The 71,295-nt window shown below is 40.5% G+C and overlaps 5 protein-coding genes and 1 long non-coding RNA gene across 6 annotated transcripts in view; 5 read left to right on the top strand and 1 right to left on the bottom strand.

Annotated features, from left to right (window-relative positions):
• The window catches only part of LOC109199947 (leucine-rich repeat LGI family member 2), a gene marked incomplete at its 5' end in the record, with an annotated part of 18,073 nt that extends 6,228 nt beyond the window's left edge, over positions 1-11,845 (top strand). The window contains 5 exons of the mRNA XM_019355299.2: positions 7,198-7,269; positions 7,360-7,431; positions 7,535-7,704; positions 7,861-8,025; positions 9,148-11,845. Coding sequence (XP_019210844.1) covers positions 7,198-7,269; positions 7,360-7,431; positions 7,535-7,704; positions 7,861-8,025; positions 9,148-9,965 — 1,297 coding nt within the window. The remainder of the gene's footprint in view (positions 1-7,197; positions 7,270-7,359; positions 7,432-7,534; positions 7,705-7,860; positions 8,026-9,147) is intronic.
• A 4,174-nt stretch (positions 11,846-16,019) lies between these two features.
• LOC109199946 (leucine-rich repeat LGI family member 2-like) lies at positions 16,020-24,291 on the top strand. The gene is made up of 6 exons (XM_019355298.2): positions 16,020-16,054; positions 20,914-20,985; positions 21,076-21,147; positions 21,251-21,420; positions 22,107-22,271; positions 23,364-24,291. Exons 1-6 carry the CDS (start codon positions 16,020-16,022, stop codon positions 24,179-24,181), a joined length of 1,332 nt encoding a protein of 443 aa, XP_019210843.1. The 3' UTR covers positions 24,182-24,291.
• Positions 24,292-33,714: 9,423 nt separating this feature from the next.
• On the top strand, positions 33,715-44,438 carry LOC102077248 (leucine-rich repeat LGI family member 2). The gene is given in 8 exon segments (XM_019355297.2): positions 33,715-33,749; positions 34,342-34,512; positions 39,792-39,863; positions 39,954-40,025; positions 40,129-40,298; positions 40,455-40,619; positions 41,741-42,139; positions 42,142-44,438. Coding segments are annotated over 8 exon segments (1,500 nt in total). The 3' UTR covers positions 42,558-44,438.
• Positions 44,439-45,013: 575 nt separating this feature from the next.
• LOC112845520 (golgin subfamily A member 6-like protein 22) lies at positions 45,014-60,414 on the bottom strand. The gene is made up of 2 exons (XM_025904926.1): positions 58,577-60,414; positions 45,014-45,030 (listed from the first exon to the last, which is right to left on the bottom strand). Exon 1 carries the CDS (start codon positions 60,008-60,010, stop codon positions 58,631-58,633), a length of 1,380 nt encoding a protein of 459 aa, XP_025760711.1. The 5' UTR covers positions 60,011-60,414; the 3' UTR covers positions 45,014-45,030; positions 58,577-58,630.
• Positions 48,601-57,717, top strand: LOC109199945 (leucine-rich repeat LGI family member 2). Its single transcript, XM_019355296.2, has 6 exons — positions 48,601-48,635; positions 53,612-53,683; positions 53,774-53,845; positions 53,949-54,118; positions 54,275-54,439; positions 55,560-57,717. The coding sequence occupies exons 1-6, from the start codon at positions 48,601-48,603 to the stop codon at positions 56,375-56,377; spliced, it is 1,332 nt and encodes a 443-aa protein (XP_019210841.1). The 3' UTR covers positions 56,378-57,717.
• Positions 60,415-64,264: 3,850 nt separating the features above from the next.
• LOC109199958 (uncharacterized) lies at positions 64,265-65,747 on the top strand. The gene is made up of 3 exons (XR_002060201.2): positions 64,265-64,395; positions 64,560-64,672; positions 65,091-65,747. It is a non-coding gene; the product is annotated as an uncharacterized LOC109199958 (long non-coding RNA).
• The last annotated feature ends 5,548 nt before the right edge of the window (positions 65,748-71,295 follow it).

Genomic DNA, 71,295 nt, shown 5'->3' with positions numbered 1-71,295 from the left:
AGGGTGCTCCGGCTCCCTCTCACACTCCAGCAACTCGCTCTTTAGGTTAAGGCGATCGTGGCTCAAGACTTGGGAGTTTGCCTTGTAATGGGAAGGTTGCCGGTTTGAGCCGCGCCCTGTGGCTACAATGTAGCTTGCTACCATCGGTGTGTCAATGGGTGGATGACTGGATGTGTAAAGTGCTTTAGGGTCCTTAGGGACTAGTAAAGCGCTATACAAATAAAGGCCATTTAATTGGTGATTCTTTTGGCAATTACAATCATCTATTGTCAATGGGATCATGAGTGGTGAACTGTCAAGTGTGTACCCTGAGTTTTACCTTGTGAAAGCTGGGATAGTCCTCAAGCCATCTCCAGCAACCCTTAAGTGCTTAAGAAGAAGGAAGAAGGAAAGGAAGGAAGGATAACTACACTTTATGATCTCAGCTGTGATTATTAAAGGTTTGTGCTTTCTAGACATTCCCTGTAATAGAAAGAGCAGAGGGGTGTAGTACTTCATCACGGCCAGAGGGAGGCACTGTGGAACCATCAAACAAAAGACCCCAGTGCTGATAAGGCAACATGCTGTCCATTACCACCAGGTATGAGGACACAAGGTAGGTGGCAAACTCATCTGATCCATCCTCAGTCGCCCCAAATGAGAATAAATGTGTTACTTTCCTTCAAGTCCTGTCATATTATTTTGTATCTACAAAACTATTAGAACAGAAATATTTAACTTAAAAAGATAAATCCAAATAGATGAATGGATCTTTTTTTTTTTTACCTTCATGAATGTCATGAATATTTTCTGGAGAATAGAACTGGTACTTGTAATGGTAGTGCCCATTGCCTGAGATCCCATGATTGTAAGGTGACTGAGAAATATTTTTAATTACACGGTTGTTGATGTGATTCAGTCTTCAGCACTACGGTCACCCCGGTGTGTCGGCCACAACACCAATTAAAGCCAAACTGTCTCAGAGTGTAGAAGAAGAAGCTTGAGGTTTGTTCTGAAACTTATAAACACCTGTATAAGAACAGAATAGACTTGTCCTATAAACTTTGGGGCCTTTCTACACTACTCTGCGATGGCTCTTGATAAAACTTAAATATGTGGGATGATCTTGGACAGTTTAAAGTGGGCCTCTGTTCCTGTAAAGTAGATTGTGGTAAGGACCCGACACGCACACTGGATTTCATTCACTATAGGTTAGTTTTATTTTCGTTCTGATGTTCCAGCATCAGTCACACAGGAACAGCTGCTTCTTCCTCCCAGTCTCCGTCCCCGTCATCACTATTTAAAAATAGAGAGAAGAAGATGATCACCTTGAGCAGTCACACCCGCCCTCTCAGCCACACCTCGGCACCGCCCTGAGAGCTCACTGTAACACCCCTCTGCTGCAGCAGGCCGGAGACCACACCCCCGCCACATAGATCATATCACTACTGTGAGATAAAAGTGAAAGAGCAGCTCACAGATCAGTGGGAAGTCACATCAGGAGAACATTAAGTATTTGTAGCGTGTGATTCCCTTGTGTTTTCAGTCTGTGAAACAGCTGTTTGTCCCTTCACCAGGCAGGTAAGATCAGCAAAACTGCACCATAGGATGGTTTATACCTAAAATGTTTTTTAAAAATATATTATTAACATAACAAGAGGAAACATAGATTTGATTCTTTATTTATTCATTTCTTTTCTTTTCTTTCATTTTCTCTTAAGCTCAAAGGCTGTTTTTATTTCCACAGTGATGGCAGCAGCAGCGTTCAGGAGCAGAGGACTGGCTGGTGTCAGAAACACCAACGTTTTAATCCTCATCTTTCTGCTGTCCCTGGTTTATGTCACAAATTCACTGATGAAAGTAAGAACAAAGTCACTGCTGAATTAACTGTTGTTGAAGGTACTTCTATGAAACATTTATTTGCAAATGTAAAACTACAGTTACTATGTAACTCATTATAAGCATATCAGAGTTTAAATGGACGCATCCTGTTTTTGTAAATTTAAAAAAATTCTGACAAGTTTCTTAGAACAACTTAGGAAATCAGAAAAAGCAAGAGCAGCCAGAAGGAAGGCGGGTCAGTCAGTTTCATCTCTATTGCATGTTATCAGTCAAATTTGGTCATGTAGGAAACAACAAATGCGTATGAGTCATATCAGTGCACACTAAGAGAACTGCAACTCAGTCTGACTGTAGAAGTAAGTTTGACTTATATCCCCATTAAGTTATACATATGTAACTTTATTAAATTAATTTGGTACATGTTGTGGTAAACAGAGAATGTCTTTTGCTTTTCAGATATTGACCAATAATTCATTAATGTTCGATTATATTTTTAAACATTATACATGTGTATGTCATTTGTATGTAACTGTATCATGTGAAGATTTTCTCTTGCGCTTCTTCGTCAAGCCCTAAAGTTAAAATAAATCAGAGCTGATGCTTCTTGTACAAACTGTAGCATCCTCCCCGCCCACTTACAATGGAGACGATGACTGTCTTACTTTGCTTCCTAACTTTTCTTGAATTGTTCTTGAAATTAACAATTCTGAAGTTTATGGATTTTATAAAATATAAAACTGCAAAAATTATGTACAAAGCCAGACACAGTACCAGGAAATGTACAGAGGATGAATTGAGGGGAAAATTAAATATGAAGACCAATGTTCCCTCTAATTTTTCATGTGTCTGAGCGAACACACAAACTCCCTGAGCGATCCCTTGGACCACTGTGAGCGACATCAGACGTGTGCACTGTGGTCACGCCAGCATCTAATCCATCCAAGTTACATGGTTTATTACAATAATCAAATTACAGCATTTACATTTATGTTAGACTACTTTTAATTAACTGCTTTAGCCCACTTACAATGAAAATTTAAAAAATCCTGTTCATGACCTGTGTAGTATGTTAACACTATTGGAAGTAAAAATAACTTTCACTCCAATTTTGAAAACACAACTTTTTCTTTTTTTTCTTCATAAAGTCTGAGTCTGTGGTCTGGGAGAGTCCTATAACTCTCTGTCTGCAAAATACAGTATATAATGACCAATGCTGGGCAATTAATTATATAGTTACTACTTCAAAAAGTAACTCAGTTTGGCAAACAACAAAGTTTTCTGCAGCTATTTTTTTTTAATGCAGTCAAGGCGTTTTTTAAATAAACATTTCAAACTATTTACAGAACAATCAGCTGTTCTGCATCAAATCTGATGCCACACAAATTATTTGTGCCACTCCAAAAAATAATTTCTGTCCACTATGAGATAAAGGAGAACAACAGCCTGATACCTGCAGGCCTGACAGCAGGAGATGTATCACTGCTGTAACACCTGTAACATTCAGCAGCTGCCTCATTGTTCTGACACACCAACAAAACTATTGACTACACTACACACTAACTACACAAGATTTGCGCTAAACGTCTCAAATCTCTCACATCTCAGAACACCGCCGTCACTCCTAAAACTTCCCCCCGTTTCTTAACAACTAGATGCCACGTTGCCATATCATTTTTTGATTGGTCGACACGGTACTTTTTTCGACCAATAGGAAAGGGTTGGGATTTTTGGTGTTGTGTTTGCTCACAGGCTTTCGAGCGTTTTCCTTGTAAAACGCCGTTTTTACCGTTTCTTCCCACAGTAAATATAAACAACGATAGTATTCAGGAAGAAAACCAAACATTGCAGATATTTTTATCATAACTCTGGTTTTACGTGGCCCATCAACACAATTTAAAAACTGGTATAAAGTCCACACTTTTCCCGTCAATTGTTCCGTCTGTCCTGCTCACATCTCCAATGGTTGTACGCGTTGTCATTAACGTGGCTTCACTGCACATCAGCCACGCCCCTTTGCTAGCTAAAACACCGGTGTCGGCACATAGGACGCTGTCATAGCGTGTCAACGACGTTGATTGGCTGCGTATACGAATGTGAATCGCATTATTGGCTGGACTATAGGATAAGGTGGCATCGTTCTAATCCCATACAGGAGCAGCCAGTCACTTACTGACTAACACTGCAAAACAGAATTGTTAAAGTTTTAATTTTAATTTCAATTCAGGTTAGATTTTTTTTGTGCGCAACGCAGATTTTCTGTGCGCAGAGACCGTGCCAGCAGTGCGCAATTGCGCACGTGCGCAGCTTAGAGGGAACATTGATGAAGACTCTTAAAGCACGGACAAGGGTTAAAACCAGGGGCGATTTTAGCCCATTTTTGATGAATCAAAAATGAATCAAAGCACCCCCAAAGATTTCTTACTTTTTTTTGACAATATTTGCTGTTTGTAGGACACACTACTAAAAATATAAAAAGCGTACAGTACGTAATTGAGATGGAACATTTTAACAACAGAAGTATAGATAACCCCTCCCCCCTCCCAAAATGGTTTGTTCAAGCCCACCTCTCTCTCAGGTGCCCTTTGTGCCAGAGCGATGGTGTCTGAGATGCAGCGGAGCGGAAGTGGAAGCGCCTGCCCTAAAACAGGACATATTAGCTGCATTTAACCCTAAGTTACTCTTCATATAGTTGGTAGGAGTCAGGCCATGTTTCTTTTTAGCTGAAAAACATTACACCAGGCAACCTGCTGTGTTGAAAACGTGTTTTCCTACGATGTTTGCTGCCCTACAATCTGTCCTGCTCTGTAGTAAAATCAGTGATATTTGACCGTCCTGTTGCTCCCATTGAAATGTTTACAGCCTATTTAAAATCAAAAATTTAACATTGTCCGTAGCTACTGCTGTTACCACTGTCCTGTTTGAAATGTAATGAGAGAAGCTGCTTATTTTGCCATATGTGCCGATATTAAACCCAAAGTACTTACTAGCTAACTGACTGGACGCCCATTAACCTTATAACTCCTTTTGTGTGTGTGTGTGTGTGTGTGTGTGTGTGTGCAAAGAGACAGTCAGGTTCATAATGGATATGTGGAAGTTTATTTATTTATTTATTTTAAAAAGGAGCCACATTCAGGTAAAAGTGTAAGATCAAATGATCCATCAATAGAGGATAATGTTGGATCAGTGTTTCAATATTTATATCTTTTATTAGATGTACATGTGGTTTGGTTATTTGCCTTTTAATTGAAAGTACACTGAAAGGACTTTTTTTTATTAGTGATCTTAATAGTATTTTTTAATCTAATTGAATACAATCTATTTGTGTATGATTGTCAGTCCAAAGAGGGAGAGAGGAAAGAGGGGGAAAGGTCAGGAAGAACCAGGTAAGAAAACAGGCAGGAAATACTAACAAGCACAACATAAACTGTTAAACTGGCAAAGAAACAAAAAACAACTAATTTTACTCGTACAATCTGGAAGTTGTGTTGTTTGTCTGCAAAACAAACGCGGTTGTCAGCCCTGTCACTGCATTACCATATTGAACTTCAGTCAGAGGAAGTCACGGTTGCCAAAAAGCAGACTCCAGCAACTGGCTGTGATGTCAGTTGAGAAAGAGCTGCTTGAGAGACTTGACCACCAAAATGTGATAGACAGATTTAACAACCTCAAGGTGAGGCGACATAGGATAAAAGAAAAGAAAAAATCTGCAGAGCCATAGTAGTATCTGCACTAACGATCTTTTCATAGATTGTACCAGAGGCCAATGTGTCTCAAATTTTCTAATTTTTTAATAATATTTTGTACATTTTAAGGACTCTTCGGTTTTTGGAGTGTATTTTTTATGTATCTGTATTGTGTTATACACACACTTTAAAAGTGAATCTCTGTCCAATCTGTGTTAACTAACTACAATCTCTGTCCAAAAAATGCACTCAGTTTACTTTTTACTCATCATTCATCTCCCCCAGTAATTAAGGTTAGGATATCTTTTTTTTTTTTTTAATTCCTTTAAAAAAAAAATTTCCAATCCATTCTTCCCTCTGGGTGCTCAGCACCCCCAAAGCTCTGATCCTAGAATCGCCCCTGGTTAAAACCTTTTTGTTTTACCATTTATGAGGTAAAACTGTGGAACAGTTTTCCTGTGGACCTACAGCAATGTTCAAGCATTAGTCAGTTCACAAAGATGTTTCAAAAACTGCTTTGGAAGAAAATGAAAGTAATAAAGTTGTAGACTTTTAGTCAAGACCGCCTAAACCAAGATCAAGACAATACCAAGATTAGAGGGTATCGAGACCAAGACAAGACAAGACAAGACCAAGACCAAGACAGAGACAAAAAGGTCTTTAAACTGCAGCCAGGTACTGCTTTGTTTACAGGTGTCAGGCATATTTCTGTGTTTTTGCGATGCACTCGCACAGCCGTCCTCACCGCTGTCTCACTCACTTACTGAGAGGACAGACGCACGCTCCACTTGACTGCAAAGCAGATAATGCTATTACAAATTGAAATAAAGTAGAAAAACTTACTTTTTGGCATACAAATTACTTTTTTTCGTGTTATATTGTCTGTGTTTGACAAAATGTGCTGATTTTTCACATGTGATAGCAGAACTGAATTGGGCATGCACAGGATGAGTCACATCATTTGAAACTTAGCCCTGATTGGAGAAATTATCCCCGGTCTCCCCTATTATGTCTGTGTTAAATATACAAGTTGTGGCCATTTTCACAAGATTTGATTGTTTAAAATTCACATGGACAAAGTAAGGATTCTGGGGGACACGAGGTGTGCTCCAGCAAATATTTCCTCTGTGGTCCCATTAAAGGGATTTTTCTACCAGCTATTTTTGTGCAAAGCTAATTGAACCTTGTGCTATATTAATGTATCATTAAAGTAACATTAATACATAAGAAAATTACCTTTACTTCTTTAAATTTTAATTCTCATAAATATACGCAGCTTGAATCAGTTTGGTAGAACATGAGCAGAGAAAAAGACGAAAGATGTTAAAATATCTCTACATTGTAGAGAGCGACTCTAAACAGAAAATGAGTAAGGAACGGGTTAAAGTGGGATTCAGCAGGTGGGGGAACTCTAAAATTGGTTGTAGTGGCTCAACAAGAGGTTAAAAATCGCAATTTCTATTCAAAGCATCAGTAAATTTTCTTTGTGTCCAGGCTGTGATCAGCTGATCTGGGCTGCTGGTGCTTTGAGGTCCTGATCTGAATTAGACAGGTTTCAACGATTTCGAGTGCTCAGGCAAAATAGAAAAGTGCTGTACAAGAACCAGTCCATTTACCATTTGGTTTACTAGCTGGCAAAATGTTGAAATTGATCAAAAAATATACTTTTCTTTTTCTTCTTGTTGATCCATAGATTCATTGAGAGTAACAAACTAGAGACTACATCCAAATATGCCTTCAGAGGACTCAGGGACCTGACTCACTTGTATGTTCCAGTGACTGAAAATACAACTGTTATCTGTTATACATGATTTAATGATGTCTCTTTTTCATAATCAACTGCATTTGTTTCCAGGTCTTTGGCAAACAATAACATTAAAGCCTTGCCCAGGGACCTCCTCATTGACCTTGACTCCCTTATAGAGCTGTAAGTTTGTACATAGTTAAATAGGCAAATAGCGTACTGACTAATTCTTGCAGTCTGTCTTTCTCCCAATTCAGCCATGAAACACAATATTCCCTTTCTGCAGGGACCTGCGAGGCAATGCCTTTGAATGTGACTGCAGAGCCAAGTGGCTTATGACGTGGTTAAAGAACACCAATGCCACAGTGTCGGATGTTGTGTGTGCTGGACCAGAGGACATGAAGGGCAAGCGCCTCAATGATATGACCAGCCTGCAGAATGAGTGTGTCTCCACAGGTGAGAAACACCTGAGCCAGCTGCCCTTCTCTCATGTCCAGCTGAGATCAGGATCAGAGAACTCAGCACAGTCTTTCTAAGTTGTGTAGAGGTTATTCATTTAACGTGGCTTTGCTGGTTTGTGAAAAATACATTTCCCGATGTTCCTTTCCACAGATTTCATCCTTCATCAGTCTGTTGCCTCAGAATCGTTGTCTGTTGACACATTCAGCTATAAGAATGATGTCTACGTGGCCATTTCTGCTCCCAGCACAGAGAGCTGTATGATTTTCCAGTGGGACCACATAGAAATGAACTTCAGGACTTATGATAACATCACAGGTAAATTTTGATTTCGACTTTTGCAGGAAATGTGTCCTAACTTACGAGATAACTGGAAACCCCTCTTGATCCTGCAGCGCAACCTTCTAACCATTTAAGTCCTTGCAGGCTGTGTCGACCCAACGTGTAGTTACATCTCTAACCCACATAGCAAGCAGGTCTGGCCCAGATCTGGTATCAAGCCGGCACTGCTGGCTGACTTCTGGCATGATAAGACGTATGCCATCCAGATATGGGCCAGGCCTGGTATAGATGGCACTGTCTATGTGATGGCATGCCATATCTTGCTCGATTGTGGTTTGGGTCATGTGGCCCAGGCTCATAGAAAACAGGTCTTCCCCTGATCCGGCATCAAGCTGGCACTTCTGACTGACTGGTGTCATGGCAGGGTATATGTCAACCAGATGTGGGCCAGGTCTGGCAATGATGGCACTGTTTATGTTCCTATTTTGCTATTTTAGTTGGAAGACCCAAGTGCCATGTTGATATACTATACTGCTATGGTAGCCAACGTTTCAAATTCAGGTATGACTTTGGGAAAGGAAATGTGCTGTAAAAGAATCAGTTCATTCACTGTCTGAACAGAGGTTCGTAATGTTACTTTTGCACTATTTATGTTTCGGCACATGTTGTTATTACATGGCTTGATTAAGGTACACATTTGGCTGACATCTGGGCCAGCACAGGGTCAGCTGTGTGTCTGCGACTGGCCCGTGGCTGCACACAACTTACACATGGCCCACATACCGCAAAGAATGACGGTCCTTTGGTGCCAGAGATGGGCTAGCACAGGACCACCAGTGTGTCTGCAACTGGCCTTGTGCTGGCCCATGTCTGGGCCTCCTCTGGCAAACCTGATCTGGGTCACCAAAGGGCCGTCAGTCTTTGCGGTATGTGGGCCATGTGTAAGCACATTGTGTTGGCCAGATCTGGGCCATACCAATTTTGCTATGTGGGCAGGAGGTGCATGTCAGGTTACGTGGAAGGTTGGGTGAAGGGTTAAAGGGAGTTTCCAGTGACACTGTAAGTTAGGAAGTCTAAATCACACATTAGGCTAACAAACACTCCCAGAATGCTCCCAGTTTCATTCTCACGCGATTCATGTGTTTCTCTGCCCTTTAGGTCAGTCCATTGTGGGGTGCAAATCTGTCGTCATCGAAAATGAGGTGTTTGTCATTGTGGCTCAGCTGTTTGGTGGTTCCCACATTTACAAGTTTGATGACGACCAAAGCAGGTTCAATAAGTTCCAGGATATCGAAGTGTCCAAGATCTCTAAGCCCAATGATATTGAGGCCTTCCAGATTGGCTCTGATTGGTTCTTTGTGATTGCTGACAGCTCAAAAGCTGGCCTCTCCACCCTCTACAAGTGGAATGATAATGGCTTTTATTCGTACCAGTCACTGCACGAGTGGTACCGCGACACGGATGTAGAGTTTCTGGACTTGGATGGGAAAGCTCACCTTATTCTAGCGAGCCGCTCACAGGTTCCAGTGATCTACCAGTGGAGCCGGAGCAACCAGAAGTTCATCCTGCAGGGTGAGATCCCCAACATGGAGGATGTAGTGGTTGTGAAACACTTCCGGATCAAGGAGGAGCTCTACCTGGCTATGACGCGGTATATCGGTGATTCCAAAGTTCTGCGTTGGGGCACCAAACAGTTTGCTGAGATCCAAGCTTTGCCCTCTCGAGGCTCCATGATTCTCCAGCCGTTCTCTTTCAAGGAACGTTACTATCTGGCTCTGGGAAGCGACTACACCTTCTCACAGATCTACCTGTGGGATGAGGACAACAAAATCTTTGACCGCTTTAAGGAGGTGTACATCCAAGCCCCACGCTCTTTCACCGTGGTATCTACCGACCGCAGGGACTTTATTTTTTCCTCGAGCTTCAAGGGAAACACGCAGATCTTTGAGCACATCATCATCGACCTGAGCTTGTGAGGGGCTGTGCCTTATCGTCCCGTCTGAAATCAAATGTCTTCCACTTGAAAGACAAATTCAAGAAGGAAAAAAAAAGAGAAAGGACCTTATGAACTGTTAAATATCCACACCTTCATAGATTTCACTCACAAATTAGAGCTGGGTCAAGATATATTGTGACTATTTCTGAATGGCCTTGCACTCATGGATCCTCAGACTTTCTGAAGTACTACCCTTTCATAACTACTACTATTCTCTTAAAAATACCACTGAAGTTCATGACGGGTTAAAAAAAGAGACATTTAATTGAATCTATCTGGATTTATCTTTTTTGTTTAATATCTTTCTCTTAGTAGTTTTATGCAGCTATAAAAATACATCAGGACCTGAATGAACGTAACAAATTTATTCTGATTTGCGGTGACTGATGATGGATTGAATGATTTTGCCACCTACCTGTATCCTCATACCCTGTGGTAACGTACAGTACCTTGCCTTATCAACACTGGGGTCTTTTGTTTGATGGTTACACAGTGCCTCCTTCTGGCCGTGATGAAGTACCACACCCCTCTGCTCTTTCCATTACAGGGAATGTCTAGAAAGCACAAACCTTTAATTATCATAGCTGAGATCATAGAGTGTAGCCGTTTGTTGGAAGGTGTCTTTGTAGATGTTGTAGATTATAATGCATAGAGTAGGAAGCAGTGGTTTGTTGTTACAGTTAGTAAAATATCCAGGACTTGACCTTATACAAATTCATTAATGGAGAATCACCATTTAGATACAACTTCTAGATCTGCTGTAATATAATGTGGCAAAGTACAGAGAAACTTTATCAGTATTGCAAAGGAGCTGTGTTTAGATGATGTCAGGGAAAATAAACCTCCTGATATGTTTAAAAGAAAAACTGTTTTGCCCAGTTAACAATATTTTTTTTACTAACATCTGAAGTCAGAAGCATCAGAGGCAGAATTTGTATGACCACAAGGAAGGAAAATAAATGTACATGTAAATATATCTTCAAGCTTACTGAATTTTTTTTCAAACTTTCATTCTGCTTTTGGAAATGCTGAATGTTGACAAGCTCCAAAATGTACATAAACCAAGGATTGTAATGTCACCACCTGTTTGAATGGACCTTTGCACTTACAAAACTCAAATGTTACTGCAGCCTGCAAGAGCATGACATTCAAAAAAGGGTGTTTGCCAAATTCTTTTTAGATAAACCTAACAAAGACTAAAAGTGCTTCTAGGTTAACAATATGCAAGCATTACAATTCTTTTGTATGATTTTGTTTAAACCTAATGAATGTTCCTCTTACAAATATGATGTAATGTCAAAATAAATCTGTGAAAACATGACAAGTTTATTTATCCACTGTAGTGATTAATCACTGATACTGATCATTAAAAATAAAACTTCCCTTCTTTCCCTAAAAAACCCCAAAACCCCAAAAACGGACATTATGATTGTAAAGTTGCACAAAGAAAGAAGAAACATTCAGTACTGTCTGGTGTTTGAATGGTCACAGATGCAAAATTGTAAAACCTTATAATGTGCAGTGTGTATGCAATCTAACCAGCATTAAAATCTCACCATTATATTCTGGCGTTCACATGTCAGTATTTCAGACACTCAAACACTTAAACATCTCAAACCCACTGTCAAATATGCTGGTTCAAGTGTGGTGATTTGAGCTTCTTCTGCAGACACAAGCAATAAAGCACCTTGCAGTCAACGAACTCCTCTGTATGCCAAAGTGTTTTAGAGTCAAATGTGAGGCTGTCTGTCCGACAGATAAAGCTTCTCCTAAATTAGGCCATGCAACAGGATAATGACCCCAAGCACAGCAGCAAATCTACATCATGGAAGTCCAGACCTCAACCTGACTGAAATGCTGTGTATAAAGGAATGCTTGCAAATGTCATTGATTTGAAGTTATTGCTGCTAACTGCTGGTTCTGTTAACGACTCAATCATAGAATGATTACGATATCAAACTAAAACAAATGCCTGAATCCTAAATTGTGGATATCCTATTGTGGTGATCTAAAATGTAACACTAAATGTGATTAAAACACTAATAATCTGGACTCCTGGGCTGAACGTCCGCGAGGATCACCAGCCCGAGGAAAAGACAAAATACACATGACTCTGTGACAAAGACAATTCATTCTTGAATGAAGACATTGATCAGACACATTTAAAATGCAGTCAATTTTGTTTATTATGAAATTATTGGGGAAATAGAAGGGGGGAGGGGGGGGGGTTGTCAAGGAAAGGGATAGAAAGGAGGAAAGAGATAGAGGAGAGAAAACCCCAACAATGCCCTCTGAGCAAGCACTAGGCGACGGTGGATAGGAAAAACTCCCTTTAAAGGAAGAAACCTATGACAGAACCAGGCTCTAGAGGGGGCAGTCAACTGTCGGGACTGGTTGGGGGGTGAGGGTGAAAAGAGAGAGAGGGGGGAGGGAGATGGGACAGGTGTTAGGAGCCAATTTTGTTTATTATGAAATTATTGGGGAGAGAGGGGAGGGAGAGGAGAAGGGAAAATTAAGTTGGAACAGAGGTGGAGGAAGATGAGGCAGGAGTGGCCCTGCGGAGGAAGAAGCGGAAGCACTTTTTCTTCTTCTTGAGTTGCTTTTCCACAAGCACTTTCTTCTCTAGTATGAGGGATCTCAACTCGTCCACTGTTTCTGTATTTTGCTTCTTAAGTTTGTTGCATATTTTTCCACTTCTTCTAATTTGGCTTGTTCTTCTTTGAGCCTTTCTTTGAGTTCTTTAGCTGTTGCCTCCTGTTTTGCACTTTCTCCTTTTCTCCTTCCAGTTCAGCTGTTGTGTGCTTAATTTGTTGCCAAGTTCTTGCAGCTTTTGCTTTGTCTTCTCAAAGTCTTGGACAAGAAGAAGTTTTCTTTGTTCTGCTTTATGTCCTGTTGTTCTTTTTCTTGACACAGCTCTTCATATTTCTTCCGTGTTTCATAATGCATTGCCTGCAGTGCTCTGTATTTTCCTTCCATGCCTTGGAGCTGGCATTGCATTTCTCCCTGGTTTATGACCAGTTGTTGTTTCACTTCAAGGATTTCTGTATTTTTTTGTAAAGCATCATCGAGCTTTACTTGCAAGCCTTCATTGTTTTTCTCCATGTTCTGAAGCTTGCAATCTAATTCTTTTTGTTTCATCTCCTGTTGCTTTTCTCTTGCAGCAACTCGTCATATTTGTGCATTGTTTCTTTAAGCCTTGCCTGCAGCATCCTGTCTTTTCCCTCCATGTGTTGGAGTTGCCTCTCCATGTCTCGCTTCTTTATTCCTCTTGGTTCTTCTCTTCGAGGATCGCTTCATTTATTTGCAGAGCTTCATCAAGCTTTACTTGCAGCTCGTCATTTTCTTTCTTGATGTACTTAACCTCGCGGCCCATTCGCCTTTGTTTGATCTGCTGCTGCCTTTTCTCTTGAAGAACCACTTTATTTGTTTCCTGATTTTTATCATCCCTTGCTTTTACCACTCTGTATTTCATCTCCATCTTTTCAAGTTCATCATGCATCTGTCTTTCTCTCATGTCCTGTTGTGTCTTCTCCTGGAGGATTTCTTTAATTTTTTCTTGAGCTTCATCCAGCTTTCCTTGGAGCTCTTGGTTCCTTTCCTCCATGTCTTTGATATCCCACTGTTTTTCATCAATAATACTCTCCTTTTCTTGGAGCAGGTAGGACATTTTTTTAATTGAGCGCTCTGTCTCTCATTTTCCTCCATCAATAAGACAATCTTCTCTCTGTTAAGAAGATTTTCATTCTCCATTTCTGCCAAGCGCTTCTCCTCTAAGTCAACTTGCTCAGCCCAGGGAAGAGAGGAGAGGTAAGGGTCTTCTGGTTCATCCCAGGGAAGAGTGCTGGGGTCAACTTCTTGCCTTTTTGGTTCTTCACCTTGAGACATGTTGGAGTCTGTAGTCAGGATCCAAATGTTTCTAAATGGTGAACAGTTGAGGGCTGCAAACAGAAATGCTGCCAGTAACGGACTAAAAGTCGTTATTTCTCACTGTTATTTGTCGGTTTTAGGATCAAATGATCACGTTGGTGGTAAGACTCTAAATCTGTGTCACGAACAGTCGAAGGCTGCGAACATAGATGCTGCAAATAACAGACTAAAAGTTGTTGCTTCTCACCCCTATTTATGGGTTTAAGGATCAAAGGCTCAAAGTGGTGGTAAGATTCTAAATGGGTGCGATGTCACGATTCTGGACAACATGGTTACCATAGTTAGAATAATAAACTTTATGATGTGTTGCTAACATTTTGGTTGTTGTGATGATTCAAATTTGTTCAGTAAACTTCATCAAAATGAACATGTGTTGACATAAGCATATATTTGGATCTCATATCTTCTTATTAAACGTAGCTAATGTCCAATAAACTGAACTCTGGGACTTACTTAACACTAATATTTCATATATTACTTCAACTCACAAATTTAATTAAAGGGTTTTGTATTAAATTATAACGTAATAAAAAACCACAGTGCACATGTGCAAGTAACAGTAGCCAGCTGCTGCCACAAGAGGGTGACGAATTAAAGGTTCACAGAGAGATCTCTTTACTTTGGGACATTTAATCAATGTGTATTATTACATTTGATTAAACAAGCACTGCTTTTCCTCCAGGCTTTCTAAAACTCTTTCAAAGTTTCTCTTTTCAGTCTTTTTTCAGTCCAGTCCTTGTACCAAAAAGTTATCTCATGAAACTGGATGAATGGAGGACAAAAGACGATGTTTTAGACCTAAACCCCCACTATCTACACCAGCTGAATAGCATCTGAAAATCACATCTTTAACAGACAGACAAAGTCCAGCAAAGTCTCCACACAGGACCTGAGAGATGCATCTGAACCTTCAGTTCACTCCAAGATCACACATGTGCAGGAGAACTGAGTGCTGCTGTCAGATTGAAAAGTGCTTTAAACATGATGATACTGTCTTTGTTAAACAGCAGAATAGGTTTATAAAGTATCATTAACTAAAAGTGGTGAAATAAATATCTCTAAATCTACTAAATGTAGAATTTTACATTTTGGACAGTTTAGTATTACAGCTGCTGATTAAACAATAGAGACAGATGTGTAGTAAAACTTTTATTTAGTGTTTCAAGTCAAAAACAAACAGAGCAGAGATACAGAGAAAGTCTTTTGATGAAAAAATGAAGATACTCAATGTTGAGTTTCCCCTAATCATGTGTGTGCAGTTGGGTGAATGAGGCTGTGTCGAGTGTTCAGACTGAGTAGAAATGCACTGTGCTTGTCCATTTACATCCTTTAGATCCAATCTTGACTCTTTTGCCCACTAAAATAATAAACCAGTACTTCTTTCTGTATGTAATATAATCTAAAGCATCCACAGTAACATTTTCCACCATACAACTGCACTCTAAGGTCAGCACGGTGGTGCAGTGGTTGGTACTGTTGCCTCACAGCAAGAAGGTCGTGCATGTGAATCTGCTGGCTGCTGTTTGCATGTTGTGTTGTCTGAGGGTGCTCCGGCTCCCTCTCACACTCCAGCAACTCGCTCCTTAGGTTAAGGCGATCGTGGCTCAAGACTTGGGAGTTTGCCTTGTAATGGGAAGGTTGCCGGTTTGAGCCGCGCCCTGTGGCTGTGGCTACAATGTAGCTTGCTACCATCGGTGTGTCAATGGGTGGATGACTGGATGTGTAAAGTGCTTTAGGGTCCTTAGGGACTAGTAAAGCGCTATACAAATAAAGGCCATTTAATTGGTGATTCTTTTGGCAATTACAATCATCTATTGTCAATGGGATCATGAGTGGTGAACTGTCAAGTGTGTACCCTGAGTTTTACCTTGTGAAAGCTGGGATAGTCCTCAAGCCATCTCCAGCAACCCTTAAGTGCTTAAGAAGAAGGAAGAAGGAAAGGAAGGAAGGATAACTACACTTTATGATCTCAGCTGTGATTATTAAAGGTTTGTGCTTTCTAGACATTCCCTGTAATACAAAGAGCAGAGGGGTGTAGTACTTCATCACGGCCAGAGGGAGGCACTGTGGAACCATCAAACAAAAGACCCAGTGCTGATAAGGCAACATGCTGTCCATTACCACCAGGTATGAGGACACAAGGTAGGTGGCAAACTCATCTGATCCATCCTCAGTCGCCCCAAATGAGAATAAATGTGTTACTTTCCTTCAAGTCCTGTCGTATTATTTTGTATCTACAAAACTATTAGAACAGAAATATTTAACTTAAAAAGATAAATCCAAATAGATGAATGGATCTTTTTTTTTTTTACCTTCATGAATGTCATGAATATTTTCTGGAGAATAGAAGTGGTACTTATATAATGGTAGTGCCCATTGCCTGAGATCCCATGATTGTAAGGTGACTGAGAAATATTTTTAATTACACGGTTGTTGATGTGATTCAGTCTTCAGCACTACGGTCACCCCGGTGTGTCGGCCACAACACCAATTAAAGCCAAACTGTCTCAGAGTGTAGAAGAAGAAGCTTGAGGTTTGTTCTGAAACTTATAAACACCTGTATAAGAACAGAATAGACTTGTCCTATAAACTTTGGGGCCTTTCTACACTACTCTGCGATGGCTCTTGATAAAACTTAAATATGTGGGATGATCTTGGACAGTTTAAAGTGGGCCTCTGTTCCTGTAAAGTAGATTGTGGTAAGGACCCGACACGCACACTGGATTTCATTCACTATAGGTTAGTTTTATTTTCGTTCTGATGTTCCAGCATCAGTCGCACAGGAACAGCTGCTTCTTCCTCCCAGTCTCCGTCCCCGTCATCACTATTTAAAAATAGAGAGAAGAAGATGATCACCTTGAGCAGTCACACCCGCCCTCTCAGCCACACCTCGGCACCGCCCTGAGAGCTCACTGTAACACCCCTCTGCTGCAGCAGGCCGGAGACCACACCCCCGCCACATAGATCATATCACTACTGTGAGATAAAAGTGAAAGAGCAGCTCACAGATCAGTGGGAAGTCACATCAGGAGAACATTAAGTATTTGTAGCATGTGATTCCCTTGTGTTTTCAGTCTGTGAAACAGCTGTTTGTCCCTTCACCAGGCAGGTAAGATCAGCAAAACTGCACCATAGGATGGTTTATACCGAAAATGTTTTTTAAAAATATATTATTAACATAACAAGAGGAAACATAGATTTGATTCTTTATTTATTCATTTCTTTTCTTTTCTTTCATTTTCTCTTAAGCTCAAAGGCTGTTTTTATTTCCACAGTGATGGCAGCAGCAGCGTTCAGGAGCAGAGGACTGGCTGGTGTCAGAAACACCAACGTTTTAATCCTCATCTTTCTGCTGTCCCTGGTTTATGTCACAAATTCACTGATGAAAGTAAGAACAAAGTCACTGCTGAATTAACTGTTGTTGAAGGTACTTCTATGAAACATTTATTTGCAAATGTAAAACTACAGTTACTATGTAACTCATTATAAGCATATCAGAGTTTAAATGGACGCATCCTGTTTTTGTAAATTTAAAAAAATTCTGACAAGTTTCTTAGAACAACTTAGGAAATCAGAAAAAGCAAGAGCAGCCAGAAGGAAGGCGGGTCAGTCAGTTTCATCTCTATTGCATGTTATCAGTCAAATTTGGTCATGTAGGAAACAACAAATGCGTATGAGTCATATCAGTGCACACTAAGAGAACTGCAACTCAGTCTGACTGTAGAAGTAAGTTTGACTTATATCCCCATTAAGTTATACATATGTAACTTTATTAAATTAATTTGGTACATGTTGTGGTAAACAGAGAATGTCTTTTGCTTTTCAGATATTGACCAATAATTCATTAATGTTCGATTATATTTTTAAACATTATACATGTGTATGTCATTTGTATGTAACTGTATCATGTGAAGATTTTCTCTTGCGCTTCTTCGTCAAGCCCTAAAGTTAAAATAAATCAGAGCTGATGCTTCTTGTACAAACTGTAGCATCCTCCCCCGCCCACTTACAATGGAGACGATGACTGTCTTACTTTGCTTCCTAACTTTTCTTGAATTGTTCTTGAAATTAACAATTCTGAAGTTTATGGATTTTATAAAATATAAAACTGCAAAAATTATGTACAAAGCCAGACACAGTACCAGGAAATGTACAGAGGATGAATTGAGGGGAAAATTAAATATGAAGACCAATGTTCCCTCTAATTTTTCATGTGTCTGAGCGAACACACAAACTCCCTGAGCGATCCCTTGGACCACTGTGAGCGACATCAGACGTGTGCACTGTGGTCACGCCAGCATCTAATCCATCCAAGTTACATGGTTTATTACAATAATCAAATTACAGCATTTACATTTATGTTAGACTACTTTTAATTAACTGCTTTAGCCCACTTACAATGAAAATTTAAAAAATCCTGTTCATGACCTGTGTAGTATGTTAACACTATTGGAAGTAAAAATAACTTTCACTCCAATTTTGAAAACACAACTTTTTCTTTTTTTTCTTCATAAAGTCTGAGTCTGTGGTCTGGGAGAGTCCTATAACTCTCTGTCTGCAAAATACAGTATATAATGACCAATGCTGGGCAATTAATTATATAGTTACTACTTCAAAAAGTAACTCAGTTTGGCAAACAACAAAGTTTTCTGCAGCTATTTTTTTTTAATGCAGTCAAGGCGTTTTTTAAATAAACATTTCAAACTATTTACAGAACAATCAGCTGTTCTGCATCAAATCTGATGCCACACAAATTATTTGTGCCACTCCAAAAAATAATTTCTGTCCACTATGAGATAAAGGAGAACAACAGCCTGATACCTGCAGGCCTGACAGCAGGAGATGTATCACTGCTGTAACACCTGTAACATTCAGCAGCTGCCTCATTGTTCTGACACACCAACAAAACTATTGACTACACTACACACTAACTACACACTAACTACACAAGATTTGCGCTAAACGTCTCAAATCTCTCACATGTCAGAACACCGCCGTCACTCCTAAAACTTCCCCCCGTTTCTTAACAACTAGATGCCACGTTGCCATATCATTTTTTGATTGGTCGACACGGTACTTTTTTCGACCAATAGGAAAGGGTGGGGGTTTTTTGGTGTTGTGTTTGCTCACAGGCTTTCGAGCGTTTTCCTTGTAAAACGCCGTTTTTACCGTTTCTTCCCACAGTAAATATAAACAACGATAGTATTCAGGAAGAAAACCAAACATTGCAGATATTTTTATCATAACTCTGGTTTTACGTGGCCCATCAACACAATTTAAAAACTGGTATAAAGTCCACACTTTTCCCGTCAATTGTTCCGTCTGTCCTGCTCACATCTCCAATGGTTGTACGCGTTGTCATTAACGTGGCTTCACTGCACATCAGCCACGCCCCTTTGCTAGCTAAAACACCGGTGTCGGCACATAGGACGCTGTCATAGCGTGTCAACGACGTTGATTGGCTGCGTATACGAATGTGAATCGCATTATTGGCTGGACTATAGGATAAGGTGGCATCGTTCTAATCCCATACAGGAGCAGCCAGTCACTTACTGACTAACACTGCAAAACAGAATTGTTAAAGTTTTAATTTTAATTTCAATTCAGGTTAGATTTTTTTTGTGCGCAACGCAGATTTTCTGTGCGCAGAGACCGTGCCAGCAGTGCGCAATTGCGCACGTGCGCAGCTTAGAGGGAACATTGATGAAGACTCTTAAAGCACGGACAAGGGTTAAAACCTTTTGTTTTACCATTTATGAGGTAAAACTGTGGAACAGTTTTCCTGTGGACCTACAGCAATGTTCAAGCATTAGTCAGTTCACAAAGATGTTTCAAAAACTGCTTTGGAAGAAAATGAAAGTAATAAAGTTGTAGACTTTTAGTCAAGACCGCCTAAACCAAGATCAAGACAATACCAAGATTAGAGGGTATCGAGACCAAGACAAGACAAGACCAAGACCAAGACAGAGACAAAAAGGTCTTTAAACTGCAGCCAGGTACTGCTTTGTTTACAGGTGTCAGGCATATTTCTGTGTTTTTGCGATGCACTCGTACAGCCGTCCTCACCGCTGTCTCACTCACTGAGAGGACAGACGCACGCTCCACTTGACTGCAAAGCAGATAATGCTATTAGAAATTGAAATAAAGTAGAAAAACTTACTTTTTGGCATACAAATTACTTTTTTTCGTGTTATATTGTCTGTGTTTGACAAAATGTGCTGATTTTTCACATGTGATAGCAGAACTGAATTGGGCATGAGTCACATCATTTGAAACTTAGCCCTGATTGGAGAAATTATCCCCGGTCTCCCCTATTATGTCTGTGTTAAATATACAAGTTGTGGCCATTTTCACAAGATTTGATTGTTTAAAATTCACATGGACAAAGTAAGGATTCTGGGGGACACGAGGTGTGCTCCAGCAAATATTTCCTCTGTGGTCCCATTAAAGGGATTTTTCTACCAGCTATTTTTGTGCAAAGCTAATTGAACCTTGTGCTATATTAATGTATCATTAAAGTAACATTAATACATAAGAAAATTACCTTTACTTCTTTAAATTTTAATTCTCATAAATATACGCAGCTTGAATCAGTTTGGTAGAACATGAGCAGAGAAAAAGACGAAAGATTTTAAAATATCTCTACATTGTAGAGAGCGACTCTAAACAGAAAATGAGTAAGGAACGGGTTAAAGTGGGATTCAGCAGGTGGGGGAACTCTAAAATTGGTTGTAGTGGCTCAACAAGAGGTTAAAAATCGCAATTTCTATTCAAAGCTTCAGTAAATTTTCTTTGTGTCCAGGCTGTGATCAGCTGATCTGGGCTGCTGGTGCTTTGAGGTCCTGATCTGAATTAGACAGGTTTCAAGGATTTCGAGTGCTCAGGCAAAATAGAAAAGTGCTGTACAAGAACCAGTCCATTTACCATTTGGTTTACTAGCTGGCAAAATGTTGAAATTGATCAAAAAATATACTTTTCTTTTTCTTCTTGTTGATCCATAGATTCATTGAGAGTAACAAACTAGAGACTACATCCAAATATGCCTTCAGAGGACTCAGGGACCTGACTCACTTGTATGTTCCAGTGACTGAAAATACAACTGTTATCTGTTATACATGATTTAATGATGTCTCTTTTTCATAATCAACTGCATTTGTTTCCAGGTCTTTGGCAAACAATAACATTAAAGCCTTGCCCAGGGACCTCCTCATTGACCTTGACTCCCTTATAGAGCTGTAAGTTTGTACATAGTTAAATAGGCAAATAGCGTACTGAGTAATTCTTGCAGTCTGTCTTTCTCCCAATTCAGCCATGAAACACAATATTCCCTTTCTGCAGGGACCTGCGAGGCAATGCCTTTGAATGTGACTGCAGAGCCAAGTGGCTTATGACGTGGTTAAAGAACACCAATGCCACAGTGTCGGATGTTGTGTGTGCTGGACCAGAGGACATGAAGGGCAAGCGCCTCAATGATATGACCAGCCTGCAGAATGAGTGTGTCTCCACAGGTGAGAAACACCTGAGCCAGCTGCCCTTCTCTCATGTCCAGCTGAGATCAGGATCAGAGAACTCAGCACAGTCTTTCTAAGTTGTGTAGAGGTTATTCATTTAACGTGGTGTAAGGAGTAAATATTTAAACAAGACATTCTTCAGGCGAAATAAAGACACTCAAGACAGTTTAGATGGTAACAACGTGCGCACGCTGGGTGAGCGCTGCTGTCTCAGGCTCACAACCAGCATTTGTGGCAGTTCTTTATTTATAGCGTTTCAGAGTATGTGTGTGTGTGTGTGTGAAGTTTATGATCTCAGAGTGTGTGTGTGTGTGTGATTCTGAAGAATGGGCCCCTCTTTGTATTTGGGAGTGTATAGATAAGAACGTCCTGCTCTCCCCTTCCTGGGAGTGAAACGGCTCATAGAGAGCCAGGTGCAGAGGAAATATACTGGGTGAATCATATCTGAGAACACTATGCTTTTGTCTTTCATTTAAGCTTCACTTCAGCGAAACAGTAAAATCATAAAATACGATTAAATGGAAAGAATAAATGGGTAAACAACTATTAACACTAAAATTAAAGATAAACTTTCAATAACATATGAATAGAAGTGGGAATAATACTTGAAACATTTGAAAATCTCTTAACACGTGGCTTTGCTGGTTTGTGAAAAATACATTTCCCGATGTTCCTTTCCACAGATTTCATCCTTCATCAGTCTGTTGCCTCAGAATCATTATCTGTTGACACATTCAGCTATAAGAATGATGTCTACGTGGCCATTTCTGCTCCCAGCACAGAGAGCTGTATGATTTTCCAGTGGGACCACATAGAAATGAACTTCAGGACTTATGATAACATCACAGGTAAATTTTGATTTCGACTTTTGCAGGAAATGTGTCCTAACTTACGAGATAACTGGAAACCCCTCTTGATCCTGCAGCGCAACCTTCTAACCATTTAAGTCCTTGCAGGCTGTGTCGACCCAACGTGTAGTTACATCTCTAACCCACATAGCAAGCAGGTCTGGCCCAGATCTGGTATCAAGCCGGCACTGCTGGCTGACTTCTGGCATGATAAGACGTATGCCATCCAGATATGGGCCAGGCCTGGTATAGATGGCACTGTCTATGTGATGGCATGCCATATCTTGCTCGATTGTGGTTTGGGTCATGTGGCCCAGGCTCATAGAAAACAGGTCTTCCCCTGATCCGGCATCAAGCTGGCACTTCTGACTGACTGGTGTCATGGCAGGGTATATGTCAACCAGATGTGGGCCAGGTCTGGCAATGATGGCACTGTTTATGTTCCTATTTTCCTATTTTAGTTGGAAGACCCAAGTGCCATGTTGATATACTATACTGCTATGGTAGCCAACGTTTCAAATTCAGGTATGACTTTGGGAAAGGAAATGTGCTGTAAAAGAATCAGTTCATTCACTGTCTGAACAGAGGTTCGTAATGTTACTTTTGCACTATTTATGTTCCGGCACATGTTGTTATTACATGGCTGGGCCAGCACAGGGTCAGCTGTGTGTCTGTGACTGCCCGTGGCTGCACACAACTTACACATGGCCCACACACCGCAAAGAATGACGGTCCTTTGGTGCCAGAGATGGGCTAGCACAGGACCACCAGTGTGTCTGCAACTGGCCTTGTGCTGGCCCATGTCTGGGCCTCCTCTGGCAAACCTGATCTGGGCCACCAAAGGGCCGTCAGTCTTTGCGGTATGTGGGCCATGTGTAAGCACATTGTGTTGGCCAGATCTGGGCCATACCAATTTTGCTATGTGGGCAGGAGGTGCATGTCAGGTTACGTGGAAGGTTGGGTGAAGGGTTAAAGGGAGTTTCCAGTGACACTGTAAGTTAGGAAGTCTAAATCACACATTAGGCTAACAAACACTCCCAGAATGCTCCCAGTTTCATTCTCACGCGATTCATGTGTTTCTCTGCCCTTTAGGTCAGTCCATTGTGGGGTGCAAATCTGTCATCATCGAAAATGAGGTGTTTGTCATTGTGGCTCAGCTGTTTGGTGGTTCCCACATTTACAAGTTTGATGACGACCAAAGCAGGTTCAATAAGTTCCAGGATATCGAAGTGTCCAAGATCTCTAAGCCCAATGATATTGAGGCCTTCCAGATTGGCTCTGATTGGTTCTTTGTGATTGCTGACAGCTCAAAAGCTGGCCTCTCCACCCTCTACAAGTGGAATGATAATGGCTTTTATTCGTACCAGTCACTGCACGAGTGGTACCGCGACACGGATGTAGAGTTTCTGGACTTGGATGGGAAAGCTCACCTTATTCTAGCGAGCCGCTCACAGGTTCCAGTGATCTACCAGTGGAGCCGGAGCAACCAGAAGTTCATCCTGCAGGGTGAGATCCCCAACATGGAGGATGTAGTGGTTGTGAAACACTTCCGGATCAAGGAGGAGCTCTACCTGGCTATGACGCGGTATATCGGTGATTCCAAAGTTCTGCGTTGGGGCACCAAACAGTTTGCTGAGATCCAAGCTTTGCCCTCTCGAGGCTCCATGATTCTCCAGCCGTTCTCTTTCAAGGAACGTTACTATCTGGCTCTGGGAAGCGACTACACCTTCTCACAGATCTACCTGTGGGATGAGGACAACAAAATCTTTGACCGCTTTAAGGAGGTGTACATCCAAGCCCCACGCTCTTTCACCGTGGTATCTACCGACCGCAGGGACTTTATTTTTTCCTCGAGCTTCAAGGGAAACACGCAGATCTTTGAGCACATCATCATCGACCTGAGCTTGTGAGGGGCTGTGCCTTATCGTCCCGTCTGAAATCAAATGTCTTCCACTTGAAAGACAAATTCAAGAAGGAAAAAAAAAGGAGAAAGGACCTTATGAACTGTTAAATATGCACACCTTCATAGATTTCACTCACAAATTAGAGCTGGGTCAAGATATATTGTGACTATTTCTGAATGGCCTTGTACTCATGGATCCTCAGACTTTCTGAAGTACTACCCTTTCATAACTACTACTATTCTCTTAAAAATACCACTGAAGTTCATGACGGGTTAAAAAAAAGAGACATTTAATTGAATCTATCTGGATTTATCTTTTTTTGTTTAATATCTTTCTCTTAGTAGTTTTATGCAGCTATAAAAATACATCAGGACCTGAATGAACGTAACAAATTTATTCTGATTTGCGGTGACTGATGATGGATTGAATGATTTTGCCACCTACCTGTATCCTCATACCCTGTGGTAACGTACAGTACCTTGCCTTATCAACACTGGGGTCTTTTGTTTGATGGTTACACAGTGCCTCCTTCTGGCCGTGATGAAGTACTACACCCCTCTGCTCTTTCCATTACAGGGAATGTCTAGAAAGCACAAACCTTTAATTATCATAGCTGAGATCATAGAGTGTAGCCGTTTGTTGGAAGGTGTCTTTGTAGATGCTGTAGATTATAATGCATAGAGTAGAATAGAATAGAATAGAATGCCTTTATTGTCATTATACAGTTGTACAATGAGATACAGAGCATCTCCTACTCAGTGTAAACATGCTGGGGGGGGGGGGGGGGGGGGGGGGGGGGGGGGGGGGGGGGGGGGGGGTACAGTTCTGCAGCGCTATATACATATGAACAGTATTAACATAGGGAAGAAGATGTGTATATATATAAAATGTACAATTTACAAGCCGTAAACAATATGTAATAAATAGTGTTATGTATGTACAGTTGAGTTATTGCACATGGAATTGGTATAAATAGTGTTTATGTATATACAGTTATTGCACATAGAATTAGTATAAATAGTGGTGGTCCATAGAGGAAGTGGGAAGTGGTGGGCTGTGTTATCGGTGCATGTGTGAGTTCAGGGTGGTTATCGCTTTGGGGAAGAAACTGTTTTTGAGTCTGTGGGTTTTAGTGTTGATGCACCTGTAGCGCTTCCCTGAGGGAAGCAGGCTGAACATGTTGAAACCAGGGTGGGAGCTGTCCTTGATAATGTTTGCTGCTCTGCTGAGGCAGCGGGAGGAATAAATGTCAATCAGGGAGGGGAGAGGGCAGCCGATGATCTTTTGTGCTGTCTTGACCACACTCTGAAGCCTCACTCTATCTGCCTTGGTGCAGCTGCCGTACCATACCGTGATGCAGTAGGTTAGCAGGCTCTCAATGGACGAGCGGTAGAAGGTCAGCAGCAGGTTGGAGCTCAGCTTGTACTTCCTGAGGACTCTCAGGAAGTGCAGCCGCTGTTGGGCCTTCTTGATGACCGCTGAGATGTTTTCCGTCCAGGAGATGTCAGCAGAGATGAGGACACCAAGGAACCGGAAGGTGTGGACCCTCTCCACACACTCCCCGTTGATGTAGAGGGGGGCCAAGTCAGTGCTGTGTCTCCTGAAGTCAACAATGAGCTCTTTGGTTTTCTTGGTGTTCAGTGCCAGGTTGTTTTCTGAACACCATGCTGCCAACTTCAGGACTTCCTCTCTGTACTCTGCTTCGTCTCCCTTCGAGATGAGTCCGACTACCGTGGTGTCATCAGCAAACTTGATGATGAGAGTGTTGTTGTGGGTCGGACTGCAGTCGTGGGTGTAGAGAGAATACAGGAGGGGGCTCAACACACAGCCCTGTGGGGAGCCGGTGCTCAGTGTGCGAGTGGAGGAGAGATGAGGGCCGAGTCTCACAGTCTGGGGCCGGTTTGTGAGAAAGTCCTTTATCCAGGCACATGTGAGAGGAGGGAGGCCAAGAGTGACCAGTTTGTTGATGAGGATGTCAGGGATGATAGTATTAAAGGCTGAGCTGTAGTCCACAAAGAGCATTCGGACGTAGCTCTGCCGCTGCTCTAGGTGACTCAGCACAGCGTGGAGGGCTGTGTCGATGGCGTCTTCTGTGGATCTGTTTGCACGGTATGCAAACTGGTGGGGGTCGAATTCTGGGGGGAGGTAATCCTTGATGTGTTGAAGGACTAGTCTCTCAAAGCATTTCATGATTACCGGTGTGAGGGCCACAGGGCGGTAATCATTCAGGCTGGTGATGGGAGACTTCTTCGGCACTGGGATGATTGTGGCTGATTTTAGACAGGATGGGATGGCTGCCTGATCCAGTGAGAGGTTGAAGAGTCTGGTGAAGATGAGGGTGAGCTGGTGTGCGCATGCTCTTAGTACCTTGCCAGGTACTCCGTCTGGACCGGCCGCCTTCCTGGGGTTCACTGCTAGGAGCACACGTCTGACATCGTGCTCCGTTACAGTGAGTGGAGCGGTGCAGGAACCAGGTGAGGATGAGGATGGGAGCAGGGCTGAAGCAGATGAGTGTTGCTGTTGTGGTGTTTCAAAGCGGGCGAAGAAGCTGTTTATTTCCTCTGCCAGCTGCACACTCGAATTCTCTGTTTTCACAGTGCTGCCTCTGTGGTTGATGATGTCTTGCATTCCCTGCCACACCTCTCGTGTGTTGTTGCTGGACAGGTGGGACTCGATGTTCCTTTTGTGGTCTGACTTGGCTTTTTTAATCCCCCTTTTCAGGTCAGCTCGAGCAGCCCTGTACAGAGCTCTGTCACCTGACCTGAAGGCGGCATCACGGGCTTTGAGGAGTGAGCGGACCTCGCTGGTCATCCAGGGTTTTTGATTCGGGAAAACCCGAATGCTTTTGTCCACTGTCACATTTGCAGTACAGAACTTGATGTAGTCCAGTACTGATCCTGTGAAAGTTTCTAGGTCCTGGTGTTCAAATATGTCCCAGTCTGTCTCTGTGAAGCAGTCTTGTAGTTTGTGGAGAGCATTTTCCGGCCAGGTTGTAACAGTCCTTGTGGTGGGCCTGGCACTGCGCCTGAGGGGGGTGTAGGCTGGGGAGAGCAGCTTACACCCCCCTACTCCCTGAGTAGGAAGCAGTGGTTTGTTGTTACAGTTAGTAAAATATCCAGGACTTGACCTTATGTCTGTGAAGGTTCTCAGTCATCCAGGTCATCGTAGTCAAAGGAGTTTGCAAAGAAAAGCGTCTGGACTTCTTTGAGTTGCTTGAAGACGTTTCACCTCTCATCCGAGAAGCTTCTTCAGTTCTAAGGTCAAATGGCCGAGAGTCCCAGATTTAAACCCAGTGGGAGTATCCCCCCAAAGAGGGACAAAGGACCCCCTGGTGATCCTCTAATCACATGCGACAAGGTGTGAAAGCGGGTGTGGTACCTAATCAGCCAGGGTTTCGGGTGAGCTCATTGTGAAACCTGGCCCCACCCTATCATGTGATTTCCTGAGGTCAGATGGCCCAGGATGTGAGTGGGCGTTAAGGCGTCTGGGGAGGGAACTCAAAACTGGATTATAGATGGCAGACAGTTGGTGTCGTAAACCACCGCCTCTGTTCAAAGATGGTCGCTCACAGTGGACATAGATGGCCTCTTTCACTCCTCTTTCAAACCATCTGTCCTCTCTGTCCAATATGTGAACATTGGCATCCTCGAAAGAGTGACCTTTATCCTTAAGATGCAGGTGGACTGCTGAGTCTTGTCCTGTGGAGGTGGCTCTTCTATGTTGTGCCATGCGCTTGTGAAGTGGCTGTTTGGTCTCTCCAATGTAGAGGTCTGGGCATTCCTCACTGCACTGTACAGCATACACCACGTTGTTCAGTCTGTGTTTTGGAGTTTTGTCTTTCGGGTGAACCAGTTTGTGTCTGAGTGTGTTGCTGGGTCTGAAGTACACTGGGATGTCGTGCTTGGAGAAAACTCTCCTGAGTTTCTCTGATACACTGGCTACATAGGGGATGACAATGTTGTTGCGTCTGTCTTTCTTATCCTCCCTCGCCGGTGTCTGATCTTCTTTTCTGTGCCTCTTTGCTGACTTTATGAACGCCCAGTTAGGATAACCACATGTTTTCAGTGCTTCCTTTACATGTGTGTGTTCCTTCTTTTTCCCTTCAGGCTTAGAGGGAACAAGTTCTGCCCGGTGGTGTAGGGTCCTAATTACTCCAAGTTTGTGTTCCAGAGGGTGATGGGAGTCAAAGAGGAGGTACTGGTCCGTGTGTGTGGGCTTCCGGTAAACTTCAATGTTGAGGTTGCCATTCTCTTCAATGTGCACAGCACAGTCCAGGAAAGGCAAACAGTTATCCTTTGTGTCTTCCCTGGTGAACTTGATGTTTTTATCCACGGCGTTAATGTGCGCAGTGAAGGATTCCACTTCTTGTGACTTGACCTTATACAAATTCATTAATGGAGAATCACCATTTAGATACAACTTCTAGATCTGCTGTAATATAATGTGGCAAACTACAGAGAAACTTTATCAGTATTGCAAAGGAGCTGTGTTTAGATGATGTCAGGGAAAATAAACCTCCTGATATGTTTAAAAGAAAAACTGTTTTGCCCAGTTAACAATATTTTTTTTACTAACATCTGAAGTCAGAAGCATCAGAGGCAGAATTTGTATGACCACAAGGAAGGAAAATAAATGTACATGTAAATATATCTTCAAGCTTACTGAATTTTTTTTTCAAACTTTCATTCTGCTTTTGGAAATGCTGAATGTTGACAAGCTCCAAAATGTACATAAACCAAGGATTGTAATGTCACCACCTGTTTGAATGGACCTTTGCACTTACAAAACTCAAATGTTACTGCAGCCTGCAAGAGCATGACATTCAAAAAAGGGTGTTTGCCAAATTCTTTTTCGATAAACTTAACAAAGACTAAAAGTGCTTCTAGGTTAACAATATGCAAGCGTTACAATTCTTTTGTATGATTTTGTTTAAACCTAATGAATGTTCCTCTTACAAATATGATGTAACGTCAAAATAAATCTGTGAAAACATGACAAGTTTATTTATCCCACTGTAGTGATTAATCACTGATACTGATCATTAAAAATAAAACTTCCCTTCTTTCCCTAAAAATCCCCGAAAACCCCAAAATGGACATTATGATTGTAAAGTTGCACAAAGAAAGAAGAAACATTCAGTACTGTCTGGTGTTTGAATGGTCACAGATGCAAAATTGTAAAACCTTATAATGTGCAGTGTGTATGCAATCTAACCAGCACTAAAATCTCACCATTATATTCTGGCATTCACATGTCAGTATTTCAGACACTCAAACACTTAAACACGTCAAACCCACTGTCAAATATGCTGGTTCAAGTGTGGTGATTTGAGCTTCTTCAGACACAAGTGTTTTAGAGTCAAATGTGAGGCTGTCTGTCCGACAGATAAAGCTTCTTCTAAATTAGGCCATGCAACAGGATAATGACCCCAAGCACAGCAGCAAATCTACATCATGGAAGTCCAGACCTCAACCTGACTGAAATGCTGTGTATAAAGGAATGCTTGCAAATGTCATTGATTTGAAGTTATTGCTGCTAACTGCTGGTTCTGTTAACAACTCAATCATAGAATGATTACGATATCAAACTAAAACAAATGCCTGAATCCTAAATTGTGGATATCCTATTGTGGTGATCTAAAATGTAACACTAAATGTGATTAAAACACTAATAATCTGGACTCCAGGGCTGAACGTCCGCGAGGATCACCAGCCCGAGGAAAAGACAAAATACACATGACTCTGTGACAAAGACAATTCATTCTTGAATGAAGACATTGATCAGACACATTTAAAATGCAGTCAATTTTGTTTATTATGAAATTATTGGGGAGAGAGGGGAGGGAGAGGAGAAGGGAAAATTAAGCTGGAACAGAGGTGGAGGAAGATGAGGCAGGAGTGGCCCTGCGGAGGAAGAAGCGGAAGCACTTTTTCTTCTTCTTGAGTTGCTTTTCCACAAGCACTTTCTTCTCTAGTATGAGGGATCTCAACTCGTCCACTGTTTCTGTATTTTGCTTCTTAAGTTTGTTGCATATTTTTTCCACTTCTTCTAATTTGGCTTGTTCTTCTTTGAGCCTTTCTTTGAGTTCTTTAGCTGTTGCCTCCTGTTTTTGCACTTTCTCCTTTTCTCCTTCCAGTTCAGCTGTTGTGTGCTTAATTTTGTTGCCAAGTTCTTGCAGCTTTTGCTTTGTCTTCTCAAAGTCTTGGACAAGAAGAAGTTTTTCTTTGTTCTGCTTTATGTCCTGTTGTTCTTTTTCTTGACACAGCTCTTCATATTTCTTCCGTGTTTCATAATGCATTGCCTGCAGTGCTCTGTATTTTCCTTCCATGCCTTGGAGCTGGCATTGCATTTCTCCCTGGTTTATGACCAGTTCTTCTTTCACTTCAAGGATTTCTGTATTTTTTTGTAAAGCATCATCGAGCTTTACTCGCAAGCCTTCATTGTTTTTCTCCATGTTCTGAAGCTTGCAATCTAATTCTTTTTGTTTCATCTCCTGTTGCTTTTTCTCTTGCAGCAACTCGTCATATTTGTGCATTGTTTCTTTAAGCCTTGCCTGCAGCATCCTGTCTTTTCCCTCCATGTGTTGGAGTTGCCTCTCCATGTCTCGCTTCTTTATGTCCTCTTGGTTCTTCTCTTCGAGGATCGCTTCATTTATTTGCAGAGCTTCATCAAGCTTTACTTGCAGCTCGTCATTTTCTTTCTTGATGTACTTAACCTCGCGGCCCATTCGCCTTTGTTTGATCTGCTGCTGCCTTTTCTCTTGAAGAACCTCTTTATTTGTTTCCTGATTTTTATCATCCCTTGCTTTTACCACTCTGTATTTGATCTCCATCTTTTCAAGTTCATCATGCATCTGTCTTTCTCTCATGTCCTGTTGTGTCTTCTCCTGGAGGATTTCTTTAATTTTTTCTTGAGCTTCATCCAGCTTTCCTTGGAGCTCTTGGTTCCTTTCCTCCATGTCTTTGATATCCCACTGTTTTTCATCAATAATACTCTCCTTTTCTTGGAGCAGGTAGGACATTTTTTTTAATTGAGCGCTCTGTCTCTCATTTTCCTCCATCAATAAGACAATCTTCTCTCTGTTAAGAAGATTTTCATTCTCCATTTCTGCCAAGCGCTTCTCCTCTAAGTCAACTTGCTCAGCCCAGGGAAGAGAGGAGAGGTAAGGGTCTTCTGGTTCATCCCAGGGAAGAGCGCCGGGGTCAACTTCTTGACTTTTTGGTTCTTCACCTTGAGACATGTTGGAGTCTGGAGTCAGGATCCAAATGTTTCTAAATGGCTAATAGTTGAGGGCTGCAGACAGAAATGCTGCCAGTAATGGACTAAAAGTCGTTGTTTTTCACTGTTATCTGTCGGTTTTAGGATCAAATGATCACGTTGGTGGTAAGACTCTAAATCTGTGTCACGAACAGTCGAAGGCTGCGAACATAGATGCTGCAAATAACAGACTAAAAGTTGTTGCTTCTCACCCCTATTTATGGGTTTAAGGATCAAAGGCTCAAAGTGGTGGTAAGATTCTAAATGGGTGCGATGTCACGATTCTGGACAACATGGTTACCATAGTTAGAATAATAAACTTTATGATGTGTTGCTAACATTTTGGTTGTTGTGATGATTCAAATTTGTTCAGTAAACTTCATCAAAATGAACATGTGTTGACATAAGCATATATTTGGATCTCATCTTCTTATTAAATGTAGCTAATGTCCAATAAGATAAGATAAGATAAGATAACCTTTATTAGTCCCACACGTGGGAAATTTGTTTTGTCACAGCAGGAAGTGGACAGTGCAAAAGTTATGAAGCAAAAATTAGAATAAAATAAAATAAGAATAAGAATAAATACAGTACACTGTATTTATAAAAAACTGAACTCTGGGACTTACTTAACACTAATATTTCATATATTACTTCAACTCACAAATTTAATTAAAGGGTTTTGTATTAAATTATAACGTAATAAAAAACCACAGTGCACATGTGCAAGTAACAGTAGCCAGCTGCTGCCACAAGAGGGTGACGAATTAAAGGTTCACAGAGAGATCTCTTTACTTTGGGACATTTAATCAATGTGTATTATTACATTTGATTAAACAAGCACTGCTTTTCCTCCAGGCTTCTAAAACTCTTTCAAAGTTTCTCTTTTCAGTCTTTTTCAGTCCAGTCCTTGTACCAAAACTTTATCTCATGAAACTGGATGAATGGAGGACAAAAGAAGATGTTTCAGACCTAAACCCCCACTATCTACACCAGCTGAATAGCATCTGAAAATCACATCTTTAACAGACAGACAAAGTCCAGCAAAGTCTCCACACAGGACCTGAGAGATGCATCTGAACCTTCAGTTCACTCCAAGATCACACATGTGCAGGAGAACTGAGTGCTGCTGTCAGATTGAAAAGTGCTTTAAACATGATGATACTGTCTTTGTTAAACAGCAGAATAGGTTTATAAAGTATGATTAACTAAAAATGGTGAAATAAATATCTCTAAATCTACTAAATGTAGAATTTTAAATTTTGGACAGTTTAGTATTACAGCTGCTGATTAAACAATAGAGACAGATGTGTAGTAAAACTTTTATTTAGTGTTTCAAGTCAAAAACAAACAGAGCAGAGATACAGAGAAAGTCTTTTGATGAAAAAATGAAGATACTGAATGTTGAGTTTCCCCTAATCATGTGTGTGCAGTTGGGTGAATGAGGCTGTGTCGAGTGTTCAGACTGAGTAGAAATGCACTGTGCTTGTCCATTTACATCCTTTAGATCCAATCTTGACTCTTTTGCCCACTAAAATAATAAACCAGTACTTCTTTCTGTATGTAATATAATCTAAAGCATCCACAGTAACATTTTCCACCATACAACTGCACTCTAAGGTCAGCACGGTGGTGCAGTGGTTGGTACTGTTGCCTCACAGCAAGAAGGTCGTGCATGTGAATCTGCTGGCTGCTGTTTGCATGTTGTGTTGTCTGAGGGTGCTCCGGCTCCCTCTCACACTCCAGCAACTCGCTCCTTAGGTTAAGGCGATCGTGGCTCAAGACTTGGGAGTTTGCCTTGTAATGGGAAGGTTGCCGGTTTGAGCCGCGCCCTGTGGCTGTGGCTACAATGTAGCTTGCTACCATCGGTGTGTCAATGGGTGGATGACTGGATGTGTAAAGTGCTTTAGGGTCCTTAGGGACTAGTAAAGCGCTATACAAATAAAGGCCATTTAATTGGTGATTCTTTTGGCAATTACAATCATCTATTGTCAATGGGATCATGAGTGGTGAACTGTCAAGTGTGTACCCTGAGTTTTACCTTGTGAAAGCTGGGATAGTCCTCAAGCCATCTCCAGCAACCCTTAAGTGCTTAAGAGGAAGGAAGAAGGAAAGGAAGGAAGGATAACTACACTTTATGATCTCAGCTGTGATTATTAAAGGTTTGTGCTTTCTAGACATTCCCTGTAATAGAAAGAGCAGAGGGGTGTAGTACTTCATCACGGCCAGAGGGAGGCACTGTGGAACCATCAAACAAAAGACCCCAGTGCTGATAAGGCAACATGCTGTCCATTACCACCAGGTATGAGGACACAAGGTAGGTGGCAAACTCATCTGATCCATCCTCAGTCGCCCCAAATGAGAGTAAATGTGTTACTTTCCTTCAAGTCCTGTCGTATTATTTTGTATCTACAAAACTATTAGAACAGAAATATTTAACTTAAAAAGATAAATCCAAATAGATGAATGGATCTTTTTTTTTTTTTACCTTCATGAATGTCATGAATATTTTCTGGAGAATAGAATGGTACTTATATAATGGTAGTGCCCATTGCCTGAGATCCCATGATTGTAAGGTGACTGAGAAATATTTTTAATTACACGGTTGTTGATGTGATTCAGTCTTCAGCACTACGGTCACCCCGGTGTGTCGGCCACAACACCAATTAAAGCCAAACTGTCTCAGAGTGTAGAAGAAGAAGCTTGAGGTTTGTTCTGAAACTTATAAACACCTGTATAAGAACAGAATAGACTTGTCCTATAAACTTTGGGGCCTTTCTACACTCATTATCCTTTCTATCTCTGCTCCTGGTCACGTTGCTGTCAACTCGTCGTGTGTGCGCCTGTTTAATTTAGCCATTTGTGTTCAGGTCTCTTAGCTCCTATAATAAAACTGTTCATATTCCAAGCCAGCCTGCAGTCCTCGCATTTGGTCAGTCCCAGCACCCATACCTGCTGCGAGGGAGAGAATGGCCAGCCGTCAACATGAGCGCCAGTACCAGCATCCAGAGCAGACTGCTAGTCCTGCTCCACCTGAGCCAGAAGTCTGCGCTAAGCAGGCACCTGCCAAGCCGCCCAAGGTCTCCCATCACCTCCGTCGTTCCCCAGTGGAGCATTGCTGGCCATGCGGTCGGCCTCCTGAACTGCTGGATATTATTTTTTTAAATAAAAGGGCCAGGTTATTTTTTCTGGTTTTACCTCAATGCCAGGTGATGAGGATAATGAGCTATTTAGTTAAGTTCCCTTCAGTGCTGCTGGACTAAAAGCAGAGGGTTATTCTTGTCTGAATCTGTGATTTTTATGTAAACTTAAAGCACATGTCTGTGTTGTTTGTTAAGTAGCATTAGCAAAAGACATTCAAATTATTATAATTGCCTAGTTTTACAAATTGTGAAACTCACAAAGAAAGAGGACAGCTGTGGCTCATTACTGAATTGGCCATGTGCAAACATGAATGATGATAAGTATTAATAAACAAATGAGACACTGTTGGAACACAATGTTCTACATTTTTGTACTAATAGCAAAGTAAATTGTAAACTATTACAAACAGTTAGGTTCTCGAAACTGTAGAGTTACAGTAGATACATTAAATTAAAAAAAACTTTGCATTTTAAGGATTGTAGAGTACGTCACAAACATACAATCATTATTTAATGATCACATGTTTAAGAAAGCTTGTGGGGATAGGTTAATTGGATAATCCAAATTGCCACTAGGTGTGAATGTGAGTGTGAATGGTTGTCTGTCCCTGTGTGTTGGCCCTGCGACAGACTGGCGACCTGTCCAGGGTGTACCCCGCCTCTCGCCCTATGACAGCTGGGATAGGCTCCAGCGCCCCCCGCGACCCTGAAAAGGATAAGCGGAAGCGAATGGATGGATGGATGTTTAAGAAATAGAAAAAAAATTGATGCAAAAAAAAAAGACTGTAAATTAAGGTCTCAGAGGGTCTGACCAGGGCCTCTTATACTTTTAGTTTTCAGTGTTTGCATCAAATTATAAACACTTGTATCTCCATAGTTAGCTACCATTAGTACATTAGTTATATGCGTATATTGCTCAGTCCTCTGTAATGTCCATTTTTATGTTAAGATATGCTACTGATTATCTGAGAAAGTTGAACTGAATATTAAATGAAAAATCTAAAATTTGAATTATTACAAAACTGCACTATGGACTGGTGTCATGTTTAACAAACTTGCTGCTGGCTCTAACATTGGATTGGCTTCTGCTTCATTTCTATATTCTATTCCAGTGTCCTAAAACAGAGTTCTTTGTCTTTAAACGTCGTTAATGTTGCAGTCCTTAAAGGCATTCACCTGCTTTTTCTGCCACCTGCTGCGATGGCTCTTGATAAAACTTAAATATGTGGGATGATCTTGGACAGTTTAAAGTGGGCCTCTGTTCCTGTAAAGTAGATTGTGGTAAGGACCCGACACGCACACTGGATTTCATTCACTATAGGTTAGTTTTATTTTCGTTCTGATGTTCCAGCATCAGTCACACAGGAACAGCTGCTTCTTCCTCCCAGTCTCCGTCCCCGTCATCACTATTTAAAAATAGATTCTTTATTTATTCATTTCTTTTATTTTCTTTCATTTTCTCTTAAGCTCAAAGGCTGTTTTTATTTCCACAGTGATGGCAGCAGCAGCGTTCAGGAGCAGAGGACTGGCTGGTGTCAGAAACACCAACGTTTTAATCCTCATCTTTCTGCTGTCCCTGGTTTATGTCACAAATTCACTGATGAAAGTAAGAACAAAGTCACTGCTGAATTAACTGTTGTTGAAGGTACTTCTATGAAACATTTATTTGCAAATGTAAAACTACAGTTACTATGTAACTCATTATAAGCATATCAGAGTTTAAACGGACGCATCCTGTTTTTGTAAGTTTAAAAACATTCTGACAAGTTTCTTAGAACAACTTAGGAAATCAGAAAAAGCAAGAGCAGCCAGAAGGAAGGCGGGTCAGTCAGTTTCATCTCTATTGCATGTTATCAGTCAAATTTGGTCATGTAGGAAACAACAAATGCGTATGAGTCATATCAGTGCACACTAAGAGAACTGCAACTCAGTCTGACTGTAGAAGTAAGTTTGACTTATATCCCCATTAAGTTATTCATATGTAACTTTATTAAATTAATTTGGTACATGTTGTGGTAAACAGAGAATGTCTTTTGCTTTTCAGATATTGACCAATAATTCATTAATGTTCGATTATATTTTTAAACATTATACATGTGTATGTCATTTGTATGTAACTGTATCATGTGAAGATTTTCTCTTGCGCTTCTTCGTCAAGCCCTAAAGTTAAAATAAATCAGAGCTGATGCTTCTTGTACAAACTGTAGCATCCTCCCCCGCCCACTTACAATGGAGACGATGACTGTCTTCTTTGCTTCCTAACTTTTCTTGAATTGTTCTTGAAATTAACAATTCTGAAGTTTATGGATTTTATAAAATATAAAACTGCAAAAATTATGTACAAAGCCAGACACAGTACCAGGAAATGTACAGAGGATGAATTGAGGGGAAAATTAAATATGAAGACCAATGTTCCCTCTAATTTTTCATGTGTCTGAGCGAACACACAAACTCCCTGAGCGATCCCTTGGACCACTGTGAGCGACATCAGACGTGTGCACTGTGGTCACGCCAGCATCTAATCCATCCAAGTTACATGGTTTATTACAATAATCAAATTACAGCATTTACATTTATGTTAGACTACTTTTAATTAACTGCTTTAGCCCACTTACAATGAAAATTTAAAAAATCCTGTTCATGACCTGTGTAGTATGTTAACACTATTGGAAGTAAAAATAACTTTCACTCCAATTTTGAAAACACAACTTTTTCTTTTTTTTCTTCATAAAGTCTGAGTCTGTGGTCTGGGAGAGTCCTATAACTCTCTGTCTGCAAAATACAGTATATAATGACCAATGCTGGGCAATTAATTATATAGTTACTACTTCAAAAAGTAACTCAGTTTGGCAAACAACAAAGTTTTTTGCAGCTATTTTTTTTTAATGCAGTCAAGGCGTTTTTTAAATAAACATTTCAAACTATTTACAGAACAATCAGCTGTTCTGCATCAAATCTGATGCCACACAAATTATTTGTGCCACTCCAAAAAATAATTTCTGTCCACTATGAGATAAAGGAGAACAACAGCCTGATACCTGCAGGCCTGACAGCAGGAGATGTATCACTGCTGTAACACCTGTAACATTCAGCAGCTGCCTCATTGTTCTGACACACCAACAAAACTATTGACTACACTACACACTAACTACACAAGATTTGCGCTAAACGTCTCAAATCTCTCACATTCAGAACACCGCCGTCACTCCTAAAACTTCCCCCGTTTCTTAACAACTAGATGCCACGTTGCCATATCATTTTTGATTGGTCGACACGGTACTTTTTCGACCAATAGGAAAGGGTTGGGATTTTTGGTTTGTTTTGCTCACAGGCTTTCGAGCGTTTTCCTTGTAAAACGCCGTTTTTACCGTTTCTTCCCACAGTAAATATAAACAACGATAGTATTCAGGAAGAAAACCAAACATTGCAGATATTTTTATCATAACTCTGGTTTTACGTGGCCCATCAACACAATTTAAAAACTGGTATAAAGTCCACACTTTTCCCGTCAATTGTTCCGTCTGTCCTGCTCACATCTCCAATGGTTGTACGCGTTGTCATTAACGTGGCTTCACTGCACATCAGCCACGCCCCTTTGCTAGCTAAAACACCGGTGTCGGCACATAGGACGCTGTCATAGCGTGTCAACAACGTTGATTGGCTGCGTATACGAATGTGAATCGCATTATTGGCTGGACTATAGGATAAGGTGGCATCGTTCTAATCCCATACAGGAGCAGCCAGTCACTTACTGACTAACACTGCAAAACAGAATTGTTAAAGTTTTAATTTTAATTTCAATTCAGGTTAGATTTTTTTTGTGCGCAACGCAGATTTTCTGTGCGCAGAGACCGTGCCAGCAGTGCGCAATTGCGCACGTGCGCAGCTTAGAGGGAACATTGATGAAGACTCTTAAAGCACGGACAAGGGTTAAAACCTTTTGTTTTACCATTTATGAGGTAAAACTGTGGAACAGTTTTCCTGTGGACCTACAGCAATGTTCAAGCATTAGTCAGTTCACAAAGATGTTTCAAAAACTGCTTTGGAAGAAAATGAAAGTAATAAAGTTGTAGACTTTTAGTCAAGACCGCCTAAACCAAGATCAAGACAATACCAAGATTAGAGGGTATCGAGACCAAGACAAGACAAGACAAGACCAAGACCAAGACAGAGACAAAAAGGTCTTTAAACTGCAGCCAGGTACTGCTTTGTTTACAGGTGTCAGGCATATTTCTGTGTTTTTGCGATGCACTCGCACAGCCGTCCTCACCGCTGTCTCACTCACTTACTGAGAGGACAGACGCACGCTCCACTTGACTGCAAAGCAGATAATGCTATTAGAAATTGAAATAAAGTAGAAAAACTTACTTTTTGGCATACAAATTACTTTTTTTCGTGTTATATTGTCTGTGTTTGACAAAATGTGCTGATTTTTCACATGTGATAGCAGAACTGAATTGGGCATGCACAGGATGAGTCACATCATTTGAAACTTAGCCCTGATTGGAGAAATTATCCCCGGTCTCCCCTATTATGTCTGTGTTAAATATACAAGTTGTGGCCATTTTCACAAGATTTGATTGTTTAAAATTCACATGGACAAAGTAAGGATTCTGGGGACACGAGGTGTGCTCCAGCAAATATTTCCTCTGTGGTCCCATTAAAGGGATTTTTCTACCAGCTATTTTGTGCAAAGCTAATTGAACCTTGTGCTATATTAATGTATCATTAAAGTAACATTAATACATAAGAAAATTACCTTTACTTCTTTAAATTTTAATTCTCATAAATATACGCAGCTTGAATCAGTTTGGTAGAACATGAGCAGAGAAAAAGATGAAAGATTTTAAAATATCTCTACATTGTAGAGAGCGACTCTAAACAGAAAATGAGTAAGGAACGGGTTAAAGTGGGATTCAGCAGGTGGGGGAACTCTAAAATTGGTTGTAGTGGCTCAACAAGAGGTTAAAAATCGCAATTTCTATTCAAAGCTTCAGTAAATTTTCTTTGTGTCCAGGCTGTGATCAGCTGATCTGGGCTGCTGGTGCTTTGAGGTCCTGATCTGAATTAGACAGGTTTCAAGGATTTCGAGTGCTCAGGCAAAATAGAAAAGTGCTGTACAAGAACCAGTCCATTTACCATTTGGTTTACTAGCTGGCAAAATGTTGAAATTGATCAAAAAATATACTTTTCTTTTTCTTCTTGTTGATCCATAGATTCATTGAGAGTAACAAACTAGAGACTACATCCAAATATGCCTTCAGAGGACTCAGGGACCTGACTCACTTGTATGTTCCAGTGACTGAAAATACAACTGTTATCTGTTATACATGATTTAATGATGTCTCTTTTTCATAATCAACTGCATTTGTTTCCAGGTCTTTGGCAAACAATAACATTAAAGCCTTGCCCAGGGACCTCCTCATTGACCTTGACTCCCTTATAGAGCTGTAAGTTTGTACATAGTTAAATAGGCAAATAGCGTACTGAGTAATTCTTGCAGTCTGTCTTTCTCCCAATTCAGCCATGAAACACAATATTCCCTTTCTGCAGGGACCTGCGAGGCAATGCCTTTGAATGTGACTGCAGAGCCAAGTGGCTTATGACGTGGTTAAAGAACACCAATGCCACAGTGTCGGATGTTGTGTGTGCTGGACCAGAGGACATGAAGGGCAAGCGCCTCAATGATATGACCAGCCTGCAGAATGAGTGTGTCTCCACAGGTGAGAAACACCTGAGCCAGCTGCCCTTCTCTCATGTCCAGCTGAGATCAGGATCAGAGAACTCAGCACAGTCTTTCTAAGTTGTGTAGAGGTTATTCATTTAACGTGGCTTTGCTGGTTTGTGAAAAATACATTTCCCGATGTTCCTTTCCACAGATTTCATCCTTCATCAGTCTGTTGCCTCAGAATCGTTGTCTGTTGACACATTCAGCTATAAGAATGATGTCTACGTGGCCATTTCTGCTCCCAGCACAGAGAGCTGTATGATTTTCCAGTGGGACCACATAGAAATGAACTTCAGGACTTATGATAACATCACAGGTAAATTTTGATTTCGACTTTTGCAGGAAATGTGTCCTAACTTACGAGATAACTGGAAACCCCTCTTGATCCTGCAGCGCAACCTTCTAACCATTTAAGTCCTTGCAGGCTGTGTCGACCCAACGTGTAGTTACATCTCTAACCCACATAGCAAGCAGGTCTGGCCCAGATCTGGTATCAAGCCGGCACTGCTGGCTGACTTCTGGCATGATAAGACGTATGCCATCCAGATATGGGCCAGGCCTGGTATAGATGGCACTGTCTATGTGATGGCATGCCATATCTTGCTCGATTGTGGTTTGGGTCATGTGGCCCAGGCTCATAGAAAACAGGTCTTCCCCTGATCCGGCATCAAGCTGGCACTTCTGACTGACTGGTGTCATGGCAGGGTATATGTCAACCAGATGTGGGCCAGGTCTGGCAATGATGGCACTGTTTATGTTCCTATTTTCTATTTTAGTTGGAAGACCCAAGTGCCATGTTGATATACTATACTGCTATGGTAGCCAACGTTTCAAATTCAGGTATGACTTTGGGAAAGGAAATGTGCTGTAAAAGAATCAGTTCATTCACTGTCTGAACAGAGGTTCGTAATGTTACTTTTGCACTATTTATGTTTCGGCACATGTTGTTATTACATGGCTTGATTAAGGTACACATTTGGCTGACATCTGGGCCAGCACAGGGTCAGCTGTGTGTCTGCGACTGGCCCGTGGCTGCACACAACTTACACATGGCCCACATACCGCAAAGAATGACGGTCCTTTGGTGCCAGAGATGGGCTAGCACAGGACCACCAGTGTGTCTGCAACTGGCCTTGTGCTGGCCCATGTCTGGGCCTCCTCTGGCAAACCTGATCTGGGCCACCAAAGGGCCGTCAGTCTTTGCGGTATGTGGGCCATGTGTAAGCACATTGTGTTGGCCAGATCTGGGCCATACCAATTTTGCTATGTGGGCAGGAGGTGCATGTCAGGTTACGTGGAAGGTTGGGTGAAGGGTTAAAGGGAGTTTCCAGTGACACTGTAAGTTAGGAAGTCTAAATCACACATTAGGCTAACAAACACTCCCAGAATGCTCCCAGTTTCATTCTCACGCGATTCATGTGTTTCTCTGCCCTTTAGGTCAGTCCATTGTGGGGTGCAAATCTGTCATCATCGAAAATGAGGTGTTTGTCATTGTGGCTCAGCTGCTTGGTGGTTCCCACATTTACAAGTTTGATGACGACCAAAGCAGGTTCAATAAGTTCCAGGATATCGAAGTGTCCAAGATCTCTAAGCCCAATGATATTGAGGCCTTCCAGATTGGCTCTGATTGGTTCTTTGTGATTGCTGACAGCTCAAAAGCTGGCCTCTCCACCCTCTACAAGTGGAATGATAATGGCTTTTATTCGTACCAGTCACTGCACGAGTGGTACCGCGACACGGATGTAGAGTTTCTGGACTTGGATGGGAAAGCTCACCTTATTCTAGCGAGCCGCTCACAGGTTCCAGTGATCTACCAGTGGAGCCGGAGCAACCAGAAGTTATCCTGCAGGGTGAGATCCCCAACATGGAGGATGTAGTGGTTGTGAAACACTTCCGGATCAAGGAGGAGCTCTACCTGGCTATGACGCGGTATATCGGTGATTCCAAAGTTCTGCGTTGGGGCACCAAACAGTTTGCTGAGATCCAAGCTTTGCCCTCTCGAGGCTCCATGATTCTCCAGCCGTTCTCTTTCAAGGAACGTTACTATCTGGCTCTGGGAAGCGACTACACCTTCTCACAGATCTACCTGTGGGATGAGGACAACAAAATCTTTGACCGCTTTAAGGAGGTGTACATCCAAGCCCCACGCTCTTTCACCGTGGTATCTACCGACCGCAGGGACTTTATTTTTTCCTCGAGCTTCAAGGGAAACACGCAGATCTTTGAGCACATCATCATCGACCTGAGCTTGTGAGGGGCTGTGCCTTATCGTCCCGTCTGAAATCAAATGTCTTCCACTTGAAAGACAAATTCAAGAAGGAAAAAAAAGAGAAAGGACCTTATGAACTGTTAAATATCCACACCTTCATAGATTTCACTCACAAATTAGAGCTGGGTCAAGATATATTGTGACTATTTCTGAATGGCCTTGCACTCATGGATCCTCAGACTTTCTGAAGTACTACCCTTTCATAACTACTACTATTCTCTTAAAAATACCACTGAAGTTCATGACGGGTTAAAAAAAGAGACATTTAATTGAATCTATCTGGATTTATCTTTTTTGTTTAATATCTTTCTCTTAGTAGTTTTATGCAGCTATAAAAATACATCAGGACCTGAATGAACGTAACAAATTTATTCTGATTTGCGGTGACTGATGATGGATTGAATGATTTTGCCACCTACCTGTATCCTCATACCCTGTGGTAACGTACAGTACCTTGCCTTATCAACACTGGGGTCTTTTGTTTGATGGTTACACAGTGCCTCCTTCTGGCCGTGATGAAGTACCACACCCCTCTGCTCTTTCCATTACAGGGAATGTCTAGAAAGCACAAACCTTTAATTATCATTGCTGAGATCATAGAGTGTAGCCGTTTGTTGGAAGGTGTCTTTGTAGATGCTGTAGATTATAATGCATAGAGTAGGAAGCAGTGGTTTGTTGTTACAGTTAGTAAAATATCCAGGACTTGACCTTATACAAATTCATTAATGGAGAATCACCATTTAGATACAACTTCTAGATCTGCTGTAATATAATGTGGCAAAGTACAGAGAAACTTTATCAGTATTGCAAAGGAGCTGTGTTTAGATGATGTCAGGGAAAATAAACCTCCTGATATGTTTAAAAGAAAAACTGTTTTGCCCAGTTAACAATATTTTTTTACTAACATCTGAAGTCAGAAGCATCAGAGGCAGAATTTGTATGACCACAAGGAAGGAAAATAAATGTACATGTAAATATATCTTCAAGCTTACTGAATTTTTTTTTCAAACTTTCATTCTGCTTTTGGAAATGCTGAATGTTGACAAGCTCCAAAATGTACATAAACCAAGGATTGTAATGTCACCACCTGTTTGAATGGACCTTTGCACTTACAAAACTCAAATGTTACTGCAGCCTGCAAGAGCATGACATTCAAAAAAGGGTGTTTGCCAAATTCTTTTTAGATAAACCTAACAAAGACTAAAAGTGCTTCTAGGTTAACAATATGCAAGCATTACAATTCTTTTGTATGATTTTGTTTAAACCTAATGAATGTTCCTCTTACAAATATGATGTAATGTCAAAATAAATCTGTGAAAACATGACAAGTTTATTTATCCACTGTAGTGATTAATCACTGATACTGATCATTAAAAATAAAACTTCCCTTCTTTCCCTAAAAAACCCCAAAACCCCAAAACGGACATTATGATTGTAAAGTTGCACAAAGAAAGAAGAAACATTCAGTACTGTCTGGTGTTTGAATGGTCACAGATGCAAAATTGTAAAACCTTATAATGTGCAGTGTGTATGCAATCTAACCAGCATTAAAATCTCACCATTATATTCTGGCGTTCACATGTCAGTATTTCAGACACTCAAACACTTAAACACCTCAAACCCACTGTCAAATATGCTGGTTCAAGTGTGGTGATTTGAGCTTCTTCTGCAGACACAAGCAATAAAGCACCTTGCAGTCAACGAACTCCTCTGTATGCCAAAGTGTTTTAGAGTCAAATGTGAGGCTGTCTGTCCGACAGATAAAGCTTCTCCTAAATTAGGCCATGCAACAGGATAATGACCCCAAGCACAGCAGCAAATCTACATCATGGAAGTCCAGACCTCAACCTGACTGAAATGCTGTGTATAAAGGAATGCTTGCAAATGTCATTGATTTGAAGTTATTGCTGCTAACTGCTGGTTCTGTTAACGACTCAATCATAGAATGATTACGATATCAAACTAAAACAAATGCCTGAATCCTAAATTGTGGATATCCTATTGTGGTGATCTAAAATGTAACACTAAATGTGATTAAAACACTAATAATCTGGACTCCTGGGCTGAACGACCGCGAGGATCACCAGCCCGAGGAAAAGACAAAATACACATGACTCTGTGACAAAGACAATTCATTCTTGAATGAAGACATTGATCAGACATATTTAAAATGCAGCCAATTGTATTTATTATGAAATTATTGGGGAATAGAAGGGGGGAGGGGGGGGGTTGTCAAGGAAAGGGATAGAAAGGAGGAAAGAGATAGAGGAGAGAAAACCCCAACAATGCCCTCTGAGCAAGCACTAGGCGACGGTGGATAGGAAAAACTCCCTTTAAAGGAAGAAACCTATGACAGAACCAGGCTCTAGAGGGGGCAGTCAACTGTCGGGACTGGTTGGGGGTGAGGGTGAAAAGAGAGAGAGGGGGGAGGGAGATGGGACAGGTGTTAGGAGCCAATTTTGTTTATTATGAAATTATTGGGGAGAGAGGGGAGGGAGAGGAGAAGGGAAAATTAAGTGGAACAGAGGTGGAGGAAGATGAGGCAGGAGTGGCCCTGCGGAGGAAGAAGCGGAAGCACTTTTTCTTCTTCTTGAGTTGCTTTTCCACAAGCACTTTCTTCTCTAGTATGAGGGATCTCAACTCGTCCACTGTTTCTGTATTTTGCTTCTTAAGTTTGTTGCATATTTTTTCCACTTCTTCTGATTTGGCTTGTTCTTCTTTGAGCCTTTCTTTGAGTTCTTTAGCTGTTGCCTCCTGTTTTGCACTTTCTCCTTTTCTCCTTCCAGTTCAGCTGTTGTGTGCTTAATTTTGTTGCCAAGTTCTTGCAGCTTTTGCTTTGTCTTCTCAAAGTCTTGGACAAGAAGAAGTTTTTCTTTGTTCTGCTTTATGTCCTGTTGTTCTTTTTCTTGACACAGCTCTTCATATTTGTTCCGTGTTTCATAATGCATTGCCTGCAGTGCTTGTATTTTCCTTCCATGCCTTGGAGCTGGCATTGCATTTCTCCCTGGTTTATGACCAGTTGTTGTTTCACTTCAAGGATTTTGTATTATTTAGCAAAGCTCATCGAGCTTTACTGCAAGCATTCATTGTTTTTCTCCATGTTCTGAATCTTGCAATCTAATTCTTTTTGTTTCATCTCCTGTTGCTTTTTCTCTTGCAGCAACTCGTCATATTTGTGCACTGTTTCTTTAAGCCTTGCCTGCAGCATCCTGTCTTTTCCCTCCATGTGTTGGAGTTGCCTCTCCATGTCTCGCTTCTTTATGTCCTCTTGGTTCTTCTCTTCGAGGATCGCTTCATTTATTTGCAGAGCTTCATCAAGCTTTACTTGCAGCTCGTCATTTTCTTTCTTGATGTACTTAACCTCGCGGCCCATTCGCCTTTGTTTGATCTGCTGCTGCCTTTTCTCTTGAAGAACCTCTTTATTTGTTTCCTGATTTTTATCATCCCTTGCTTTTACCACTCTGTATTTGATCTCCATCTTTTCAAGTTCATCATGCATCTGTCTTTCTCTCATGTCCTGTTGTGTCTTCTCCTGGAGGATTTCTTTAATTTTTTCTTGAGCTTCATCCAGCTTTCCTTGGAGCTCTTGGTTCCTTTCCTCCATGTCTTTGATATCCCACTGTTTTTCATCAATAATACTCTCCTTTTCTTGGAGCAGGTAGGACATTTTTTTTAATTGAGCGCTCTGTCTCTCATTTTCCTCCATCAATAAGACAATCTTCTCTCTGTTAAGAAGATTTTCATTCTCCATTTCTGCCAAGCGCTTCTCCTCTAAGTCAACTTGCTCAGCCCAGGGAAGAGAGGAGAGGTAAGGGTCTTCTGGTTCATCCCAGGGAAGAGCGCCGGGGTCAACTTCTTGACTTTTTGGTTCTTCACCTTGAGACATGTTGGAGTCTGTAGTCAGGATCCAAATGTTTCTAAATGGTGAACAGTTGAGGGCTGCAACAGAAATGCTGCCAGTAACGGACTAAAAGTCGTTATTTCTCACTGTTATTGTCGGTTTTAGGATCAAATGATCACGTTGGTGGTAAGACTCTAAATCTGTGTCACGAACAGTCGAAGGCTGCGAACATAGATGCTGCAAATAACAGACTAAAAGTTGTTGCTTCTCACCCCTATTTATGGGTTTAAGGATCAAAGGCTCAAAGTGGTGGTAAGATTCTAAATGGGTGCGATGTCACGATTCTGGACAACATGGTTACCATAGTTAGAATAATAAACTTTATGATGTGTTGCTAACATTTTGGTTGTTGTGATGATTCAAATTTGTTCAGTAAACTTCATCAAAATGAACATGTGTTGACATAAGCATATATTTGGATCTCATCTTCTTATTAAATGTAGCTAATGTCCAATAAACTGAACTCTGGGACTTACTTAACACTAATATTTCATATATTACTTCAACTCACAAATTTAATTAAAGGGTTTTGTATTAAATTATAACGTAATAAAAAACCACAGGCACATGTGCAAGTAACAGTAGCCAGCTGCTGCCACAAGAGGGTGACGAATTAAAGGTTCACAGAGAGATCTCTTTACTTTGGGACATTTAAACAATGTGTATTATTACATTTGATTAAACAAGCACTGCTTTTCCTCCAGGCTTTCTAAAACTCTTTCAAAGTTTCTCTTTTCAGTCTTTTTCAGTCCAGTCCTTGTACCAAAACTTTATCTCATGAAACTGGATGAATGGAGGACAAAAGACGATGTTTTAGACCTAAACCCCCACTATCTACACCAGCTGAATAGCATCTGAAAATCACATCTTTAACAGACAGACAAAGTCCAGCAAAGTCTCCACACAGGACCTGAGAGATGCATCTGAACCTTCAGTTCACTCCAAGATCACACATGTGCAGGAGAACTGAGTGCTGCTGTCAGATTGAAAAGTGCTTTAAACATGATGATACTGTCTTTGTTAAACAGCAGAATAGGTTTATAAAGTATCATTAACTAAAAGTGGTGAAATAAATATCTCTAAATCTACTAAATGTAGAATTTTAATTTTGGACAGTTTAGTATTACAGCTGCTGATTAAACAATAGAGACAGATGTGTAGTAAAACTTTTATTTAGTGTTTCAAGTCAAAAACAAACAGAGCAGAGATACAGAGAAAGTCTTTTGATGAAAAAATGAAGATACTCAATGTTGAGTTTCCCCTAATCATGTGTGTGCAGTTGGGTGAATGAGGCTGTGTCGAGTGTTCAGACTGAGTAGAAATGCACTGTGCTTGTCCATTTACATCCTTTAGATCCAATCTTGACTCTTTTGCCCACTAAAATAATAAACCAGTACTTCTTTCTGTATGTAATATAATCTAAAGCATCCACAGTAACATTTTCCACCATACAACTGCACTCTAAGGTCAGCACGGTGGTGCAGTGGTTGGTACTGTTGCCTCACAGCAAGAAGGTCGTGCATGTGAATCTGCTGGCTGCTGTTTGCATGTTGTGTTGTCTGAGGGTGCTCCGGCTCCCTCTCACACTCCAGCAACTCGCTCTTTAGGTTAAGGCGATCGTGGCTCAAGACTTGGGAGTTTGCCTTGTAATGGGAAGGTTGCCGGTTTGAGCCGCGCCCTGTGGCTGTGGCTACAATGTAGCTTGCTACCATCGGTGTGTCAATGGGTGGATGACTGGATGTGTAAAGTGCTTTAGGGTCCTTAGGGACTAGTAAAGCGCTATACAAATAAAGGCCATTTAATTGGTGATTCTTTTGGCAATTACAATCATCTATTGGGAATGTGATCATGAGTGGTGAACTGTCAAGTGTGTACCCTGAGTTTTACCTTGTGAAAGCTGGGATAGTCCTCAAGCCATCTCCAGCAACCCTTAAGTGCTTAAGAGAAGGAAGAAGGAAAGGAAGGAAGGATAACTACAGTTTATGATCTCAGCTGTGATTATTAAAGGTTTGTGCTTTCTAGACATTCCCTGTAATAGAAAGAGCAGAGGGGTGTAGTACTTCATCACGGCCAGAGGGAGGCACTGTGGAACCATCAAACAAAAGACCCCAGTGCTGATAAGGCAACATGCTGTCCATTACCACCAGGTATGAGGACACAAGGTAGGTGGCAAACTCATCTGATCCATCCTCAGTCGCCCCAAATGAGAGTAAATGTGTTACTTTCCTTCAAGTCCTGTCGTATTATTTTGTATCCACAAAACTATTAGAACAGAAATATTTAACTTAAAAAGATAAATCCAAATAGATGAATGGATCTCTCTTTTTTTTTACCTTCATGAATGTCATGAATATTTTCTGGAGAATAGAAGTGGTACTTATATAATGGTAGTGCCCATTGCCTGAGATCCCATGATTGTAAGGTGACTGAGAAATATTTTTAATTACACGGTTGTTGATGTGATTCAGTCTTCAGCACTACGGTCACCCCGGTGTGTCGGCCACAACACCAATTAAAGCCAAACTGTCTCAGAGTGTAGAAGAAGAAGCTTGAGGTTTGTTCTGAAACTTATAAACACCTGTATAAGAACAGAATAGACTTGTCCTATAAACTTTGGGGCCTTTCTACACTACTCTGCGATGGCTCTTGATAAAACTTAAATATGTGGGATGATCTTGGACAGTTTAAAGTGGGCCTCTGTTCCTGTAAAGTAGATTGTGGTAAGGACCCGACACGCACACTGGATTTCATTCACTATAGGTTAGTTTTATTTTCGTTCTGATGTTCCAGCATCAGTCACACAGGAACAGCTGCTTCTTCCTCCCAGTCTCCGTCCCCGTCATCACTATTTAAAAATAGAGAGAAGAAGATGATCACCTTGAGCAGTCACACCCGCCCTCTCAGCCACACCTCGGCACCGCCCTGAGAGCTCACTGTAACACCCCTCTGCTGCAGCAGGCCGGAGACCACACCCCCGCCACATAGATCATATCACTACTGTGAGATAAAAGTGAAAGAGCAGCTCACAGATCAGTGGGAAGTCACATCAGGAGAACATTAAGTATTTGTAGCATGTGATTCCCTTGTGTTTTCAGTCTGTGAAACAGCTGTTTGTCCCTTCACCAGGCAGGTAAGATCAGCAAAACTGCACCATAGGATGGTTTATACCTAAAATGTTTTTTAAAAATATATTATTAACATAACAAGAGGAAACATAGATTTGATTCTTTATTTATTCATTTCTTTTCTTTTCTTTCATTTTCTCTTAAGCTCAAAGGCTGTTTTTATTTCCACAGTGATGGCAGCAGCAGCGTTCAGGAGCAGAGGACTGGCTGGTGTCAGAAACACCAACGTTTTAATCCTCATCTTTCTGCTGTCCCTGGTTTATGTCACAAATTCACTGATGAAAGTAAGAACAAAGTCACTGCTGAATTAACTGTTGTTGAAGGTACTTCTATGAAACATTTATTTGCAAATGTAAAACTACAGTCACTATGTAACTCATTATAAGCATATCAGAGTTTAAATGGACGCATCCTGTTTTTGTAAATTTAAAAAAATTCTGACAAGTTTCTTAGAACAACTTAGGAAATCAGAAAAAGCAAGAGCAGCCAGAAGGAAGGCGGGTCAGTCAGTTTCATCTCTATTGCATGTTATCAGTCAAATTTGGTCATGTAGGAAACAACAAATGCGTATGAGTCATATCAGTGCACACTAAGAGAACTGCAACTCAGTCTGACTGTAGAAGTAAGTTTGACTTATATCCCCATTAAGTTATACATATGTAACTTTATTAAATTAATTTGGTACATGTTGTGGTAAACAGAGAATGTCTTTTGCTTTTCAGATATTGACCAATAATTCATTAATGTTCGATTATATTTTTAAACATTATACATGTGTATGTCATTTGTATGTAACTGTATCATGTGAAGATTTTCTCTTGCGCTTCTTCGTCAAGCCCTAAAGTTAAAATAAATCAGAGCTGATGCTTCTTGTACAAACTGTAGCATCCTCCCCCGCCCACTTACAATGGAGACGATGACTGTCTTACTTTGCTTCCTAACTTTTCTTGAATTGTTCTTGAAATTAACAATTCTGAAGTTTATGGATTTTATAAAATATAAAACTGCAAAAATTATGTACAAAGCCAGACACAGTACCAGGAAATGTACAGAGGATGAATTGAGGGGAAAATTAAATATGAAGACCAATGTTCCCTCTAATTTTTCATGTGTCTGAGCGAACACACAAACTCCCTGAGCGATCCCTTGGACCACTGTGAGCGACATCAGACGTGTGCACTGTGGTCACGCCAGCATCTAATCCATCCAAGTTACATGGTTTATTACAATAATCAAATTACAGCATTTACATTTATGTTAGACTACTTTTAATTAACTGCTTTAGCCCACTTACAATGAAAATTTAAAAAATCCTGTTCATGACCTGTGTAGTATGTTAACACTATTGGAAGTAAAAATAACTTTCACTCCAATTTTGAAAACACAACTTTTCTTTTTTTTCTTCATAAAGTCTGAGTCTGTGGTCTGGGAGAGTCCTATAACTCTCTGTCTGCAAAATACAGTATATAATGACCAATGCTGGGCAATTAATTATATAGTTACTACTTCAAAAAGTAACTCAGTTTGGCAAACAACAAAGTTTTTTGCAGCTATTTTTTTTTAATGCAGTCAAGGCGTTTTTTAAATAAACATTTCAAACTATTTACAGAACAATCAGCTGTTCTGCATCAAATCTGATGCCACACAAATTATTTGTGCCACTCCAAAAAATAATTTCTGTCCACTATGAGATAAAGGAGAACAACAGCCTGATACCTGCAGGCCTGACAGCAGGAGATGTATCACTGCTGTAACACCTGTAACATTCAGCAGCTGCCTCATTGCTCTGACACACCAACAAAACTATTGACTACACTACACACTAACTACACACTAACTACACAAGATTTGCGCTAAACGTCTCAAATCTCTCACATGTCAGAACACCGCCGTCACTCCTAAAACTTCCCCCGTTTCTTAACAACTAGATGCCACGTTGCCATATCATTTTTTGATTGGTCGACACGGTACTTTTTTCGACCAATAGGAAAGGGTTGGGATTTTTGGTTTTGTTTTTGCTCACAGGCTTTCGAGCGTTTTCCTTGTAAAACGCCGTTTTTACCGTTTCTTCCCACAGTAAATATAAACAACGATAGTATTCAGGAAGAAAACCAAACATTGCAGATATTTTTATCATAACTCTGGTTTTACGTGGCCCATCAACACAATTTAAAAACTGGTATAAAGTCCACACTTTTCCCGTCAATTGTTCCGTCTGTCCTGCTCACATCTCCAATGGTTGTACGCGTTGTCATTAACGTGGCTTCACTGCACATCAGCCACGCCCCTTTGCTAGCTAAAACACCGGTGTCGGCACATAGGACGCTGTCATAGCGTGTCAACAACGTTGATTGGCTGCGTATACGAATGTGAATCGCATTATTGGCTGGACTATAGGATAAGGTGGCATCGTTCTAATCCCATACAGGAGCAGCCAGTCACTTACTGACTAACAGTGCAAAACAGAATTGTTAAAGTTTTAATTTTAATTTCAATTCAGGTTAGATTTTTTTTGTGCGCAACGCAGATTTTCTGTGCGCAGAGACCGTGCCAGCAGTGCGCAATTGCGCACGTGCGCAGCTTAGAGGGAACATTGATGAAGACTCTTAAAGCACGGACAAGGGTTAAAACCTTTTGTTTTACCATTTATGAGGTAAAACTGTGGAACAGTTTTCCTGTGGACCTACAGCAATGTTCAAGCATTAGTCAGTTCACAAAGATGTTTCAAAAACTGCTTTGGAAGAAAATGAAAGTAATAAAGTTGTAGACTTTTAGTCAAGACCGCCTAAACCAAGATCAAGACAATACCAAGATTAGAGGGTATCGAGACCAAGACAAGACAAGACAAGACCAAGACAGAGACAAAAAGGTCTTTAAACTGCAGCCAGGTACTGCTTTGTTTACAGGTGTCAGGCATATTTCTGTGTTTTTGCGATGCACTCGCACAGCCGTCCTCACCGCTGTCTCACTCACTTACTGAGAGGACAGACGCACGCTCCACTTGACTGCAAAGCAGATAATGCTATTAGAAATTGAAATAAAGTAGAAAAACTTACTTTTTGGCATACAAATTACTTTTTTCGTGTTATATTGTCTGTGTTTGACAAAATGTGCTGATTTTTCACATGTGATAGCAGAACTGAATTGGGCATGCACAGGATGAGTCACATCATTTGAAACTTAGCCCTGATTGGAGAAATTATCCCCGGTCTCCCCTATTATGTCTGTGTTAAATATACAAGTTGTGGCCATTTTCACAAGATTTGATTGTTTAAAATTCACATGGACAAAGTAAGGATTCTGGGGGACACGAGGTGTGCTCCAGCAAATATTTCCTCTGTGGTCCCATTAAAGATGGATTTAAACATGAAGAGTGTGAGATGGCAAACGCAAAGACATTCTGTACTTAATCAGAAGTACAGATATTAGTGGCAAAACCACTCCAGTAAAAGTAGCTCTTTGGAGGATTTTTCTACCAGCTATTTTTGTGCAAAGCTAATTGAACCTTGTGCTATATTAATGTATCATTAAAGTAACATTAATACATAAGAAAATTACCTTTACTTCTTTAAATTTTAATTCTCATAAATATACGCAGCTTGAATCAGTTTGGTAGAACATGAGCAGAGAAAAAGACGAAAGATTTAAAATATCTCTACATTGTAGAGAGCGACTCTAAACAGAAAATGAGTAAGGAACGGGTTAAAGTGGGATTCAGCAGGTGGGGGAACTCTAAAATTGGTTGTAGTGGCTCAACAAGAGGTTAAAAATCGCAATTTCTATTCAAAGCTTCAGTAAATTTTCTTTGTGTCCAGGCTGTGATCAGCTGATCTGGGCTGCTGGTGCTTTGAGGTCCTGATCTGAATTAGACAGGTTTCAAGGATTTCGAGTGCTCAGGCAAAATAGAAAAGTGCTGTACAAGAACCAGTCCATTTACCATTTGGTTTACTAGCTGGCAAAATGTTGAAATTGATCAAAAAATATACTTTTCTTTTCTTCTTGTTGATCCATAGATTCATTGAGAGTAACAAACTAGAGACTACATCCAAATATGCCTTCAGAGGACTCAGGGACCTGACTCACTTGTATGTTCCAGTGACTGAAAATACAACTGTTATCTGTTATACATGATTTAATGATGTCTCTTTTTCATAATCAACTGCATTTGTTTCCAGGTCTTTGGCAAACAATAACATTAAAGCCTTGCCCAGGGACCTCCTCATTGACCTTGACTCCCTTATAGAGCTGTGAGTTTGTACATAGTTAAATAGGCAAATAGCGTACTGAGTAATTCTTGCAGTCTGTCTTTCTCCCAATTCAGCCATGAAACACAATATTCCCTTTCTGCAGGGACCTGCGAGGCAATGCCTTTGAATGTGACTGCAGAGCCAAGTGGCTTATGACGTGGTTAAAGAACACCAATGCCACAGTGTCGGATGTTGTGTGTGCTGGACCAGAGGACATGAAGGGCAAGCGCCTCAATGATATGACCAGCCTGCAGAATGAGTGTGTCTCCACAGGTGAGAAACACCTGAGCCAGCTGCCCTTCTCTCATGTCCAGCTGAGATCAGGATCAGAGAACTCAGCAGAGTCATTCTAAGTTGTGTAGAGGTTATTCATTTAACGTGGCTTTGCTGGTTTGTGAAAAATACATTTCCCGATGTTCCTTTCCACAGATTTCATCCTTCATCAGTCTGTTGCCTCAGAATCGTTGTCTGTTGACACATTCAGCTATAAGAATGATGTCTACGTGGCCATTTCTGCTCCCAGCACAGAGAGCTGTATGATTTTCCAGTGGGACCACATAGAAATGAACTTCAGGACTTATGATAACATCAAAGGTAAATTTTGATTTCGACTTTTGCAGGAAATGTGTCCTAACTTACGAGATAACTGGAAACCCCTCTTGATCCTGCAGCGCAACCTTCTAACCATTTAAGTCCTTGCAGGCTGTGTCGACCCAACGTGTAGTTACATCTCTAACCCACATAGCAAGCAGGTCTGGCCCAGATCTGGTGTCAAGCCGGCACTGCTGGCTGACTTCTGGCATGATAAGACGTATGCCATCCAGATATGGGCCAGGCCTGGTATAGATGGCACTGTCTATGTGATGGCATGCCATATCTTGCTCGATTGTGGTTTGGATCATGTGGCCTAGGCTCATAGAAAACAGGTCTTCCCCTGATCCGGCATCAAGCTGGCACTTCTGACTGACTGGTGTCATGGCAGGGTATATGTCAACCAGATGTGGGCCAGGTCTGGCAATGATGGCACTGTTTATGTTCCTATTTTCCTATTTTAGTTGGAAGACCCAAGTGCCATGTTGATATACTATACTGCTATGGTAGCCAACGTTTCAAATTCAGGTATGACTTTGGGAAAGGAAATGTGCTGTAAAAGAATCAGTTCATTCACTGTCTGAACAGAGGTTCGTAATGTTACTTTTGCACTATTTATGTTCGGCACATGTTGTTATTACATGGCTTGATTAAGGTACACATTTGGCTGACATCTGGGCCAGCACAGGGTCAGCTGTGTGTCTGTGACTGCCCGTGGCTGCACACAACTTACACATGGCCCACACACCGCAAAGAATGACGGTCCTTTGGTGCCAGAGATGGGCTAGCACAGGACCACCAGTGTGTCTGCAACTGGCCTTGTGCTGGCCCATGTCTGGGCCTCCTCTGGCAAACCTGATCTGGGCCACCAAAGGGCCGTCAGTCTTTGCGGTATGTGGGCCATGTGTAAGCACATTGTGTTGGCCAGATCTGGGCCATACCAATTTTGCTATGTGGGCAGGAGGTGCATGTCAGGTTACGTGGAAGGTTGGGTGAAGGGTTAAAGGGAGTTTCCAGTGACACTGTAAGTTAGGAAGTCTAAATCACACATTAGGCTAACAAACACTCCCAGAATGCTCCCAGTTTCATTCTCACGCGATTCATGTGTTTCTCTGCCCTTTAGGTCAGTCCATTGTGGGGTGCAAATCTGTCATCATCGAAAATGAGGTGTTTGTCATTGTGGCTCAGCTGTTTGGTGGTTCCCACATTTACAAGTTTGATGACGACCAAAGCAGGTTCAATAAGTTCCAGGATATCGAAGTGTCCAAGATCTCTAAGCCCAATGATATTGAGGCCTTCCAGATTGGCTCTGATTGGTTCTTTGTGATTGCTGACAGCTCAAAAGCTGGCCTCTCCACCCTCTACAAGTGGAATGATAATGGCTTTTATTCGTACCAGTCACTGCACGAGTGGTACCGCGACACGGATGTAGAGTTTCTGGACTTGGATGGGAAAGCTCACCTTATTCTAGCGAGCCGCTCACAGGTTCCAGTGATCTACCAGTGGAGCCGGAGCAACCAGAAGTTCATCCTGCAGGGTGAGATCCCCAACATGGAGGATGTAGTGGTTGTGAAACACTTCCGGATCAAGGAGGAGCTCTACCTGGCTATGACGCGGTATATCGGTGATTCCAAAGTTCTGCGTTGGGGCACCAAACAGTTTGCTGAGATCCAAGCTTTGCCCTCTCGAGGCTCCATGGTTCTCCAGCCGTTCTCTTTCAAGGAACGTTACTATCTGGCTCTGGGAAGCGACTACACCTTCTCACAGATCTACCTGTGGGATGAGGACAACAAACTCTTTGACCGCTTTAAGGAGGTGTACATCCAAGCCCCACGCTCTTTCACCGTGGTATCTACCGACCGCAGGGACTTTATTTTTTCCTCGAGCTTCAAGGGAAACACGCAGATCTTTGAGCACATCATCATCGACCTGAGCTTGTGAGGGGCTGTGCCTTATCGTCCCGTCTGAAATCAAATGTCTTCCACTTGAAAGACAAATTCAAGAAGGAAAAAAAAAGAGAAAGGACCTTATGAACTGTTAAATATCCACACCTTCATAGATTTCACTCACAAATTAGAGCTGGGTCAAGATATATTGTGACTATTTCTGAATGGCCTTGCACTCATGGATCCTCAGACTTTCTGAAGTACTACCCTTTCATAACTACTACTATTCTCTTAAAAATACCACTGAAGTTCATGACGGGTTAAAAAAAGAGACATTTAATTGAATCTATCTGGATTTATCTTTTTTTGTTTAATATCTTTCTCTTAGTAGTTTTATGCAGCTATAAAAATACATCAGGACCTGAATGAACGTAACAAATTTATTCTGATTTGCGGTGACTGATGATGGATTGAATGATTTTGCCACCTACCTGTATCCTCATACCCTGTGGTAACGTACAGTACCTTGCCTTATCAACACTGGGGTCTTTTGTTTGATGGTTACACAGTGCCTCCTTCTGGCCGTGATGAAGTACCACACCCCTCTGCTCTTTCCATTACAGGGAATGTCTAGAAAGCACAAACCTTTAATTATCATAGCTGAGATCATAGAGTGTAGCCGTTTGTTGGAAGGTGTCTTTGTAGATGCTGTAGATTATAATGCATAGAGTAGGAAGCAGTGGTTTGTTGTTACAGTTAGTAAAATATCCAGGACTTGACCTTATACAAATTCATTAATGGAGAATCACCATTTAGATACAACTTCTAGATCTGCTGTAATATAATGTGGCAAAGTACAGAGAAACTTTATCAGTATTGCAAAGGAGCTGTGTTTAGATGATGTCAGGGAAAATAAACCTCCTGATATGTTTAAAAGAAAAACTGTTTTGCCCAGTTAACAATATTTTTTTACTAACATCTGAAGTCAGAAGCATCAGAGGCAGAATTTGTATGACCACAAGGAAGGAAAATAAATGTACATGTAAATATATCTTCAAGCTTACTGAATTTTTTTTTCAAACTTTCATTCTGCTTTTGGAAATGCTGAATGTTGACAAGCTCCAAAATGTACATAAACCAAGGATTGTAATGTCACCACCTGTTTGAATGGACCTTTGCACTTACAAAACTCAAATGTTACTGCAGCCTGCAAGAGCATGACATTCAAAAAAGGGTGTTTGCCAAATTCTTTTTAGATAAACCTAACAAAGACTAAAAGTGCTTCTAGGTTAACAATATGCAAGCGTTACAATTCTTTTGTATGATTTTGTTTAAACCTAATGAATGTTCCTCTTACAAATATGATGTAATGTCAAAATAAATCTGTGAAAACATGACAAGTTTATTTATCCCACTGTAGTGATTAATCACTGATACTGATCATTAAAAATAAAACTTCCCTTCTTTCCCTAAAAAACCCCAAAACCCCAAAACGGACATTATGATTGTAAAGTTGCACAAAGAAAGAAGAAACATTCAGTACTGTCTGGTGTTTGAATGGTCACAGATGCAAAATTGTAAAACCTTATAATGTGCAGTGTGTATGCAATCTAACCAGCATTAAAATCTCACCATTATATTCTGGCGTTCACATGTCAGTATTTCAGACACTCAAACACTTAAACATCTCAAACCCACTGTCAAATATGCTGGTTCAAGTGTGGTGATTTGAGCTTCTTCTGCAGACACAAGCAATAAAGCACCTTGCAGTCAACGAACTCCTCTGTATGCCAAAGTGTTTTAGAGTCAAATGTGAGGCTGTCTGTCCGACAGATAAAGCTTCTTCTAAATTAGGCCATGCAACAGGATAATGACCCCAAGCACAGCAGCAAATCTACATCATGGAAGTCCAGACCTCAACCTGACTGAAATGCTGTGTATAAAGGAATGCTTGCAAATGTCATTGATTTGAAGTTATTGCTGCTAACTGCTGGTTCTGTTAACAACTCAATCATAGAATGATTACGATATCAAACTAAAACAAATGCCTGAATCCTAAATTGTGGATATCCTATTGTGGTGATCTAAAATGTAACACTAAATGTGATTAAAACACTAATAATCTGGACTCCAGGGCTGAACGACTGCGAGGATCACCAGCCCGAGGAAAAGACAAAATACACATGACTCTGTGACAAAGACAATTCATTCTTGAATGAAGACACTGATCAGACACATTTAAAATGCAGTCAATTGTGTTTATTATGAAATTATTGGGGAGAGAGGGGAGGGAGAGGAGAAGGGAAAATTAAGCTGGAACAGAGGTGGAGGAAGATGAGGCAGGAGTGGCCCTGCGGAGGAAGAAGCGGAAGCACTTTTTCTTCTTCTTGAGTTGCTTTTCCACAAGCACTTTCTTCTCTAGTATGAGGGATCTCAACTCGTCCACTGTTTCTGTATTTTGCTTCTTAAGTTTGTTGCATATTTTTTCCACTTCTTCTGATTTGGCTTGTTCTTCTTTGAGCCTTTCTTTGAGTTCTTTAGCTGTTGCCTCCTGTTTTTGCACTTTCTCCTTTTCTCCTTCCAGTTCAGCTGTTGTGTGCTTAATTTTGTTGCCAAGTTCTTGCAGCTTTTGCTTTGTCTTCTCAAAGTCTTGGACAAGAAGAAGTTTTTCTTTGTTCTGCTTTATGTCCTGTTGTTCTTTTTCTTGACACAGCTCTTCATATTTCTTCCGTGTTTCATAATGCATTGCCTGCAGTGCTCTGTATTTTCCTTCCATGCCTTGGAGCTGGCATTGCATTTCTCCCTGGTTTATGACCAGTTGTTGTTTCACTTCAAGGATTTTTGTATTATTTAGCAAAGCTTCATCGAGCTTTACTTGCAAGCATTCATTGTTTTTCTCCATGTTCTGAATCTTGCAATCTAATTCTTTTTGTTTCATCTCCTGTTGCTTTTTCTCTTGCAGCAACTCGTCATATTTGTGCACTGTTTCTTTAAGCCTTGCCTGCAGCATCCTGTCTTTTCCCTCCATGTGTTGGAGTTGCCTCTCCATGTCTCGCTTCTTTATGTCCTCTTGGTTCTTCTCTTCGAGGATCGCTTCATTTATTTGCAGAGCTTCATCAAGCTTTACTTGCAGCTCGTCATTTTCTTTCTTGATGTACTTAACCTCGCGGCCCATTCGCCTTTGTTTGATCTGCTGCTGCCTTTTCTCTTGAAGAACCTCTTTATTTGTTTCCTGATTTTTATCATCCCTTGCTTTTACCACTCTGTATTTCATCTCCATCTTTTCAAGTTCATCATGCATCTGTCTTTCTCTCATGTCCTGTTGTGTCTTCTCCTGGAGGATTTCTTTAATTTTTTCTTGAGCTTCATCCAGCTTTCCTTGGAGCTCTTGGTTCCTTTCCTCCATGTCTTTGATATCCCACTGTTTTTCATCAATAATACTCTCCTTTTCTTGGAGCAGGTAGGACATTTTTTTTAATTGAGCGCTCTGTCTCTCATTTTCCTCCATCAATAAGACAATCTTCTCTCTGTTAAGAAGATTTTCATTCTCCATTTCTGCCAAGCGCTTCTCCTCTAAGTCAACTTGCTCAGCCCAGGGAAGAAAGGAGAGGTAAGGGTCTTCTGGTTCATCCCAGGGAAGAGCGCCGGGGTCAACTTCTTGACTTTTTGGTTCTTCACCTTGAGACATGTTGGAGTCTGGAGTCAGGATCCAAATGTTTCTAAATGGCTAATAGTTGAGGGCTGCAGACAGAAATGCTGCCAGTAATGGACTAAAAGTCGTTGTTTTTCACTGTTATCTGTCGGTTTTAGGATCAAATGATCACGTTGGTGGTAAGACTCTAAATCTGTGTCACGAACAGTCGAAGGCTGCGAACATAGATGCTGCAAATAACAGACTAAAAGTTGTTGCTTCTCACCCCTATTTATGGGTTTAAGGATCAAAGGCTCAAAGTGGTGGTAAGATTCTAAATGGGTGCGATGTCACGATTCTGGACAACATGGTTACCATAGTTAGAATAATAAACTTTATGATGTGTTGCTAACATTTTGGTTGTTGTGATGATTCAAATTTGTTCAGTAAACTTCATCAAAATGAACATGTGTTGACATAAGCATATATTTGGATCTCATCTTCTTATTAAATGTAGCTAATGTCCAATAAGATAAGATAAGATAAGATAACCTTTATTAGTCCCACACGTGGGAAATTTGTTTTGTCACAGCAGGAAGTGGACAGTGCAAAAGTTATGAAGCAAAAATTAGAATAAAATAAAATAAGAATAAGAATAAATACAGTACACTGTATTTATAAAAAACTGAACTCTGGGACTTACTTAACACTAATATTTCATATATTACTTCAACTCACAAATTTAATTAAAGGGTTTTGTATTAAATTATAACGTAATAAAAAACCACAGTGCACATGTGCAAGTAACAGTAGCCAGCTGCTGCCACAAGAGGGTGACGAATTAAAGGTTCACAGAGAGATCTCTTTACTTTGGGACATTTAAACAATGTGTATTATTACATTTGATTAAACAAGCACTGCTTTTCCTCCAGGCTTTCTAAAACTCTTTCAAAGTTTCTCTTTTCAGTCTTTTTCAGTCCAGTCCTTGTACCAAAACTTTATCTCATGAAACTGGATGAATGGAGGACAAAAGACGATGTTTTAGACCTAAACCCCCACTATCTACACCAGCTGAATAGCATCTGTAAATCACATCTTTAACAGACAGACAAAGTCCAGCAAAGTCTCCACACAGGACCTGAGAGATGCATCTGAACCTTCAGTTCACTCCAAGATCACACATGTGCAGGAGAACTGAGTGCTGCTGTCAGATTGAAAAGTGCTTTAAACATGATGATACTGTCTTTGTTAAACAGCAGAATAGGTTTATAAAGTATCATTAACTAAAAGTGGTGAAATAAATATCTCTAAATCTACTAAATGTAGACTTTTAAATTTTGGACAGTTTAGTATTACAGCTGCTGATTAAACAATAGAGACAGATGTGCAGTAAAACTTTTATTTAGTGTTTCAAGTCAAAAACAAACAGAGCAGAGATACAGAGAAAGTCTTTTGATGAAAAAATGAAGATACTGAATGTTGAGTTTCCCCTAATCATGTGTGTGCAGTTGGGTGAATGAGGCTGTGTCGAGTGTTCAGACTGAGTAGAAATGCACTGTGCTTGTCCATTTACATCCTTTAGATCCAATCTTGACTCTTTTGCCCACTAAAATAATAAACCAGTACTTTTTTCTGTATGTAATATAATCTAAAGCATCCACAGTAACATTTTCCACCATACAACTGCACTCTAAGGTCAGCACGGTGGTGCAGTGGTTGGTACTGTTGCCTCACAGCAAGAAGGTCGTGCATGTGAATCTGCTGGCTGCTGTTTGCATGTTGTGTTCTCTGAGGGTGCTCCGGCTCCCTCTCACACTCCAACAACTTGCTTTTTTAGGTTAATTGTTGATTCTTTTGGGAATTACAATCATCTATTGGGAATGTGATCATGAGTGGTGAACTGTAAAGTGTGTACCCTGAGTTTTACCTTGTGAAAGCTGGGATAGTCTTCAAGCCATCTCCAGCAACCCTTAAGTGCTTAAGAGGAAGGAAGAAGGAAAGGAAGGAAGGATAACTACAGTTTATGATCTCAGCTGTGATTATTAAAGGTTTGTGCTTTCTAGACATTCCCTGTAATAGAAAGAGCAGAGGGGTGTGATACTTCATCACGGCCAGAGGGAGGCACTGTGGAACCATCAAACAAAAGACCCCAGTGCTGATAAGGCAATGTCAATGGAAAATTGTACTTAGCAGTCAGTATAAGCTTTTAATGATATAAGTTTGCATATGATAGAATACTGTATGTTGACCTTTTGATGACTTAGACTGTTGTCCACTACAAGACTGTTTTATAAATTCTTTCTCACAGCGATAATAGCTGAACAAGCAGGAAGAGGAGAGCTGGACATTTTTATCTGACGCTCCCTAACAAGAAGAGAGGCCGCGTCTTTCTGTATCCCACAACACACATGCATACACCTAAACCACTCCTATCTTCACTCCCTACGCACTAACTTTCCTCTGCCTATGAATAGACGTATTCACTGTTGTATTATTTTTGCATATAAATAAAGACAAGTGCAAGAACAGAGCGCATCACAGGGCCCCCACTCTGGTGTGAGCGTTCTGTGACCGCCCTTGTATACAAGTGAAAAACACAGCGTCTGTGTGTGTTTCTACCCTTAGACTCTTAGCTGAAGACGTGTCTTTAGAATAAATCTCTTGACAGGCAACATGCTGTACATGGTGGCAACAGGTGGCAAACTCATCTGATCCATCCTCAGTCGCCCCAAATGAGCGTAAATGTGTTACTTTCCTTCAAGTCCTGTCATATTATTTTGTATCCACAAAACTATTAAAACAAAAATATTTAATTTAAAAAGACAAATCCAAATAGATTAATAGATCTTTTTTTTGTCTTCATGAATATTTTCAGGAGAATAGAAGTAGTACTTATATAATGTGCCTGTTGCCTGAGATCCCATGACTGTAAGGTGACTGAGAAATATTTCTAATTTAAGAAAACTATGAAGGAGTTGATATTCGAAAGTTGATAAAGTCAAGAAGTGGAAAGAAAATCCTGAGCTGAATAAACGGGTGGAGAAGAAGAAATAATTTCAGTTGTGGTAACATAAAAAACTGACAACAGATGTGAAACAAACAAAAAAACAATCAGCATATAAAATACAATATTAAAGAAAGTAATAATCCCCTTAAAATGAGACAAATTACATAAGTCTGTTAGAATGAAATGTAACATGTTACAATTTAGAATTAATTATGAAACAAAAACAGGAGCTGATTTAAAATCGAATTACACTGAAAATTTACTTTATAGTTTGTATAATTTTTATATTTTAGTTCACAGACCTTTAAAGTGCAAAAAAAACTAGGCTTCACTTCTCACTTTGTATTGTGGTGAAAAGATTTAACATTCATCAAAAAACCATGAAGGGACCCGTCCTATAGTCGCCGATTTACAGATTTATTTACACAGGAATAAATGAATACAATGAATACAACGGCCATGAAACATCAAATTTACAAAGCCTTGTTCTTATAAATGTCATATCAAAAAGCATTTTCAGAGTGAAACAAGAAAGACAACAGTTTCTCATGCTCCAAGCTGTATCACTTGCAATGTAATCAATAATTGTATTTTCCTCTTTTCCTCCTGTTAATACAGAGTTTCTTTACAAGAAAGTAAACAGCTGGCTGATTGTTGTCCAGTGTTTGCTCACTGCCAAAAATGTAAATTCTATAACTGTCTTGGTACCTGGGTTGCTGTCCCAGGGTTTTGAGTTTGGACTTTTTTCATTTAGTTTTTCTGTTTCTGTTCCCTGTTTTGTTTTGGTAGTGTGCTATGTTTAGTTTTGCTTGCCCCATTTAATTAATCAGATTTGTTCCAGCTGTGTTTCCACCTCTTTCTCATTCTCCCATTGTAGTGGAGATATCAGGAATACACACGGTTGTGGCACTGATTCACTCTTTAGCACTACGGTCACCCCGGTGTGTCGGCCAGAACACCACTTAAGGCCAAATTGTCCCAGAGTATAGAAGAAGAAGCTTGATGTTTGTTCTGAGGCAGTTTATTCTTTCACAGCTCAAGTCCTGTGGCTGTAATCACATGTGTGTGTGTGTTCTTATCATTCACACACACATCACATTTCACAGAAATCACTGCACCCCCACTGGATCAACACCGCTCATCCGACACTAAAACTGCCCACCTAAAAATACAGAGAAGAAGATGATCACCTTAAGCAGTCACACCCGCCCTCTCAGCCACACCACCCCGAGAGCTCACTGTAACACCCCTCCGCTGCAGCAGGCCGGAGACCACACCCCCGCCACATAGATCATATCACTATTGTGAAATAAAAGTGAAAGAGCAGCTCACAGATCAGTGGGAAGTCACATCAGGAGAACATTAAGTATTTGTAGCATGTGATTCCCTTGTGTTTTGAGTCTGTGAAACAGCTGTTTGTCCCTTCACCAGGCAGGTAAGATCAGCAAAACTGCACCATAGGATGGTTTATACGTAAGATTTAAAAAAAATATTTTATTAACATAACAAGAGGAAACATAGATTTGATTCTTTGTTTATTCATTTCTTTTATTCTATTTCATTTCCTCTTAAGCTCAAAGGCTGTTTTTATTTCCACAGTGATGGCAGCAGCAGCGTTCAGGAGCAGAGGACTGGCTGGTGTCAGAAACACCAACGTTTTAATCCTCATCTTTCTGCTGTCCCTGGTTTATGTCACAAATTCACTGACGAAAGTAAGAACAAAGTCACTGCTGAATTAATTGTTGCTGAAGGTACTTCTATGACACATTTATTTGCAAATGTAAAACTACAGTTACTATGTAAGTCATTATAAGCGTATCACAGTTGGATGTTTTTCTCTCTATGCAGAGTTGTTAATATGTAGTGCTTAAGGAACTGACGCATCCTGGTTTTGCACATTTCAAAAAATTCTGAAAAGTTTCTTGGAACAATTTAGAAAATCAGAAAAAGCAAAAGCAGCCAGAAGGAAGGCGGGTCAGTCAGGTTTCATGTTCTCAGTCAAATTTGGTCATGCAGGAAAAAACAGCTGCGTATGAGTCATATCCATGCACACTAAGAGAACTGCAAATCAGTCTGACTGTAGAAGTAAATTTGACTTTTGCTAAAAATAAATGTTATTTTCTTCTTAAGGCAGAATACAAGAAGAAAGAAGCAAGTGAACTTGATGAAAAACTACAGTTTCTTCAAGCTTTTGAAGAACTAATACAGACATCGTCATTTTTTGAGGATTTTCCTGCAATGATGGACGTAGTAAATAGTTTGAGACGCTTCTACAAGAGAACCATCATCCCATCAGACAGAGAGGAAGAAGAAAAATGGGGAAAATGGGGAAATAAAAGAGGAAAACATGAAAATCATCCTAAAACTCAACCAAATAAACTTTAAAAGTTTCTATATAATAAATAATAATACAAAATAAATCATAAAATAAATCATAAAATAATGATACATCTCATCATTAAATATGATGGTTTTCTGTAAGAGAAATGACAGCTGTATGTTGTTTATGCTGTTCTCACTGGGAAGCAGCTTTTATTGCATTTTGCATAATAGACTGATAATCGTGGTGTTATTAAACTCAAACTTAGAAAAAAGTAGTTTCTACTAACTTTTGATAAAAAACAAAAAAGAAACTTGTGTTCACATATTGTTATTTTAATGTGTTCCCTTTTATTTGTGTCTTTTTGATTAATATAGATCTTCTATTTAACTTTGAATACTCAACAACAACAATGAAGGCTAGCCCTGAATACTTGTCCTATATTAAATAAATTATATCACACTGACTGCTCTGTGTGTGCTTTTCTTTTTTAAAATCTTTTTTACTCTTTCTACATCTTCTATGCTTTATAAAAACATAGTATATATTACTTTATTTCTTCCCCAAAACTGAAAGAATTAAAAGTATGTAACTAGTATAGCAAGTTAAGAGTTACACTGATTTTTATTTTTTAATTAAAGGAAATGACTCAAATAAGTAAATATAATCCAAACTTTTCTAGTACTTATTAAACACTAATAAAAATATATAAAACATTTCACAATCCACTTATGATAAGTATTATGAAGTGTCATCCTAAAAGCTCAGTGGAAAAACGTATTTTGTCCTGGTATGTTCTAACAATAACTGATGGGTTTCTATTCCTATAAAGCAGACGAGACAAACACAAAAGCTTTGTTGAAAACAAAAGTGAAAGGACTGCTCACACGTGAGACGTGGGTTGAGTTAAGTCACATCGTATATAAAGCATTTGCAGCATGTTATCTCATTATGTTTTCAGTCTTTGCCTGTACGGTACTGCAGCTTTTCCTAGATTCATACAGCAGGTAAATATATATATATATATATATATATATATATTACATTTTTAAAAATATATTGTTCCAAATGTCTTTGTTTTATCAACTTTTTCTCAAGCTGAGCACTTGTTCCACTTTTACAAGCGATGGCAGCAGCAGATTTTTCCAGAACCAGGGGATCAGCTAGTGCCAGAGGCTTATTTCTCATCTTCTCTCTGCTGTGCCTCATTTCAGTCTCAACTTCCCTGAATACCGAAGAACAACTGGTGAATTCATTCTTGCTGAATTCCCTTTTATGATACAACAATTACATGTTTCTGTGTACATGTACAGTTACAAGCTCATTAACTGCTGTTATTTCTTTCTTTATTTGCAATGGACTATAGATGCTTGAGCAGATGAAAACAGCGATAAAGGAAGCAGAAAGATGGAAGGTGGGTCACTCAGGCTCCAAATTAGTTTTTAAAATCTGCTGTGTGTATTTACTTAATGAGTGCATTTTATATTGGACTGCCTATAGTGATCAACTGAAAGTATAGTAACTGCAGTGTACAGGATGCAGAATAATCTAGTTAATTTAAATGTGGCTTTTTTGTTCCCCCCGTCAGGCAGAAAACAAGTATAGAAAGGAAACAATCACAAAACTGTTTGATCTCTCAAGTTCACTGAATAACAAGGAGCCACTGGTAAATGCTAATGTTTCCTTTACCTTTGTTAATTAGTTTTACATAAATAATATGTTCTTGTTAGAATTTTCCTCTTTTGCTGTGGTTTTCAACCGGCTGTCACACTCACTATGCTCTGCTTCTTTCATTTTCAGAACCTATTCAAGGAAACCCTGCACAAAGGAATAAAAGAAGAACAAAGGGTAAAGGTGGGTCAGTCACTCTCCAAGTTACTCACACGTTGACTGAGAAAGTGTTTAATTCATTACATCAGTAACAAAAACCTCCAATAACATCAGCATACATTTACTGATCTGATAATTAGTGATCTGTTTTGGTGATTCTGGTGAAACTTTTATTTTTCTCATTCAGGCACAATTCATATACAGAATAGCAACATCAGGTTTTGAGGAAATGTTGGAGAACTACGCTCATCGGCTGGAAATGGTGAAGAGATTATTGCCTGATTCCAAACCACTGAAGGAAATTGTTAACATCTGTTTGCACATGATGAAGAATTTAAGAACTTTAATAAACAAGAAGATGAGTTTGCTGCAAAAATAGAGAGCTGGGTGCGACACGGAGCTTGTCCTCAATGAAGTTATTCATATGGAACTTTATTAAATTAATTTGGTACATGTTGTAGTAAACAGAGAATGTCTTTTGCTTTTCTGATATTGATCAATAATTCATTAATGTTCGAATATATATTTAAACATTATACATTTGTATGTAATTTGTATGTAACTGTATCATGTGAAGATTTTTTCTTGCGCTTCTTCGTCAAGCCCTAAAGTTAAAATAAATCAGAGCTGATGCTTCTTGTACAAACTGTAGCATCCTCCCCCGCCCACTTACAATGGAGACGATGACTGTCTTACTTTGCTTCCTAACTTTTCTTGAATTGTTCTTGAAATTAACAATTCTGAAGTTTATGGATTTTATAAAATATAAAACTGCAAAAATTATGTACAAAGCCAGACACAGTACCAGGAAATGTACAGAGGATGAATTGAGGGGAAAATTAAATATGAAGACCAATGTTCCCTCTAATTTTTCATGTGTCTGAGCGAACACACAAACTCCCTGAGCGATCCCTTGGACCACTGTGAGCGACATCAGACGTGTGCACTGTGGTCACGCCAGCATCTAATCCATCCAAGTTACATGGTTTATTACAATAATCAAATTACAGCATTTACATTTATGTTAGACTACTTTTAATTAACTGCTTTAGCCCACTTACAATGAAAATTTAAAAAATCCTGTTCATGACCTGTGTAGTATGTTAACACTATTGGAAGTAAAAATAACTTTCACTCCAATTTTGAAAACACAACTTTTTCTTTTTTTTCTTCATAAAGTCTGAGTCTGTGGTCTGGGAGAGTCCTATAACTCTCTGTCTGCAAAATACAGTATATAATGACCAATGCTGGGCAATTAATTATATAGTTACTACTTCAAAAAGAGCTTTAGAACACACCTACATCAACACTACATATGAGCGGGTGGAGGGAGGTTTGGAGTCTTCCTACACCCCCGTTCTCTGCGGCCTGCTGGAGCGGGGGGGCTAGGAGGAGGAGTTGGCCGTCCGACTGGGGTCTGGAATGTGGGGCCTCCCTGCTGCTGCGGAGTCGGGGCGGTCTGCTTCTCCCCACCGCAGGGAAAAGGGTAACACCACCTGGGTCTGGGTGCAGTTTCCCCCTCCAGGGGCAAGGGTACCCGGACCCGGTTCTTAGAGTACGCTTGGGGAGAGTGATTGTGTGTACAGCGTCTCTTTATGTCTGTCTCCGCGTTGGTTGAGTGTGGAATAATTGCCTATGAGAGCATGAGGGTGGGAATGGATGTTTGTATCTGTGTGTGCCTGTATGTCTGTGTCTATATGTCAGGTTGGGTATCAGACGCCACCTCTCTGGGGACATCTCAGGCCCTCCAAGGTTTGGAGGCCTATCTCCCCCCACCACTTCCCCTGCCGGTGGTGGACGCCCTCAGACATCGGTGCGTTGGTGGTTCTCTGTGTCCGGGGGTGGGCGCCCAGGTACACACCGGCTCACTCCTTGGCGGCTGCTTATCGGGGCCTGGAGCCTGGGGCTCGCTCGGGCCACTTCGGAGGCGGGGTGCCCTCGGCCTCTCGGCCCGGGGCTCGGTCACTCAGGCACAGCTGGCTGCCGGCGGAGCTCACGGGCACGTCACTGCAACCCCCCTTGGCTTCTGCTCCGCGGCTGCTGAGTGACCCCTCATCTGGGACTCTCCTCAGCTCTTTCTGGGATAGTGACGCGGCTGCCCCTCTGTTGGTCTTCCTTGGTGTCTTGTGTTCTGGGGGCCTCTGGATGTCTGGAGTTTTGATCTCCTCCATACCTGCTTCATGCCCTGGAGGACGGGGCAGTGGCCCCCCACACCCTCTAGCAGATCATTACATGAAGGAACCTTTTAAAAACAAGCGCGTTCATGCTCACAGGTGTACACACAGGTGATCACACACAAACTACACCCTTTTTGGCTCTTACCTCAAAGCACACTGTGCGCTGTCGATCTCACGTGCTGCACAATAATGTTTAATATTTAGTATTTACTGTCATATTCCCATAGATCATTGTGATGTTGTTTATTACTCTCGTTTTCTTCTGCTTGCTTTCTCTTTCTTTCTCAACAGGTGATCCAGATGATCGATATATGTATTTTTTTGTCTGCTTATTCTGTTGGTTTTTGGTTTTTTGCCCTTTTTCCCCGTCCCTCTTCCCCGCTGTTTTTCTTTCCCTCTTTCTTTCTCCCCTTTCTTTCCCCCAGTTAAGTCTGTCCCGTATTCAGCAAGTGAAAATAAAATAAACAATAAAAGGTGAATCAAATGGACCATTACGGCAGGGCTGGGATGGTCCATTTGGTAAAGTAAATCCGTTGGGCATCTTTCTTCGCCTTTAGACAATAATTCTGATGGCAAAAGAACCAAACGGGACAGGTTAAAAAAAAAAAAAAAAAAAAAAAAAAAAAAAAAAAAAATAAATCAGAGCTGATGCTTCTTGTACAAACTGTAGCATCCTCCCCCGCCCACTTACAATGGAGACGATGACTGTCTTTCTTTGCTTCCTAACTTTTCTTGAATTTGTTCTTGAAATTAAAAATTCTGAAGTTTATGGATCCTATAAAATATAAAACTGCAAAAAAATATGTACAAAGCCAGATAAAATATGTTACCAGGAAATGTACAGAGGACGAATTGAGGGGAAAATTAAATCCGAAGACTCTTAAAGCAATTAAACAATGAATAGTGGGATTTAACAGAATGTTGTGCATGGGATAGGGATTAGTAAGTATGTACATACTTCTTCCTACTCCATTTCAGACTTAATAATTGTAATTTCATGTCATTTAGACTTCATGTCATGTCATGTCCTTTTTTGTTGTTGTTTTGTCTGAGCACATACGTGTGTGTATTTACATATGTATTTGTACATGTAAATGCAAGCATGTGTACTTGTATCTATTGGTTTGCTGTATATGTCTGAAATAAAGATACAATAACAATAACAATGACTTTTCATTAGAAATCCTGAAGGTCATGGATTTAAGTGAAACAACCCAGTTTTAATTCAAGAAAATAATTTTTAGTACACTCTGTCATCATCACAGAGTCCATCCAAACCTCCACCTTCATCTGGGGGTTCCTGTCCAAATTCTAATCACTGCTGAGATTCCATTATGCTGTGATGGGGTTTAACTTGACAAAGTCAAGGTCTTATAATTTATTGTTAATGATCATGATTGAGCTCTTGTAGTAGTTTCTACTCGCCGGCATAAAGAATGTTTGTTTGACAACAGTATTTGGATTGGACAATACTTACAACAATCTTATGAGTCCTAGAAACCCAGTAAGGATGTAAGAAGGAGAATTTTAGATTTACACAAGTTTTTTTAAAAAAAGATTTATTTTAATTTAAAAAAAAAGTTCTTACAGAACACTTATGGCACAAAGTAAATATCTACAACTCATTACATTATGATGAGTTTTTCTGACAACAGGAGCACACTTAGGTGTATACGTGCCATTCAAGAATAATTTTAAGCATCTGAAAACCAAACACAAAAAGTAGTAACGATATAGATTTACACAAGTTGGGAAACTCTTGGACCAATTTCCAAACAACTGCAGATTCAGAGAGCATCCGTTCAAACAACTGTCTGTAAATACAAGTTATTTGAATGTGTCACCTCCAGAATTATATATTAGAAGTTTAAATTCATATTTGCCCATAAGAAGAAGGAAGGAAGAAGGAAAGGAAAGATAAGAAGGAAAATGAGTTCTGCATGTAGTCCCTGAAATGACCTTAAATCTGATGCATAATTTTATTATTTTACAAATTTGCAGAAGGACC

The sequence above is a fragment of the Oreochromis niloticus genome, unplaced genomic scaffold (assembly GCF_001858045.2).
Source record: "Oreochromis niloticus isolate F11D_XX unplaced genomic scaffold, O_niloticus_UMD_NMBU tig00007743_pilon, whole genome shotgun sequence".
In the NCBI taxonomy this organism is placed as follows: Eukaryota; Metazoa; Chordata; class Actinopteri; order Cichliformes; family Cichlidae; genus Oreochromis; species Oreochromis niloticus.
The sequence above is the reverse complement of the archived record's forward strand: the minus strand, read 5'-3'. Positions and strand labels throughout refer to the sequence as shown.

Excerpts from the sequence above, each read along its gene's own strand:
- LOC109199946 (XM_019355298.2), top strand. The coding sequence starts at position 16,020 with ATGCTGTCCATTACCACCAGGTATGAGGACACAAG. Across the intron at positions 16,055-20,913 it reads ACCAGGTATGAGGACACAAG|ATTCATTGAGAGTAACAAAC; the intron begins GTAGGTGGCAAA and ends GTTGATCCATAG. Across the intron at positions 20,986-21,075 it reads CTCAGGGACCTGACTCACTT|GTCTTTGGCAAACAATAACA; the intron begins GTATGTTCCAGT and ends ATTTGTTTCCAG.
- LOC109199945 (XM_019355296.2), top strand. The coding sequence starts at position 48,601 with ATGCTGTCCATTACCACCAGGTATGAGGACACAAG. Across the intron at positions 53,846-53,948 it reads CTTGACTCCCTTATAGAGCT|GGACCTGCGAGGCAATGCCT; the intron begins GTGAGTTTGTAC and ends CCCTTTCTGCAG. Across the intron at positions 54,440-55,559 it reads GACTTATGATAACATCAAAG|GTCAGTCCATTGTGGGGTGC; the intron begins GTAAATTTTGAT and ends TCTGCCCTTTAG.
- LOC112845520 (XM_025904926.1), bottom strand. The coding sequence starts at position 60,010 with ATGTCTCAAGGTGAAGAACCAAAAAGTCAAGAAGTTGACCCCGGCGCT.